This window comes from the organism of the source record quoted next, unplaced genomic scaffold (genome assembly GCF_019419815.1).
Source record: "Pyrus x bretschneideri cultivar Hongxiangsu unplaced genomic scaffold, Pyrus_bretschneideri_v1 Contig53, whole genome shotgun sequence".
NCBI lineage: Eukaryota > Viridiplantae > Streptophyta > Magnoliopsida > Rosales > Rosaceae > Pyrus > Pyrus x bretschneideri.
This window is the reverse complement of record NW_025999791.1, coordinates 2,533,131-2,603,448: the sequence shown is the minus strand read 5'-3', so window position 1 is coordinate 2,603,448 and position 70,318 is coordinate 2,533,131. Positions and strand designations below refer to the sequence as shown.

General features: G+C 36.8%; 9 protein-coding genes, 1 non-coding gene and 1 pseudogene across 13 annotated transcripts; 8 read left to right on the top strand and 3 right to left on the bottom strand.

Moving 5' to 3' along the window:
- The first annotated feature begins 17,688 nt into the window (after positions 1-17,688).
- LOC103952730 (ubiquitin carboxyl-terminal hydrolase 8) lies at positions 17,689-26,137 on the top strand. Its single transcript, XM_009364398.3, is given in 15 exon segments — positions 17,689-18,054; positions 18,144-18,332; positions 19,639-19,777; positions 20,918-20,977; positions 21,064-21,159; positions 21,708-22,064; positions 22,176-22,316; positions 22,425-22,595; positions 22,734-22,991; positions 23,353-23,501; positions 24,283-24,596; positions 24,599-24,814; positions 24,817-24,844; positions 25,092-25,365; positions 25,765-26,137. Coding segments are annotated over 15 exon segments (2,859 nt in total). The 5' UTR covers positions 17,689-17,704; the 3' UTR covers positions 25,882-26,137.
- An 832-nt stretch (positions 26,138-26,969) lies between these two features.
- Positions 26,970-29,091, top strand: LOC103952727 (dihydroneopterin aldolase 2-like). Its single transcript, XM_009364397.3, is given in 4 exon segments — positions 26,970-27,185; positions 28,152-28,356; positions 28,727-28,818; positions 28,821-29,091. Coding segments are annotated over 4 exon segments (426 nt in total). The 5' UTR covers positions 26,970-27,166; the 3' UTR covers positions 28,931-29,091.
- An 807-nt stretch (positions 29,092-29,898) lies between these two features.
- On the bottom strand, positions 29,899-32,610 carry LOC108867621 (50S ribosomal protein L22, chloroplastic-like). The gene is made up of 7 exons (XM_018648803.2): positions 32,454-32,610; positions 32,204-32,344; positions 32,041-32,123; positions 31,778-31,936; positions 31,103-31,213; positions 30,531-30,597; positions 29,899-30,436 (listed from the first exon to the last, which is right to left on the bottom strand). The coding sequence occupies exons 2-7, from the start codon at positions 32,316-32,318 to the stop codon at positions 30,156-30,158; spliced, it is 816 nt and encodes a 271-aa protein (XP_018504319.1). The 5' UTR covers positions 32,319-32,344; positions 32,454-32,610; the 3' UTR covers positions 29,899-30,155.
- A 4,818-nt stretch (positions 32,611-37,428) lies between these two features.
- On the top strand, positions 37,429-38,031 carry LOC103952834 (agamous-like MADS-box protein AGL62). Its single transcript, XM_009364521.2, has one exon. It carries the CDS (start codon positions 37,429-37,431, stop codon positions 38,029-38,031), a length of 603 nt encoding a protein of 200 aa, XP_009362796.2.
- Positions 38,032-39,314: 1,283 nt separating this feature from the next.
- Positions 39,315-40,620, bottom strand: LOC103952729 (annotated as a pseudogene).
- A 2,705-nt stretch (positions 40,621-43,325) lies between these two features.
- LOC103952726 lies at positions 43,326-47,996 on the top strand. 3 transcript variants are annotated; one of them, XM_048570567.1, is made up of 11 exons: positions 43,326-43,660; positions 44,235-44,391; positions 44,525-44,655; positions 45,196-45,304; positions 45,405-45,444; positions 45,659-45,748; positions 45,869-45,968; positions 46,088-46,224; positions 46,310-46,412; positions 46,655-47,343; positions 47,552-47,996. In XM_048570567.1, exons 2-11 carry the CDS (start codon positions 44,253-44,255, stop codon positions 47,826-47,828), a joined length of 1,815 nt encoding a protein of 604 aa, XP_048426524.1. In that variant the 5' UTR covers positions 43,326-43,660; positions 44,235-44,252; the 3' UTR covers positions 47,829-47,996. The 3 variants fall into 3 exon arrangements, with proteins under 3 accessions (XP_048426524.1, XP_048426523.1, XP_009362671.2); XM_048570566.1 differs by having other exon boundaries at positions 44,168-44,391; XM_009364396.3 differs by having other exon boundaries at positions 44,159-44,391.
- Positions 47,997-49,445: 1,449 nt separating this feature from the next.
- Positions 49,446-53,391, top strand: LOC103952725 (iron-sulfur cluster co-chaperone protein HscB homolog). 2 transcript variants are annotated; one of them, XM_009364395.3, is made up of 8 exons: positions 49,446-49,883; positions 50,225-50,321; positions 50,429-50,518; positions 51,366-51,431; positions 51,880-51,948; positions 52,354-52,496; positions 52,856-52,978; positions 53,071-53,391. In XM_009364395.3, the coding sequence occupies exons 1-6, from the start codon at positions 49,534-49,536 to the stop codon at positions 52,489-52,491; spliced, it is 810 nt and encodes a 269-aa protein (XP_009362670.2). In that variant the 5' UTR covers positions 49,446-49,533; the 3' UTR covers positions 52,492-52,496; positions 52,856-52,978; positions 53,071-53,391. The 2 variants fall into 2 exon arrangements, with proteins under 2 accessions (XP_009362670.2, XP_009362668.2); XM_009364393.3 differs by having other exon boundaries at positions 49,450-49,883; positions 52,898-52,978.
- Positions 53,392-53,560: 169 nt separating this feature from the next.
- On the bottom strand, positions 53,561-57,456 carry LOC103952724 (putative pentatricopeptide repeat-containing protein At5g06400, mitochondrial). The gene is given in 3 exon segments (XM_048570438.1): positions 53,561-53,799; positions 53,936-57,139; positions 57,141-57,456. Coding segments are annotated over 2 exon segments (3,144 nt in total). The 5' UTR covers positions 57,416-57,456; the 3' UTR covers positions 53,561-53,799; positions 53,936-54,270.
- Positions 57,457-57,553: 97 nt separating this feature from the next.
- On the top strand, positions 57,554-57,626 carry TRNAR-UCU. Its single transcript has one exon. It is a non-coding gene; the product is annotated as a tRNA-Arg (tRNA).
- Positions 57,627-58,850: 1,224 nt separating this feature from the next.
- Positions 58,851-60,720, top strand: LOC103952723 (fra a 1-associated protein). The gene is made up of 2 exons (XM_048570537.1): positions 58,851-59,119; positions 60,138-60,720. The coding sequence occupies exons 1-2, from the start codon at positions 58,923-58,925 to the stop codon at positions 60,514-60,516; spliced, it is 576 nt and encodes a 191-aa protein (XP_048426494.1). The 5' UTR covers positions 58,851-58,922; the 3' UTR covers positions 60,517-60,720.
- A 1,452-nt stretch (positions 60,721-62,172) lies between these two features.
- Positions 62,173-66,429, top strand: LOC103952722 (calcium-dependent protein kinase 26). The gene is given in 9 exon segments (XM_009364389.3): positions 62,173-63,918; positions 64,259-64,402; positions 64,524-64,634; positions 64,637-64,675; positions 64,974-65,089; positions 65,175-65,342; positions 65,677-65,796; positions 65,798-65,902; positions 65,996-66,429. Coding segments are annotated over 9 exon segments (1,971 nt in total). The 5' UTR covers positions 62,173-62,876; the 3' UTR covers positions 66,122-66,429.
- The last annotated feature ends 3,889 nt before the right edge of the window (positions 66,430-70,318 follow it).

Sequence of the window (70,318 nt, the reverse complement as noted above, 5' to 3'; positions counted from 1 at the left end):
TCGGAGAGTGATTCGGACCTTCTCACCGTAGGAGAAAGCGGCCATTTTCGCGAGCACTCGACATTTCATCGTCGGATCCATATATAGTTTATCATACATCATGTGGTAAAAAATTATTTTAAATATTTTTATTTAAAATTAAATACAAACAGTAATCTGATAAAAATTGACCGCATGATATACGATAACAGATACGATTTACAGATCCCTAGAATTCTCATCAAAAGAATCTGAAGAGAATCCTGTTAGTTACTTAACTATTTTTATTGGTTAATAATAATCATATTCTTGCTTCATATAGCTTTTGTCAAGTTTGTCAAGCTCAATTTTTTTTATGTGGTGCAATTTATACTTCTTTTTATCTTATATATATTTTTAATTTTTTGTCGTCAAATAAAATGAATTGAAATGATCAAATGACAAATATTAACAGGAGATATATGAGAGGTAAAAAAATATGTGCAGACAACGCCACCTTTTTTTTTTTTTTTTTTTTTTTTTTTTTTGTAAAACCAACTCACAATTATCATCCATATTTCTTAACCTTTTTCACTATGCCTTAAACCTTTTTTCAAATAGCAATTAGGTCATTTAACTGTGATCAGTTTTACTATCAAATATTGATTTAACTATATATATATATATATATATGCATTATTCTTTATACGTGAGTCGAGTAATGAGATCAAGGAATATAATTAGAAGATGAGTTCAAATTTTGTGAAAATATGGATAGAAAAGGAAAAGAATATTATTTATACGATGCAACTAACTAGGTTATGAGAAGATGTTAATCTAGAGCCTACTTGGAATTATGTAATATATTTTAGTATAGGGCAATTAGGTTATAGATAATGTTTTCCACGTAGATTGTAATAAGTCTTTAATTAATTCAGAACTTGCAAAGTTCTTGGTCTTTCCGAGTATGAACTTTGAACATGTCTTCTTAACCAAGGTTTAGAAAGTCATTTGCAAAAAACGCAATTGCACAGAGAGAAATGATTTCTGCCCATCACCTTGTCTCATTTTCCAGACCCATTATTTATATCTTTGTTTTTAATTTATTTACTCAATTTAATGGTTAAAAATAGGAATATCTGGATGAAAAAAAAAATAGTGAGCACTTATCATTATCCTTGCACCAAACTTTTTTTATCTTATTTTTATATTTTATTTTTATAATCTTATCAACACCGTCAACCCCCATCTTGCAGTTCATCGTTTGTGTATACTTTTGGTGGTGTACAAGTTAATTAACCAATTCCTTAAACAGAAAATGTCTCAAAAAACAGAGCTGGCCATGAGTCAGAAGCCCCACGGGACCAATCACTCCAAACCTCGAAAGCTCCAACTATTGGAGCCTTTTGTTGATTGATTCTTCTTGTATTAGGGCTTAAACAAATAATAATTCTTTAACGTGTTCAACAAATACTAATTTAGGATTTTTTTTACGTATGTTTGTCATCACATATTCAGATTATTCTATTTGTCTTTAACGTGTTCAACAGTATACTGCATTGTTCGTTCAACGATCGATTATACACTGATTACAAATAAGAGAATAATTAATTAGCTAATCTATTGAATATTCTCCCAACTTTTTGGTCAAAAAGAGCTGGTCAGACCTCAATTGGTTAATTAATCCTGATTAAAGCTAATTATAATATAATATATCACAGCATATTATATTAAACCATTTTATATAGTTCGGAATACACTTTTTTGTGCCGTTAAGTGTAGAATTTTACCGTTGTGCATGTTATCAGATTTTAGAATATCAAATCTAGAATCTGAAATTTTTGCTTCACTAAATCTATGTCCGGTGTATTTCCAGTAACAGGATGGTGTGGTGGATTCACCATGCCAGCAGGTGGGCGAGTGGCTCGTTTAGGTGGGCAGCCGAGTCCAGAAAAGGCGACGCTTAACTGAACTATCACGAATACCACTTCTTTTGTCTTCACATGTGTTTGGAAAACCTTCGCCTTTTAGGTTTCTTATGCTTACATAAAATCAAACTAAAACTAATACGTGTTTACCAAATGTGAGATTACACACATTATTTTTGGCCACAAATTAAAATATGGTGAGCTTATGGGGCTTATCTATTTATTTATGCCAAAGTCGCACTTCCACCAACTTCGAGATGCTTTTGTCACGCAAACAATTAGCGCTCGGAAATATCTTGCCTCCTTAAATGCAAACGTACGCATCATCTAGCACGCTAAGGTCACTACCGTGATATGCTAGCCATCACAAGACACAGCTGAAAGCCACCTACTAGGAATTACAATAATTGTTAGCACCAAATGACCGATCTACCCCTACTCCAGCTCAACGATATGATTGAGGTTGCTCCTTCTCCCCTATCTATAAATAAAGTCAAAGGCCTTCAAGCTCAGAATCTTTGTCACATTCAATCTCTAAAATGAAACAAAAAAACTCTAGTGATCATTTAATCAACCCAACTGTTTTTCAGCAAAAACCCAAATTGCTTTTCAGCAAAACTCTATAAGCTTTTCAGCTACAATCTCAAAGCCTTCATTCGAAGCAAACAATGCCTATGATTTATGAGATCTAAGTATTTTACAACTTTGCCACCCCATGGTATGCTTCAGTTGATGTGCAATTCCAACCACCCTAATTTCCTCTCTGAAGCGCATGTTTTGTACTAATTCCAATTTGACACCAGTGATCTCGGTGGACTCCTTTAGCATTATCTTGCCCTTCATGGTATGAATCTTGCTAGAATTTTTATTACATTCTATTTGTTGTCTTAGTTTCTGTTTCGTTGACATTTACTTTTTAGGCAAGCATACACGATGTTGCACTAAATTTTAATTCCTCGTTAGGCACAAAAAAAGAACTTAATTGAACCAACGCCCCCACTCAATGCACAATCAGTTGGTTAAGAAGTCACACACACACTCAAACACAAACACTGTATATATGTTGGCAACCTCCAAAAATAGCACCCTATTCTCTCAAGCCATCTCGTGGCACTGATTTCGAAAGCAACACTCGAAGCAATTAATTAATCCTAATTAAAGCTAATTATAATATTTTTACCAAAAAAAAAAAAAAAAGCTAATTATAATATAATATATCATAGCATATTATATTATATTAAACCATTTTGTATAGTTCGGAATACACTTTTTGTGCCGTTAAAGTGTAAAATTTTACCGTTGTGCATGTTATCGGATTCTAGAATATCAAAGCTAGAATCTGAAATTTTGGCTTCACTAAATCTATGTCCGGTGTATTTCCAGTAACAGGATGGTGTGGTGGATTCACCAGGTCAGCAGGCGGGCGAGTCCAGAAAAGGCGGCGCTTGACTGAACTATCACAAATACCACTTCTTTTGTCCTCTCATGTGTTTGGAAAACCTTCGCCTTTTAGGTTTCTTATGCTTACATAAAATCAAACTAAAACTAATACGTGTTTACCAAATATGAGATTACACACATTATTTTTTGCCACAAATTAAAATATGGTGCGTTATGGGGCTTACCTATTTATTTACACCAAAGTCGCACTTCCACCAACTTCGAGACACTTTTGTCACGCAATCAGTAAGTGCTCGGGAATCTCTCGCCCCCTTAAATGCAAATGTACGCATCATCTAACACGCTAAGGTCACTACCGTGATGTGCTAGATGCCAAAAGACACAGCTGAAAGCCACCTACTAGGAATTACAGTAATTGTTAGCACCAAAGGACCGATCTACCCCTACTCCAGCTCAACGATATGATCAAGGTTGCTCTTTCTCCCCTATCTATAAATAAAGTCAAAGGCCTTCAAGCTTAGAATCTTCGTCAAATTCAATCTCTAAAATTAAACAAAAAACTCGAGTGATCCTTTAATCAACTCAACTGTTTTTCAGCAAAAACCCAATTGCTTTTCAGCAAAACTCTATAAGCTAACGCCTATGATTTATGAGATCTAAATATTTTACAACTCTGCCACCCCATGCTATGCTTCAGTTGATGTGCAATTTCAACCACCCTAATTTCCTCTCTAAAGCGCATGTTTTGTACTAGGTCCAATTTGACACCATTGATCTCGGTGGACTCCTTTATCATTATCTTGCCCTTCATGGTATGAATCTTACTAGAATTTTTATTACATTTTATTTGTTGTCTTAGTTTCTGTTTCGCTTACATTTACTTTTTAGGCAAGCATACACAATGTTGCACTAAATTTTAATTCCTCATTAGGCACAAAAAAAAGAACTTAATTGAACCAATGCCCCACTCAGTGCACAATCAGTTGGTTAAGAAGTCACATGCACACTCAAACACAAACATTGTATATATGTTGGCAAACTCCAAAAACTAGCACACCTATTCTCTCAAGCCATCTCGTGGCACTGATGTCGAAAGCAACACTTGGAGCAAATACGTGTTAAACCTAGTCCAGACTTCGTCCGAGTTTTGACACCAGCACACACACACACAAAAGTTGTGATTGTGTAAGTGGTTGTAAAATGAGTTATTATTAGATTAGGTTAAGGGTTCACTTCATTTTGCAAGTGGTAGATTGCATTGGTGAAAATGTCTTTCTCTTCAACTAACTTGTCCCAAGTTCTACTCCCTTTGGTCAAGTTTAGAGTTACAATATTGCTTCTAAAAAAAAAAAAAAGTTTAATTAAATTCTCATTGCAACTGAGAGACCTATTTAAAAAAATTTACTTAAATTAAGAATGGTATACTTTGTCCTTTTCTCTTTTGGTCAATGGATAATATCATAAAAAAGTGTTTAATTTATTCGATTCCACAACCGAAAATTGAGAAGAATGTGTGACAGGTAAAAAAAAGAGTGTTGGATATCACCCACCCACCCTAACAGGGTCAACCAAAAAAGGGTAAAAGGGTCAAAGCCAACAAGAATCATGCAAGGAAAATATAACCGTTAAGATACACAATCAAATGAAGACTAGTTTATCATTTTCTATTCTTTCAACATATAGAAAACAAAGACTAGTTGTGGCACGCAACTGCGATTATTTAACCTAACTTACAGTTAACCTCTTCTGGCTTCTCCTTGGATATAATTACTAATTAATTAGGTAGCAGATGAGCTACCGCCAGTGCTTAAGCAGTTACGGATGAACAGAAACAAACATATCGCACAACTTTCTCAACTTCTCGACTTCCACTCGTATGTGCTTGTTTTCAAGTACCTAAAAAGAGAAAGGAAACTTTTATGTAAAGAAAATTATATTTGTCACGGAATCTGCGTCTTGGTTACTGATAGCAAGAAAGAAATTAAGCACAGAACCAAATGTCTTTTTCTAAAATCAAAGGCATAGACCTCTACTCCAAATTTATAATAAAAACAGGATGTGATTTGTGAAACCGCAAAACCCCACGGTTCACGGACCACAGAACAACGGGACAAAACTGAAGGACAGCTTCGAAACAAAAGCAGCGATGCATACAATGCTGGACACCAATTACATAATAACTAAATAAACCCTAAAAAGAAATTTAAAAATTTTGATGAGTGTTAATGAGATGATAAAAAAGTTGGCATATCATTCGAGAAAAGAGGAATATTGCTCTGCTTGTTAAAATTACAAAGGATTTCTACTAAGATATTTTACAACTGATGTATAAAATTTTATGTTTATAATCGGAACTGTTCAATATTATAAATTACTATGTAGAGATCATTTATGCAAAAAATTAATTAAAATAAAGTTGTTTAGTCAATCAATTGTAGCAAATAGATTGACGGTTCGTAATATTTTTACCGTATCCAACCATTTGTTTTTATACACTTCAATGGCTAAACAATCTCACATTTTATTGACTTTTAGCATAAATGAACTCTACAAAGTGATTTATAACATGAAATGTTCCTATCATAAGCACAAAATTTTGTAAATTCGTTATAAAGCATCTTGAGGAGAATCTCCTCATCCATTGATAAGCTAAGTTCATTTTTTTGCGAAAAGTAGTTTGGTGGAGTCTATATATCACGCATTACCTAACTGTTGAGAATGAATTCTACATTGATGAGAGAAGTGACATTGCATGAGCTTATAAGAGGTTGAATTACTCGCCATCTCTTGCCAATTGGTTTTATAGGTGACCTCAACTTTCTTCATGGTATCCAAGCAGGTTGTCTCACGTGTGAAGCCCAACAACCACACACGCTCCACGTCACCCCGTTTGTGTCCATGTGTTCGGCTTGAAAATTCACCACACGTGAGGGGACGTATTGAGAATGAATCCTACATTGATGAGAAGTGGGACCTTACATGATCAGCTTATAAGAGGTTGGACTACTTTCCATGTTGCCAATTGATTTTATAATGGAATCTCAACTTTTTTCACTAACTCAAAAAATTATTAGGGTTCAACATTCAAGTAATGGGGAAATATTCAGAGTATGTGACAATTTTGATGATGTAAAACTGAGGAAACGGCCAGTAAACAACCCCATATGGGATGATCGATGAAAAATTCACATATCATTAGAGAAGAATGGTTCACACGAGTATTAACCAGTGATTTAGTGTTAGTACCGTTTTTTATTCAATACTTGTGAGTCATGTGCTTAAAAAGTCCACTATTTACTTCATAAACAATTGATAAGTAATAAATTAATGATATGAAAGAATCTCTCCCTCTCTATATACGTCTTGTATACAATGACTCGCTCATCTATAGTACAGTTTTTTTTTTTTTTTTTTCATACAAATGATGTTGAGAAGAAGAAATTTAAACCTGGAACATCGAACAAAGAGTAAATAATAATAGTAATAATTAAAGAAATGGGGTAAGTGGCATTTTGACCTTCAAATGCAAGCGACGAACAATGATTATGGTCCATTAGTGGTCGGAGGGAAGCCTTGGAGAAATTTTACAACCTATCATGAAGACGGCTGATACACCAAGTATCATAATATAAGCGGTTAAAATTTTTTTTTTTCTTTTTAAGTATCTAACCATTGATATTATTACACATGATATACAGAACCGTGTTCTCAACACACTGAAAATCTCTCGAAACGTTGATAGTCGTGAGGGCCATGTGTTCCACTAGGCTTCACTCCTCCCGTGGATGTACATTATGTATATTTGTGAAGGAATCCCAGGAGGATTAATGGTGCCTTGGCATCGGACGATAATGACATAATTTTGATTTCTGTTTCTTGTCAACCTACTAATCAACCAAATGGAGCTCCACCACACAACGACAATATTAAAGCGGTCATTGCTTACTGGCCAACACTTGACCTTTTTACTATTACACACATGGATTGACAATGTTCAATTCTTGAATAGACAAGACAAAGGATTATGGCGATGCTGGAGGAAAAACTTACCTGTCTACGAGTGTATGTTTTCTGCTTTCTCTCCCGTCAACACTCATGATTGTGTTATAAGCGTAGTAGGAATACGTGAATGTGCATCTTTGCGTATGCAAGTTGTTTTCCTAGATTTTTCCGCCTACGTATATTTGTAGGAATTTATGACTCATTTGAAATTGTTTTTAAAATAATTAAAAATATATTTCATGAAATTGATTTTGGATTCCAAATGCACTTAAAGTGCTTTTTGAAATAAACACCAGATATTTGCTTCTTACAAGAAGCACTTAAGTACGTTTCCAGAATTTACTTAAATTTTTACTAAAAATTATTTTTAAAACATTTTTTGTTATTTTAAAAACATTTCCAAACAAGTTCTAGTTAATCTCTACTTTAGTCCAGCTTTCTCCGTCGAACCATGATTATGGTCATGGTGGTGGGTGGGAAGTCTTAAGAGTTTTGAGGGCCATGAATTCCACTTAGGTTTCACTCCTCACGTGGATGCACATAATGTATATATTTGTGAAGGGATCCCAGGAGGATTGATGATGCCTTGGCATTGGACGACATAGTTTTGATTTCTATTTCTAGTCAGCCTACTAGTCAACCAAATGGCACCATCTGCCTCACCAAACGGAGCTCCACCACCGGCCACCACCACGACAATATTAAAGCGGCCATTGCTTATTGGCCAACACATTTACCTTTTTACTTTCACACACATGGATGGACACCGACAGGCTACAAAAGCACAAATGTATTGTTAGATCCTTGAATAGACAAGACAAAGGATCATGGCGATGCCAAGTCTTTGAGAAAAGAAACTTATCCGTCTTCAATGGTGGATTCAGAATACGAATTTTGAAGGCTTTTAATGTTAAATACAAGTTATTAGATAGAAAGCGTGTAAAAAAAATTCAATTTATTGGCAAAAGCATTTCGTCACATACTCGGTAGGCTTGTTGTCATCAGCTAACTATGTTGCACACATGCCAATAGATATCGACATACACTAAAACAATCTAATAAGTGATATAGAAAAGAATTTATCAACTGATGTCGACATAACTTCTTGTGAAACTTGGGGTGAAAGGACATGAAGATGGCTAATGTGGGTTGGGTGTCTAGGCGCTTGCGTGGCCTAGCAAATGTTTATGATGTGGTCTTTGCTAGTGGTCCAGTTAGTTGCTGGGCCGGCCCTAATGGTCCAACCACTTATCAATCACAATCAAATCGAATGGGCTGGGCTCAAAGGTCCAAGCACCTCTTAAGAAACCATCTTCCTTTATCTTGTGGCTTTTTAATCCAATCAAATACCAAATCAAATTGCAAAGTTTACTTGTTTAGTATTACGCAGTGAGAGTTTTCTTGTCAAAGATCCTTAACATGATTTTAATTGATTCGTTTACTTATATGATCAACAATTTCTCAAGTATTCTTCTATGGACTCAAATACGTTTGATAAAAACATGATAGCGAAATAATAATGTAGAATCTTTGTGCTCGCTTGATGAATGTCCATATAAGCTCTTACTTATATAAGTAACATAAGTATCATGATCTCATTACTTATAAAATTAATTTTGCATTCGCTTTAGGGAATTCTGTAGAGTCAATAAGATGTACATAAAATTACCCATCCTTTAAACATCTTGTTATTCAATCGTGTTGAATGAATATTTGCTATATTTCTACCGCTGAAGAACAACTTATGGACACGAACAAATATATTTTCTTTATCGACTTGCTCTTTTACATTACAATCCTTCAAGGATATTTATTTCCTTTCTCAGGTGTGAATATAAGATACCCAATTGACATTTTTCATAGCAAATCAGATGAGATTGATAAACTTACTGTCAATTCATGTTTGACCATTTCAACACCACGCTTCGTATAATATTTCTTTTCCAAAACTAACTTGGAGTACAAATTTTCTCTCAAATAGTTTCAATGGTTCATCATAAATAATAAAGTCGTGGACTTCAAGTTCATATTATTTGAATCCATGAAATGTTATAAATTTCAGGTTCATATTAATATATATCAAAACTTTGAATTCAAGAAAGTGTATCAAACTAAGAATATTTGCGGTTTGAACTTCGGGTTCAAATTTCTACTGAAATGATATTGTACAAAGAAACAGAATTCATATAATAATACAATTGAAGAACTCAAAATCCAAATTTTCAGATAAGTTTTAGAAATTGTCTTATGTGTCCTAAATTCTTTAGATTAGGTACAATTTGAACCACAAGTTCTCCGACTGTTGAAATGTGTGTAGGACTTTAAGCCTTCGGCTATAAAATGTTGAAATAAAGCAAAAAGTTGAATTGTAACAATAAAAGTAAAACATTACCCATATCCAACGCCAAGCAAATGGGATCCGACTTCCCTTTCAATTCCTATACATTCTTTTCTCTTCCTATTTTGTGCGATCACGGTTACATCATGTCAACATTTTATAAAGATAATAAGACAAAAAATAATAATTATATAAAATGTTGACGTGGCTTAACCGTGATCGCACAAAATATGAGGGGATGAAAATGTATGGGAACTGGAAGGACAAAGAAGCCATATCCAAGCAAATGAGGTTGCACACTGCCTTGTCCGCTTCAGCCTTTCTTCCAGCACCCACTGCTTATGGTTTAAAGAACTACCAGATTTGATTGTAGATGTTTTGTTTGAAGATTGGCTCTCTGAGCGGTAATTGCTCATCTTTTGTAATTTTCCCCTATCAATGAAATGTATCTATCGCTTTGGTTCAAGAAAAAAAGAAGTGAGCTTCTTAATTTCATTCAGTTGGACTAGAAATTGAAAGGAATATGTGAGAGGTAAAAATAAGTGAGTAGATATCACTATCAAAGTACCAAAATAAAAAATAAATTATTGGAACGCTCGGTTCCAAGTAGCAAAAATTGAACAACTTCGCTTCTTATATTTGGTTTTTTTTTTTAAGACTAAAGAACTTCATGTTCTTTGATATATTATAAGAACGAATAAATCTCAAGTCTTCGTTTGTGTAGGATTGAAAAACTTTTTGCCCTTAATCATATGTTGTTTTTTTATTGTTTTATTCTTTATTTTTAGATTTTTTTTAAACAACATTATTTATACTAATGATTTAACAATAATGTGGTTCAAATGAGAATCAAACTTAAGATCTCTAACTCACAAATAAAAATGAATATTGCTAGACTGTAGTATTAAGTGGCAATCATATGTTTTTGATATGAAGATTTTATAGACATCATGTATGATAATTGAGTCATTCTGGTCCTCTAATAAATTAAATTAAATTAAATATAAAAATATCTCTACCTAGGCTAGGGCCCAATGCCCAATGGCCATCTCCTTTACGAGAACTCCCTTTCTTTGTGAGCTTCTTCATGCGGTTCCTTTTCCCGATGAGCCCTCAACCCTTCTCCTCATCTCCTCCAGATATGCTCACTCGATCCAACATGTTCTCATGACTCTCCCTTGTTAGCCCTTTCTCCTCCTATTCTTTCTAGTTCCTGCTTTCTATACAATGCTCTTGTCCCCTCTAAAAATCTCCTCCCCGGATCCCTAGTCAAATCATCCATCCCTTCCACCTTTTCAAGCACATCTTTCTATTAAAATATTTCCTTTTTTCTTGTGGAGATTTTTCTCCTCTCCCCTGCAATAAATTATCTCTCCTCAGTGAAAGCAAGTTGGACCTCCTGCTAATCGAAGGAAAATCCTTCTTTCGATCCTTCTTGTTGTTGCCTTAGTTGTTGATGCAGATGATTGCAGCCTAGTGAGCCATCTGAGTTAATTTGGTAATTTGTCCCAAATTTATGTAATTTTCCACAATTTTGCTCATTTGTACTTGCAAATTTCTAGGGTTTTATGTGTTATTGATTTTTTGGGTATCCTAGCCCTGATATGTCAGGAGATAGTGTTGGATTTTTATGATGGGTATGCGTTTTGTCAACATTTTTAGAGTTATAGTGCTTGGTATTGGATGATGTTGACTCTTTGCTTACTTAATCTGTATTAATTTTAAGCAATAATATAGTTGTGTGGAATTCTAAGGGATTTGGCTGTACCAAATTTCAGAATAATGTTACTTATTTAAAGCAGAACCACAAAATGAAGATCCTTGCGATTTGTGAGCGTAGAATTACTGGTACGAGAACCCTTTCTGTGGTCAAATCGCTAGGCTTTCCTGCATTTGAAATAGTGGATGCTAATGGGTTATCTAAAAGGTTGTGGCTTCTTTGGGATAACAACAAGAGTCATATTAATGTCATTGGCACCACTGATCAATCCATCTCGGCTTATGAGCTGGCTTTAACCCCTGGTTGTTTACGTTCATTTATGCTAGCCCTTGTATTGTGAAGAGGAGAAAATTATGGGATTACCTTAATGGGGTAGCTAACTGCCACCAAATGTCATGGATGCTAGCAAGGGATTTTAATGAAGTGTTAGAGGTGGGTGATAAACTAGGTGGTGTTTCTCTTTGTAGGATCAATGACTTTAAATCTTGGGTGGATACAAATAGTCTGCTGGACTTGGGATACGTTGGTCCTAAATTCACTTGGACTAATAAAAGAACTCTAGAAAGAATTGATAGAGGCTTATGTAATATGGCTTGGAGGAACTTGTTCCCAGAAGCATGTGTTTTCCACTTACCACGTACTAAATTTGATCACTGTCCCTTCAAAATCAGTCTTCAATCTACTCATGTCTCCAATCCTCTTCAAAGACCTTTTAGATTTGAGGCTAGGTGGCTAAGGCATGACACATTTGATGAGGTTATTGCAGATAATTAGGGTCATTATCATGGTTGAGCTTCTGAAAATATGGAACATTCATGTCTTTGGGCACTTAAAGTAAAGCAAAAGAAGAACAAGAAAAAAAAGCTCATTGGACGCATTACTGGTATCCAGGAAGCACTGTGTAGAGGCCCAAACAATTTTCTTCTTAACTTGGAGTGGGAACTAATTTCAAAGTTCAACGAAATTTTAAATCAGGGAGCTGCATTAAAAGTCTAGATTGAAATGGTTACAAGACGGTGATCGTAATACCAAAATTTTCCATCTTACCACGATTGTGAGAAGAATGAGAAATAGAATTGAGGGACTGAAGAATGACCAAGGAGAATGGATTGTAGACCCTGATGGCCTGAAGAGTCTTGTTGTGGAGTACTTTCAATCACTTTTCTCTCATGGGCAATGGTCTAGACATGTTACTTCTCTACCTAAACTTTTTTATGTGTTCATTTGGATGATATTGGATCACTTTTAAAGATTGACCTCGTTAAAGTTAAAGATAGCCTTTTCAATATTGGAGGTATTAAAGAACCAAGTATAGATAGGTTTCCTGCTTGCTTTTATCAAGCTCAATGGGGCAGATGTACAAGTGATATGGTTGATATGGTTAAAACAGCATTTCAAACTCATAGATTGCCTCATGATTTGAACATTACGTTAATTGCTCTTATGCCTAAAATTTAGAACCCTCAAAAGATGCTAGAATTTTAGACCAATCAATCTATGTTGCACATTATATAAGGTCATAACTAAGATTATTATAGCTAGGCTCAGACATATTCTCCTTGAATTGATAAGCCCAAATCAAGTTAGTTTTGTGCTTGGCAGACATATAACAGATAATATTCTCATTGCATAAGAGATTCTTTATAAGTTTAGAAAGTTCAAGGGTAATAAAGGTTTTTGGCATGGAAAATTGATTTGTCCAAGGCTTATGATTGCTTAAGCGGGAACTTTATCAATGGTGTGCTCTATGAGATTGGCATGCCTGAAAGCTTGATTCATCTTATTATAGACTGCATATCCTCTGTTAAATACCAAGTATGTGTTAATGGTGAATTAACCGAGAGCTTTACCCCTAGTAATGGTATCAGGCAAGGGGATCCCTTATCCCCTTATATTTTTGTACTTTGTATTGAGAAGCTATCTCACATTATTAATAATGAAGTCAATTTTGGTCGGTGGAAACCTGTTAAAGCTTTTCAATTTGGTCCCGGCATCTTTTACCTTTTTTCGCAAATGATCTTATGCTCTTTGCATATGCAACACCAAAACAAGCTAGGGTGATGAAGATATGTATTGACAAATTTTGCTTAGCATTTGGCCAAGCAATCAACTTTGAGAAATCTATGTTGTATTGTTATCTTAATACTTGTGCAAATGAGGCTAGAGAAATCAATGCTATTTGTGGATCTCCTTGTCTAATAATCTTCGAAATTATTTGGGGATGCCATTGATCCAATGTAGAGTCTCTAAGTTAACTTACAAGGGTATGATTGATAAAGTTCATAGTAGAATTTCTTCTTGGAAGAGTAATGTCCTTTCAATGGCTGGATGAGCCATCTTAATCCAAGCAGTCACCTCTGCAATACAGGTGTATGCTATGCAAATCACTAAGCCCCCGGTTAGTGTATGTGAGCATTTGGATAAGTTGAACAGAAACTTCTTTTGATGGGACTCTCAGCAAAAAAAGAAAGTTCATTTATATCAATGGAACCTTCTTTGTAGGCCAAGTGCATTGGAGCTGTGAGATTAAAGAAAGCGATAGAGATGAATCAAGCTTTGTTGGCTAAAATTGGATGGATAATTCATGCTAAGGATACATGTCTCTAGGCAAACATCTATGAGGCGAAATACTTACAAGGGAGCTTTATTTTGGATACTAAATTACATGAGAAGTTTGACTGCTCCTACACTTGGAAAGGAATTCTTTATAAAATTGATTTGTTGCGCAAAGGAATGAAATAAAGAATTGGGAAAGGTGATGGTGTCAAGTTTTGGAAAGACCATTGGGTATTGAATGATCCTTTAATTAATCATATTGATGCTAATAACTTTCCCGATGAGGACTTTCCAATCTCATCTTTCCTTTGTGATGGTTGGTGGGACGTTAATAAGCTAAGATCTGCTTTTCCAGAAAACTTGGTCAAAAAAATAATCAGTCGCCTTGCTGGGACTATTGGTGCTGGAGATGACAAACTTATATGGGGATGCACTTCAAATGGAACTTTCACGGTAAAAACGACCTATAATGTGTTATATGATTGTGAAAGAAGGCCTGTTTTTTTATTGGCTTGGGATTTGGACTCTCAAAATCCCCCCATACTTAATTTCTTCCTTTGACTCATTGGTCAAGGTAAGTTACTCATTAATGAGCAAAGAACCAAAAGAAACTTAACTGTGGATTCCTCTTGCAACCTTTGTTCTTGGCCTTTGGAGACCATCACACATATTTTTAGGGAATGTAGCAGAGCTGAATGCATTTGGGATATTCTACATATTCCTTCTCAATTGCACAATACTTTCAATTTGAACTTGAAAGCCTGGTTTATGGCTAACGTGACGTCCAAGATAATGTGGTCTAATAAGATAACATGGAATTGTTTGTTTGTCTTTGCTTGCTAGTATATCTAGAAATGGAGGAACCACCAGATTTTTTATGTGGATTTCTCCCTCCCTAGTGATCCTAAAAAGGTTATTACTGGAGCAGCATCTGAATGGATGGATTCCCTTCAAAAAATTGATAAACCACATTCTCAGGTGCATGTTGTGTTAAAGTGGGAGCCTCATGTTTGTGGTTGGCACAAGTTGAATGTGGATGGATCTAGGAAAATGGTTTCGAGCAATATCGGTGCTGAAGGAATTCTCTGTGATCATAATGGTGATTGCTTGGGAGATTTCTCTATTAATCTAGGGCAATGGCAGATTAATTGAAGTTTGGGGATTGTATTTCAGACTTCAGCTTGCTATTGAAAAAAACATATCTAAGTTAATCATCGAGATGGACTCTTCCTCTGCTGTCTTATTGTTGAACCATTCCATGCACGACACTTTTCACCTCCTTGCTACCCTTTTGAAGAGTTGTAGGGATTTGATGAGACAAATTGAGCATTATGAGCTAAAGCATAATTTCAGGGAAGTGAATAATGTTGCAGATCAACTAACCAAATAGAGCTACAATTTGGACTTTGGGTTGTGTTTATTTCAGTCTCCTCCCCAATGGCTTATGCAACATCTAATGGATGATATTGTAGGTGCCCCTATGAGCTCTATTATTATTAATTATATGTTTTAGTTCGTCTGGGGTGTCTTCACCCCGTCTATTCACCAAAAAAATAAAAAATAAAAAAAATATATAATGTATGAAGATCTTCTAGTTCTCTCTTAATTTTGACAATCTATTTAAGAATGATCAATAAACTTAGGGTTTGGGTCGTTTTTATTTTCTTTCATTTTTTTTGTCTCTCATAATCATAATTGACAAAGTTCAAGTCCTAGCCGGATGCGGATCCAGTACTTTAGGTCATGGTTTCTTTTGTTATCTATATACATGGAGGGAGAAGGCAAAAATGGTGAAACATTTTATAAAGTAATATGTATAAAATTTATATAGTCATAACTGCAGGTTTGAGTCAAATTAGGTTTTAGAACTTCGGGTTCTAAGATTACTACAATTTTTCAAATAGAACTTTGGGTCTAATATGGTATTGAACTTCAAGTTCAGATAATGAAATGGAGTAAAACCGTATATTCAACATTAAAAGGGAAAAACATAAATTATAGTAATTATAATATGCGAATTGAAATAGAAACATCAAACCATTAACGTATAATCCCAAAATATAAAGGAAAAATAGAGAATTTTTAAAAAGGGTTTAGACTAAGTTTATTTTAATAAAAAAATTATGTTATAACTTTATTTAATGAAAAAAAACTTAAATTTTAATGAAAATTATTAAATTTTAATAAAAAAGATAAAAAACTTAAATTTCAATATTTAAAAAAAAACTGATGCGTGGACCCACGCGCCCCTCACGTAAACGGTTTGTGAAACTTACTACACTGTTTATGAAACTTACTACACTGTTTATGAAACTTACTATACTGTTTATGAAACTTAACGATACTACACTTGTTAGATCCCACATCGCTCAAGGGAGAGGATCCTCTATGCCTTATATGGACATGCCCACCTCCATATAGCACGAGGCCTTTTGGGAGCTCACTGACTTCGGAGTTCCGATATGCCTTATATGGACTTGCCCACCTCCATATAGCACGAGACCTTTTGGGAGCTCATTGAATTCGGAGTTCATCGGAACTCCGAAGTTAAGCGAGTTTGCGCGAGAACAATCCTAGGATGGGTGGCCCACTGGGAAGTTCTCGTATGAGTTCCCAGAAACAAAACCGTAAGGGTGTGGTCGGAGCTCAAAGCAGACAATATTGTGCTAAGGTAGAGTCGAGTCCGAGATGTGGTGTAGCCCGGGTTAGGATGTGACAACATTGTTTATGAAACTTAACGGTACGACACTGTTTATGAAACTGAACGGTAGATGCTTGTCTCAGGTTTTCAAGTTTTTTCACCAAAGTGCAATAAAAAGATTAAAAAAAAAAAACACGATAGAGATCAACGTATACGTCAGTAAAGTCATTCATGGCTAATAGCTCAATACCATTGCTAGAAAAATGGGTGATGAGTCTAATGATGTTGCCCCACCTCTACCCCTAACCATCCCAACCCACACCTGACTGATTCCCTCCCAACCATACTGCCTAGATGTGGTTCTAAATTGAAAGGAACCCACTTCAATTAGAAATTTTAATTTTAGAGAAATAAAATATGCTTGGATTTAGTCAAAGGGTTATGCAACTGAAGGATTGGTTGGGTGCTCTTTGCATGTACCTTTAGTTAGGTTGTTTTTTTGTTTTTGTTTTTTTTTCTCTTATCTTATCATTAAATAAAGTTATACGATAGTTTTTGGTTAAAACTCAAAGTTTTGAATTTTTTTTCATTAGTTTTCTAAGAAAATATACCAAGTACAAAACCCACTAGAGCCTCGTCTTATATCTTTTTTTGTTTTTTGAACAAACGATGAGTGGAGGAGTAAACTAAGCCTCACAATGGACTAGTATCAAATTCTTCTTTGACGAGAATTAAACTTAAGATCTCTTACTTATAAATAAGGAGGAATACAACTAAACTGTAATACTAAATGATCTCATCTACTTTTAAATATTCCTACTTTTATCCAATTAGATTTGGACACATATCCAAATAATTGAAATTGTAAATATAAATTAGACACGTATCCACATCTGATTAGGTGAAAGCAGGAGTGGAGCCAAGTATTGCTCATGTGCTTTACGAAAAAAAAAAAAAAAAGGGTATTGCTCATGTGATCATGTAGAGAGCAGAGAGACAATAAAATAATGAGGTTATCCACCAATTAATAGAATTATGACAATAATTTATTTTTTTTTTTATTTGTAAAAAAAAAAAAACAATATTTTTATTAATATATAATTAGTTTCGTGTGGCGAAGAGTAAATAGGAGAAAATGAGTCTCTGACTCACTCCCTATTATGACCCGACGAATCTCCGAGAAGCTCCGACTCTCTCTCTTCCCCTACAAGTCGACCCTCCGCTTTCTCTGTCCTCCTCCCCATCCCTCTCTCTCCTCCACGCTCCACCTCTGCAAGTCCCTCGCACGCGTCCTCGCCGCCAAAACCCTAGCCCTCTTCTCCCTCCCTTTTTCCGACCACGACCGCGACGCTATGGCCGATTCCTTCGGCGACGACTCCTTCTGGGACCTCGACTTCCGCCCCCATTTCCGCTCCCAGCGCCCCCGCCTCCACGACGACTACGACGACAACGGCGACAACGACGAGGTTTTGGGAAATGCCGTTGATAAGGTGTACCTCGTTCCTTACAGGTGCGCTTTGGAACGACTACTCCCGCCGAAATTCTGTCTTTTGGGGATTTTTCCAATTGGGTTTTGGTGTCGTTTTGGTTCGGTTTCAGGTGGTGGAAGGAGGCTCGGATGGAGGAGGATCGCAATGGAGGGGTCCTTTACACTGCTACGACGGAGGACGACAACGCTGGCGCTGAAATTGTATTGAATTTGAAGAAGAACGACGTCGTTGAAGAAGGGTTTTCGGGGCGTGAATACGCCTTGGTCTCTGAATCAACGTGGTGTCGCGCTCTCATACGGTGAGGATAACTTTGCGGTTCTGATTTCTCATTGAAATGCTCTGAATTATTATGGTATTTTTAAGTCGTATTGGTTAGGGCAGGAGTAGGCTAGTTTCGGGGTTCCCAAAACCCTCGAAATGTAATTAGGGCAGGTCTTAATGGAGGCTTTAATTGGGTTTTAAGGGAAGGATAGTGTGTCATTTCTCTCTTGGTGTAAGGTGTTAACTATTACTATGCTGGATAATATTTTTAGGAACTGCTAAATACACCTTAGTTCAATTGTTACAGTGGCGTACGCAAATCTTTGATTGCCCGTTTCATAAATGATTGAGCTTGGATGATATTAATAGCACATCTCCGGGAAGATGATGGCAGTTTTCTGAGTTTATATGGTGGAAAGGAAAAAGAGGGTTTATTTGGGCATCACCAATGGAGAGATGCGACTTTGAAGTGTAAAAACCCCATTTACATCCCATTTACATTTCCTGGAGATGTCAATGTGGTTTTTGCTCCAATGGGAGATGTAGTAAATTTGGCCCTCGCCTCTTTTTGAAGTCATAGGACTTTTGCTTTCATTTCTCTCTTGAGATGTATAAAAAAAATGCCAATTTAAATAAGTACTTACATCTACCGGTCAAGATGGGTATTTTGCATTCCCTTAAAATTAACCATCGGTGAGCTTCACTACCTGCTAGGGATGTATATATGTTATACATCTCCATATACACCATTTACTAGAGATGCTCTAAGAATGGATAGGGTTTGGTTATAGGATCTTTCATGGAGTATATAGCTTTGAGGTTAGTATTCTAGGGACTAGGCAAATAAAAAATCCCCTCCAATCATACTAGTCAAATGGTCAGGCAAACAAGCCTTGTTCACTATCTTGTTCTGTTATTTATCACACTTGAAAGCAGCTGCCCATATGTTTTCTCAGAAGTGTAGTCCTTGTTCACTATCTTTGTACATTTTTTCAATGCGAGGAACAGTTTTATTTCTCATTAAAGAAAAAGATGGTAAAGTGTAAACGGTGTTGATTTCATTGTTTTGGTACTGGGCTGTCTGGGATTGCGGGAGGAAATAGAAAAATGCTTTAATATGTTTTCAGGGATTTCTTTCTTTCTTCTCCGCCTCCTCCTGAAGTATTTTAATAGATATTTATTTTTTTCTCTACATGGTTTAACAGTGATTTATGCGACCAGTGCTTTCTGTCTTTCTTGTCCACAACCTTCTGGCTGCCATTTGTCTGCCACTATCTTTCTATTCTTTTCTAAGCAGTGGATTGCCTGTAGTATTGGCTTTGATTTGTCCACTCTTCTTGTAGGCATAATGATTTCAACGCAGCAGCGAAGGATAACGTGAGCTTTTTTGGTGCAGAAAACTTAAATGATATTTATTCTCTACAAATTAGGCTATTTGTTTCCTGGGAAACAAATTCATTGTTCGTAAAGATCACCCAAAAGGTTAGTGACATTAGTTTTGTAGTTGAAGCTTATTTTCATTTATCCTTTTCCCTCTTGTTATAGTCCTGTAGATGATGAATTTTGAAAACTTTGTTATGGAAGTTAGATGCTTCTTGTTCTTTGGGAAGGAAATTGTTTGAGAATCATGCTCTACGTTATAATCAGCATAATCTAAGTGTGGAAATTGATTTTTGTTGTTATCATTTTTCTTTTCTTTGTGATATGTATTTGCAGGTTCAAAACATTGTAGGTTTGGAAAGTTGTTAAATCATGCATGCATTCTTCCTAATTAATTGACGTAAAAATTGACTAATTCTGTGTTGTGGACTGGAGTTCTGTGAAAGTATGGAATGATATGGTTATTGAACAAGATGCTAAGAAGACGAGTGAAAGAGCGAGATCAAGAAGAGGAGTGTGTGTTTTAGCTAGCCAAGGAGCGTAGTCCCAATAAGCGATGAACTGTTTCTCATCAGTTTATCAGATATTGTATTGGGACTGTTCTGCTATGTTTCAAGGAATTTTTTCTGAGTATTTATTTGTTCTTGTGGCATGCGTCATATGAAGGAAGGTTATTTGAGTTAAGAGGAGTCAGGCTAAGAAATGCATAAAGAATGAGAATATAAAAAGTATACCGTTTATGGATTATATTGCTTCTAGTAGTTGACATTAAGTGGAAGATTTACCTTTTACGGTAAAATTTCTTGGGATTCTACTGAAATGTGGGGTGTGTCACTTGCATTTTCTTTTCTTAAACCTCTTGTATTCTTGTGACATGCATATGATTCTTACTTTTGTACTTTGATACATTCTTGTGCTTGATCGTAGCACACACTAGTGGATAGCACTTTCAGCCTAAGGTCTGTATTGCAAAACGTGATACTATTTTTCTCTGGCTTATAAGTCGTAATTACAAGTTTATAGTGACAATATGTATATCATCCATAGGTCAAGCCTTGAAACTCACTGTATATTTATGTGTGAGCTTGCTTAATAGAGTTCCTATGCTGACATGTAGACTACAATTGCATCATAATTTTTTTATTTATTGTTCATTTACTATTCAGTTTATCAATACTCATTTAAATTCTTTAGGTTTGGATTGATTACCTTTTGTATTTGACTATTGACTACTACTTTTAGGATAATGCAATAGTTTCCTACAAAAGGGCCTGTAATGTTTTCAGTTCAGAGTATGTTCCGGTGAGTTACCAAGTGACAACTAGTCATTTAGAATTGGTCTGATAATTAAGTGGTGATATTTACTCATTCAAGAATTGATTGGCCAGTTGCATATTTGGGACTTCTCTGGGCAGACAACCCAATTTTTCATGAACGACAGAGTTAATTTGCCAAGCGATATTCCTGGACAACTGAACAAAGAGGTAAGTGATTAAATGTATGCAACATTTATTGATATATAGATTTCGTTCTCCTTTTTTGTATTTTTTGGGTGACGATCTGATTGGTCTTTTTTGGTTGGAAATAAGGGCCAGTTTCTCATTAGCATAACTTATTTTTGGGTACTCGTATTTGCACCAAGACAAACGTCAACACGTCCAAGGTTTAAACAATTCCATTTCTTTCCATTTCTCCCCAAGCTATATCTATGTTTGAAGTTTAAAAGTTCTTTTAAAAAGCACTGATGTGGCTGCCATTGCCCATTTTTGGTGAGGAGGGGGAAGGGGTGATAATGATGCCATTTGTCTGCATTGATTCTTTGTTAGTGTGGAGTGGATTACATCAAGTCCTTTTTTTTTTTTTTTTTAAAATAGATTACATCATGCATTCTTCTCAAGTATTCAAATTTTATAGTACAAATATCTACTGAACTTAATTATCAATGCTCAGTGTTGCTCTCTATATAATCTTTCATGCAGATTAAGTTCTACAGTTTAGTTATCCAGCCTTTCTTTTCATATTGTCTTTTCAGATTCTCCTTGAATTGCGACTCCATGGATTTTCAGACTATATGAAATGTTCAGATTGGAGGAGCGATGAAGTGGCTGATAAAGAGTCAAGTTTGGATGGTTCTACTTTTGGTGGCTCTATTAAGATGAATGGAAGCACTGACTATGTGAATCCTTATTTAACTTCAACCAACTCCTTGCAAAGTGGTATAATCTATAGAGGAGTTGGCTCCTTAGGCCTTACTGGACTAGAGAATCTTGGGAATACTTGTTTTATGAACAGTGCCATCCAATGCTTGGTGCATACTCCAAAGCTGGTTGATTACTTTCTAGGAGATTACCGGAAGGACATAAATTATGCAAATCCACTAGGACTGAAAGTATGTAATTGGATTATTCCTTTAGTTTTCATTTTAGATGCCTGCCTCTCTCTGGCATCTTTCACTTACTTTGATTATTGCCTCTCCCTTTTGCTGATACTTATTTTCCAGGGAGAGCTTGCTTTAGCATTTGGAGAGTTGCTGAGGAGGTTATGGGCTCCAGGTGCAAGGTCAGTGGCTCCAACGATGTTCAAGTTAGAACTTGCTAATTTTGCTCCGCAATTCAGTGGCTATAATCAGCATGATTCCCAGGTTAGTTCTTTTTATGTTTATTCTCCTTTTTTACTTGGTGGGAATGTTTAATCATGTTGTGAGGGAAATAGGTTTATAAATTGTAATTGGTTGAAGTGCCTCTTGTAGGAACTTCTTGCTTTTTTGTTGGATGGTCTCCACGAAGATCTAAATCGTGTAAAATGCAAACCTTACATTGAAGCTAAGGATGTGGAGGGTCGTCCAGATGATGAGGTAGCAGAAGAATATTGGCAAAATCACCTTGCTCGGAATGACTCAATCATTGTCGATGTGTGCCAAGTAAGTATTCTGGTTTAAATACATTTGTAATTTGGTGATTTTAGTTTTGCCTATATCTTCTTAAAATAAGTTTGGTGGGATCAACTTCATTCAATTATTTTCACTTTATTGCAATATCTGTTCGCTTTCCAACTGTAGGGTCAGTACCGGTCAAAATTGGTGTGCCCTGTTTGCAACAAGGTGTCTGTTATGTTTGACCCATTTATGTATCTTTCGCTACCGTTACCTTCAACATCAATGCGGACTATGACTTTGACGGTCCTAAGTACAGATGGGACTGCAATGCCATCTACATGTACGGTGACAGTGCCCCAGGGTGGGAGGTTGATGGATCTTACTAATGCCTTAAGCACTGCATGTTGCTTAAGAGATGATGAAACTCTGATGGTAGCTGAGGTATATTTCTAGAGATAAATTTTGGGGTATTAAAACTTTGTTGCATATCATTGTTGTGGGAATGGGGTTTTCCATATGGATGGATGACATTTATACTAGCTATGATCATGGGCCAGTTGTGTTGTTCTGCAGACTCTTCATCCTCTAGCACCATTTATTGGCATTTTGACTATTAGGGGTCCTCTTTATGCCTTTTGCATTCTCTCTAGTCAAGTTATGCCCATGATTGTTTTTGTAACTATTTGTAACCTTGTCAAGAATCATCAGTGAAACGTTAACAACTTGACCTTTGTTTGTAACTTTGTAGATATACAAGAGTTGTATTTACCTTTCAACTTGACCTTTGTTTGTAACTTTGTAGATATACAAGAGTCGTATTTTTCGTCTACTGGAAGATCCATTTGATTCATTAGCCTTGATCAGAGATGGAGACCTATTGGTTGCTTATCGGTTACCAAAGGATTGTGAGTCGTCCCTTTTGGTTACATTTATTCATCAGCAGATGGACGTGTAAGTTTTGTCTCTTAAATATATCACTGCTGCTCTATCAAATTGCTTTACTCAAATTACCTTATCAAAAAACTGAAAGTGATACTGCTGATGATTTTTCTGCTGTATTTGTATGTCAAACACGCTTAGTGAACTCAATAAGCAACCTGAAGAGTTTTATGTGATTGTAAAATAACTTGTGGCTTTTTTATAAAATGTTTGATAGAATAATCTCGTTTACAGGTGTAATGAAGGTACATTGTTTATCTGATACAAATTTGTATATGAAAGGACACTTTATGCTAACTTGCAAGTATGGCAGTTGGATCTTAAAGTTCACTAGAAACTGCATCGAAAACATACTGTGTGATATTTCCCCATAAAATATTTTTTGCTGGTGTATGGTATCTTTCATGTGATGCAGACGTTGAGTAATGCAATTAGTTGACGTATTGGGAAAAAAGAGCAAGTGATTGATGTGGTGATTTCATATCTGATTTATATTCGTTTAAGTTTGAATTCATGGCATAGAAGAATTTGTCTTATGGGTGTGTTGCTGGTCTTCAGGCTGTACAGCTATAGACATTTTTTGTCTCTTTTTATAGCTAATGACATTTTTTAATGAACTCTGTTGTACTAAAGTTGGATATGTCAGTTCCGAATTTGAATCTATGAACACATGATCTTTTAAAAAGATAAACAATTTACAGTTTTATGTTTCCGCCTCTGAAGAATTGTTATTATTGGCATTGCTTCTTTTTTTCGTTAAAAAGCCTAAATACATGTTTTTGTCTGGGATCAGGGGCTTTAATAATGGAGAGATGGGATTAGTCCCACAGGCGTTTGGCGTACCCCTCATAGCAAGGTTGCCTGATGTTTGCAATGGATCTGATATTCGTAACAAGTTCCTGAAAGTACTAAACCCATACTTGATGCCTACTGGAGATGCATTAGATATTTTTGATTATGATGATATTGGAAATTATGCTACTGAAGATTCTAACAAGGAGGATGCTGCTACTTCTACGATTATGGATAATGATGCTTACGCGGACAGGGAATCAGGGGATGAAGCACATTTGGATAATGACTTCCAGTTTTACTTAACAGATACAAGGGAGCAATAAGAGGCACCTTGATAGACATGAATGAGCCAGTAGTGGTCTCAAAGTTGCCTAAGAGGTTGAGTGTACTTGTTTTATGGTCTGATAAAATGACTAAAAAGTACGATACATGCCTTCTAAGCAATTTGCCGGAAATTTTCAAGCCCGAAGTTTTGGTGAGGAGGCCTCAAGAATCCGTTTCTTTGTACAAATGCCTTGAAGCCTTTATGAAGGAGAACCTCTAGGGCCAGAAGATATGTGGTTAGTATCTGCCTTTTATTTGAAATTACGAGAACAAAAATGTTATGCATCTTGTGGGCTGTTGTTTCTTGGCATAATCTGGCTAGCGAGTCTATGTGAGAGAAAGCAATTTATTTTGTTAATCACTTATGTTATCTACGTAGTTCGACTCTTCGGTATTTTTTGACAATTTATTAAATAATGCAGTCAAGTCATTTTCCCGTTGCCTATATTAATTATAGCTTTTGCAATGATCTGTTATTTACAGGTACTGCCCTACCTGCAAGAAGCCTCAACAAGCTAGCAAAAAGTTAGATCTTTGGAGATTGCCTGAGATTTTGGTTATTCATCTGAAAAGATTCTCGTACAGCCGTTATTTTAAGAACAAGCTAGAAACATTTGTTGACTTTCCAATTCATGATCTGGATTTTTCTTGCTACAGTGCCCACCAAAATAGCCAGTTATCCAGCCGATACATGTTGTATGCGATTAGTAATCACTATGGTGGCATGGGCGGTGGTCACTATACTGCATTTGCTCAAGTAAGTGTTTCTTCTATCGTTGGAAATTCCTTGTGTTTTTGTCAAAGTATCTCAATTGAAATATTTTAGTTGGTGAAAGTTGGATTGCCGCGTAGAAGCTCCTTTTTTATTTTGTTCATTATATGCATCTATCCCAGCGTTTTCTCAGTTTAAGGCTTTCTTAAAATATATGTATAATTAGGCATGCCTGTGCTAAAAAAATGTGTAAATGAAAAAGAACGGAAGTCATAAGAGTTAATTGTAACTTTTCAGCTTCTGTTAGTCACCGACTCACCTTGGTTAGGAGTTGTTAAGTTTTCAGACCTGATTGACATGGCTTCTGCAAGCAAATTTGCGTTTGTTTTGTACACAGACCTTTTGAATGACACGGTTTTAATAAACAATTTTGTTCATGTGCAGCTCGGTAATGGTTCGTGGTATGAGTTTGATGATGACAGGGTTTGTCCTGTTGGGGAAGAGACAATCAAGACATCAGCTGCATATGTTCTTTTCTACCGAAGAGTGGCAGATGTATAGACACCTAGGCAGTTGTATAGCTAAGTAACAATTGGGAAGCACGTTGCGGGAGGAGGGGCGACGGGCGTAGATATCGGAGGAGGGATATTTACAGAAAAATGGAGCATATGATTCATGTTGTACAGCTTTTAATGGCGCCGGTGGAAGAGGCGTATAATAGCATCACCTCTTTGATTTTGGGTTCACCTTGTATGTATACTCGACCCAGAAAAGTACTGAAATAGCATCAATTGTTCAAATAGTTGGATTGCCTTTCCCCCTTTCTATGTGGCTGCAACATTTTAGAATTGGTAATTGTCTCCAATTTACTTGCAGGCTTGCATCTAGTTCATTTGAATTAAAATTAACATCTTCAACAAGGATGAGAGTTTTTTGGTCGTGGTCATGAAATTAAATAGTTAGGGGCGATTATGTGATCAGATTTGCATTTGTGTTATGAATTGCCGTGCGATTGTTACTAATTTACTTTTGTTATAACATGCTATTTATTTATTTATTAATATTTTTATTTTTAACAAACAATATTATTTACGCAAAGGAAGAGGGGATGAGCTTAGTCTTACAATGGACTACTAATGATGTGATTCAAATTCGTTTTTGATGAGAATCAAATCTAAGCCCTCTCATTTATAAGTAAAGATGAATATTATTAGACAATGGTAATAAGTGACATTAATATAGCAATTACATTGTCTACTTATGAAGTATCACTTTTATTGTCCAAAAAAGAACAAAATTGAAGCATCATTTTCATATATGTACAAAAAAATATATATCAATTTTTATAAGAAAAATTAATGAAAATGATTTAAAAACTTTGACTTTTAGTGTAAAAATATAATTTTTCGTTAAACTGAACAGTACCGAGTGTTTTTCGTTAAAGTTCTCATTTTTATAAGATGGGGACTAATTTTGAAATTTGCAACACCATTTCAACTAGCAACTATTTGGTCCTATCATGTGAATATATATAATTAGGAGATCATATTTAGTGGTTGAAATGTTTATTTGATAGTTTAATAGACTTGGAGGTAACGTATTATTATTATTATTATATATAGTCCATTAAAATGGTGAGTTATAGACCATAATTACGGTGTAGCTAATATAAGTGCAGGTACAGCACGCGCTATCCGGTATCCATCCGTGAGTTTTGTGTAGAGTTCCAGATTTTCTGAGACTCTGGGTTCTACTCGCATACACATATCTCACCAAACGCAGATTCTCCCGCGACGCACCACCCTTGAAGAAACATTCAGCAAAAGCTGCCGAATACAGAGCTTTAATGGTTGCGCCCACTTCTGGTAAACTCATCTTCTCTATCTCTTTCTCTACTCTGCTTACTTTTTCTTACTTCTCCGAAAAAGTTAAATAAAATCCAGAAGCTTTTTTTTGTAATTTTGATATGGAAAAAGGTCTAAATTTTGAGATATGGGTAATGGGTTTTTGAACATTTGTGGTTATGAGCATGTTAGCATTACTGGGTTCCTCCTGGATTTACAAAAAGAAAAGAAAAAAGAAGATGTTTCTTGGTTGGCCATAGGAACTTTTGGATACCCCAACCCCATCACCAATGCATAGGCCTCGTTTGGTGCCGAGGATTAGATTGGATAGGATAACTCACTAGATTGTTTGTATGTTGAATGAAGAATTAGATGCCCGCTTCCAAATTTTGCACAGGTTGAAAGGTGGAAGATGAACTAGTCACTGAAGGTAACTTATCCCTCGGCGTCCTACTATTGTAGGGATTAAAAGGATAAGTTCCCTTCATGACTAATATCATCTTCGATATTCAACTCGTACAAAGTTTTCAAAGTTGGCATACATTTCTTTGTTCAACATTCATTCAAGCTACTTAGTTATCCAATCCAATTCAATCCTAGACAATTGAGGCCGTCATAAAGTGTAAATGAACACAAAAAGCTTCTTCTAACTACCATTGAAACTTATATTAGGAGTTGAGGGATAGTGTACTAGGAAAGTTGTCGTTTTTCCTAATGACAGTCAATTTGCATCCCCCCTCTGCACCCAAGTTCGAATCCGTTCCCCGTAGTATAAATTAGATTAATTAGCATACTGCTCGAATAAAAACAATGAAATAATGACAGTCAATTTGTATAGATTCTTGTTATCATTTCAGTAATAATTTTATTAGGCCTTGTGTATGTTCCAAGTGAACTGTGAACATTAACATTTTTTGTGCGTCTTTCCTTTAGTGGTTGGTGTTATTGGGCAGCCATTAATGGCTAAGTATGGTTGATTTTCATTAGGAACAATACTGGAAGATGCTGCAGTACGAGGGGGAGATAAGCTCATATTGAGGGGTTTGAAGTTCCATGGTTTCCATGGGGTGAAGCCAGAGGAAAGGAAGTTGGGTCAGAAGTTTGTGATAGATGTTGATGCTTGGATGGATCTCCGGGAGGCTGGTAAATCTGATCACTTGTCAGATACCGTTAGTTACACCGAAATCTATCGGTTAGTAATAACATAATACCACCTTTTCATTTTTCATTACCTCGAATACTGACATATAACGTCCTAGTTAAGTGCTGCAATTCTAGCATGTGCATTTTACCAGTGAAATGTTCACTTCAGTTTGCAATGGCCTTGAAAAGTTATCTTCGTTATCAGTCTACCCTGAGATCTGTTTTTGTTCAGTTTCTTTTGTCTTATAAATATGATATAATTACTAACAATTACTGAAAGATATTTCAAAATGCAAACCCAAAAGCTAGGCAGTTATGTGCACAAAAGAAAAAAATTTAAACTACATTCTCGTCCAATATCTAAGATTTTCTCAAACTAATACGAGATCACTTTTGATTTATTGAAATGTACACCGCAGCATTGTAAAGGAAGTTGTAGAAGGGCCTCCTCATAATCTTCTGGAGTCCGTGGCTCAACAAGTTGCGTCTACCACTCTGAAAAATTATCCCAGATATCTGCTGTCTCTGTGAAAGTTGTGAAGCCGCATGTCGCTGTTCATGGTCCTCTTGACTACCTGGGTGTCGAGATTTTTAGATACAGAAGTATTGATGCGCCAAAGTAATATTTTACCAAGTTACTCGTACATAGGCAATCTACGTCCCCTGTGACTTCCTGACACAGGTTTTTAGTGTGGTTTTCTTTCAGTTCGAAATTTTGGCGCAGATCCTTGTTCTATATCGTGAACCAGTGCTATCACTAATTAATGGCATTGCAGTTTTATCTTGTGATTGTGCACGTTTTGACTACTGTGATTGTTTGATCTTGGTTGCTTTGGTTTTGTACTTAATACCTGTGAACTTTTCTTTTATTGGATTTCTTCATCAAGATTGCAGCAACGGGTCAGTCCCGTTACTTATGCAGCAAACAAGAGATAGGTCAGCTGCAGAGAGGGCTGGTCATGAGTGGAATAGTTAGATCAGTTAGCAAGATTTGTTGGTAGTTCAGTTGCTATATCGAGAGTTACGCTCTCCATAACCATGTCTAGGGTTTGTCGATAACAAAACTCTCACAAGCGAATGAGTCTTCTTGTAGGGAGGTTGTGTTTCTGAACCCAGTTCTGTAGTTTTGGGTTTGGATCTGCAGAGCATTCCATGGTGTTGGACTCAGTTTTCATCCATCGAGCGCCTAGCTTGGACCACAGTTTAATACTACTGTTGGGTTTTATTAAACAAGCAACCGCTGTGCAGCTTCTTTCATGAATATGATCGACAGGGAGAAATTGTTCCCATAACTGTCATAAACAACCCCTCGCTTGACGATCATGTGAACGGTTTTGTGAGGTTTGTAGCATCCGGGAAGAGCAGGGAAGAATTCTTCATCGATAAGCCGGCAGCTTACAGGTACCGATTAGTTTGATAGAATGTAATTAGCCAACTGGTAAGCAGCATCTAAAACGATATATTTTCGTGTGCACGCTAAAATCCTCCAAGATTTGCGGTTCCAGATTGGAGTATTTCGACATGCTTCCCGTGTATGCGGTATCAATGTGAATAAATACAAGCGTTACTACGAGGAAAACAAAATAAAAAGCACTGTAAAACGAGAATCCTGCATTTCCTTCTAAACTTCAAAATTTTATTCTCTCAACAAAAGCCGACTAAGAAATGACTGCGAAAAAAATAATAACTGCGAGCGAGCAGCCTCTACCAGAAACGAAACAAGGTTTGCTCCTACTGTGGCACTCCGTCTTTCACAATTCAACATGACAATTTGATCCAAATGCAAGGACAGGGGAGGAGTCTCAAAACTTTCTTTTAGAATGTGAATGCAAGGGAAGGAAGCTTTGCTCATGAAGCCTCACCATTTTGTTCACGATCACGACTTCTGCCTTTGCGGCCCCAAATTGGAGTTGTCTCAATAAGTTGGTGAGGAACAAGCTTTCTTTCGCGCTTAGTCATCTTAATGAAATTCTTAACCTTCAGTTTGGCTATCTCTGCCTCCTCGTCAGGGGTAATCTCCCTCACTACGACCGTAAGGCGGCATTCTGGTCTCACTTTCACTCCACATTTGCCTTTAGCATGGTAGGATAGCCTCTTTTTGAAGAATCCCTTTCCAACAAAAGCCTCGGCTACAAATAAGGAGAAAATGCAGAACAAAGAAGGTTAAAACTGAAAAACAAAAAAGAAAGATAACAAAAACTAAACTTTGTTTACAGTATTTACCAACAAGGAGACGGTCTGGATCCAACCCATGATTATGAGTTGCATTTGCTCGGGCTGAATGAATGACCTGCAAGTAGTAGTTTCTTATTTAATGTTCACATTCTGGAGTATATACATATTTTTTTTCATGTGAGTATGCCGCTCTCACAACTCACAATGAAGCATACAGGCAGCTTACCAGCTTAAAACTAATAAAACAAATACTTCTACTTCCAGACTCTACTCAGAGGCATTTTGTAGATGCGTGAATCAAAATAATAATAGTAAATCACCTTAAATGCTAATTCACTTGACTTCAACACAGATGTTTCTACATAGCAAAGCATAGCTAACATATATTTATATATATGGGGTGTGCTATCCACACACCCCTTGTTGATTTCTGCCCCTTGATCTTCTTCAATTCACCCGATCCAATGGCCAAAAATTAGAAGGATGTGTAAGAAGTAAAAGGGGGTGTGTGGATATCACACCCCTATACACACACACATTGTATATATATATGTGTGTGTGTGTGTCATAAAACTGTTCTAATTAAAATAGCTCAACAAAACGCTAAGTGGCTGTATCACCTGGTACACAGTTTTTGAAGCTCGCTTTACTGTCACTTGCAACTGCAACAATGCATCTTCAACGCGCATACCACGTACCAGTGCAGCAACCAAGTTGACCTTCTTAGGGCTCTGAGAGTAACAAATGAGTGAGCTAAAATCAATAAAGGTACATTAACAATAAGGGGTAGAACATGAAATAACATAAAGTATAGAGCAGTCATTTATGCGACCCGAGATCATTCACTTTAATGTCTAAACTGCAAGAACATAAACTATCCAAGATTAAATCCAACTTTTAGGACTATTAGCAATTTAGCATCCAAGATGATTGGAAACGAATATACGTCCGTTTCAACATAAAGACAAGTGTAAAGGAACTGCTAGACTACTGTTTTCAGTACTGTCTTTTCCTAAATGCATCACACACACCCACATAATCAGCAAAATGACTAGTGTAAAGGAACTTGTTCAACCCCTGGCCCTCTCTACGCCATTAGTTGTCCATCCTAAGGTAAATTTGGTAGAACACAGAGATCAATACCCTAATACTAAATTTGCCTATTGGATAGCAAAGGAACATTAATTCAGAAAATGTGCTTCATGGCCCGATATACCTAAAAAACTGAATCCGAACAAAGCATATAATCCATTACAAACCCTTATAACGATATAACAAGAGTGCAATTTCATTACCTGCTTTATTCCCTTTAAGATGGCTTGAACTTTAGCAGGTTTAGTGAGCGATTTCTGCTTGTGCTCCTCATTCGTCGCAGTATTTGATGCCAAAACAGGAGTCAATGGAGATGGAAGAGGTGTTTCCTCAGCTCTCAAGTTTCTCGAACTAGAAATTCCCTGTAAGATGAAAACACAAATATAAATATATATACATTATATATATATACACACACACATGTGTGTGTATTATATATAAATATATATGTAAATTTGAGAATTACCAAGTGCTGAAAATATTGATGAAGGGGCCTTGAAATGGTTGGAGAAGATGGTTTGCAAAGAGTTTGGAAATAAGGCAAGAGACCTGCAACATTAAGATTCTGATATTCAACAATTTCCCAAAACACCAAGTGAGAAAATTGGAGGTTTCGAAGAGCTACTGACCCTCTAAACGAGAAGAGGAAGAAGAACAGAAATTGGCTCGAGGGTTGTAACTACATTCAACCCTTTTTCCAATTTGACGGATAGCTGATTGCAGATGCCTCTGCCAAGCCGCCATGGCTGCAAAAGAGATTTGCTTACTACCTACAAAAATGGAGGAAAATACTGACATTTGTTAGTGGATTTGGGCATTTGGGGGAGAATCGGAGGTTGGGATATCTGAAAGTTGAGTTCTTTGTGCGCCACCACCTACCTCAGCCTCGTTTCAACCGCGACGGCCACCGCAAAGTGTCAAAGTGTGAAGAGTTTCAAAGCTCAGTTGCCGCGGCAAACCTAAATAACTGACCCATTTGGCCGTGTTTTTACTGGACTTCTGGAGGCTGAGCCGAAGCTTTTCGGGAAAGAAAAAAATAATAATAAAATACTTTAACTAAGAGAATTGTTATTAGCATTTCAAAAATCTTATTCTACATTCCTCATAAGGGTAATTTTCTTTCTAATTATAGAAAGTTTGGAGTGCAAAATGAGATTTTTGGAGTGCGAATAACAATTCCCTAACCAAATTGTAGCAATAATGCTAATCTACTTTCTGGCACCCTTGAGCATTTCAACTATTTTTGTACAATTTTTTTTATATTTCTCATATCACTACAACAAATTATCATATTTATATTCTTCAAAATATATTTTTTCGTGTAAAATCTAATATACACTAAATATACATTTTAACATCTTGAATTTAAAAAAAAAAATGTACACTAAATATAAATTTTAATATCTTTATATTTTTCACTTATTTTTTTACTTTTTGGCTTAAATATTCCACTAAATCCGTTTCCTAATACATTATAAAGATTTCCTTAATGCTAACGAAAATTTTCACACCCTAACCCGGAATGTCCACTTAGACTCCGAATCGAACTGTGTTGGCCGACACCTGGAAGGTGATAAAGCCATAAAGTGTAATGTGGTGGAATATGTAAATAAATTTAAACCTAAAAGTGTCTAAATACAAGAGTGCACGGTGAGCATTCACACATGATGACAGAGCATAAATACAGTACAGTAAAATAGGGTGAGAAATTATATCATCGAAGGTAACCGTCTACCCTAAGATTTGCCAAGAATCCTCGTCGATATGAAAGCTCAGCTACTAAAACCTAGAGGGGCGAAAAATAAGGGTGAGTGGGCCTGAAAATAAAGTTTTAATAAAAAACCTTTGAAAAGTTATAACCCATCACCGTAAAACATGTATAGTTTTCAAAATATACATACTACGTATAGTATGAAATACTTACCGTAGCCTAAAAAACGTAAATAAGGCATGACATCCCAAAATCTCAATAGGGATATAAGTAAAATCAGGTGCTCAACAACCTATGCTAGCACACCAGTTAGAGTTACCTAATGCAACCTGTACGATTTCACCTATTGCTCATCAATCTATGCTCGCACACGAGTTGGAGTCGCCTAATGCGACCTGTATGACATGACAGGGTGTAATCATAATATACGCTATAGTGCTACGATCACATGAAAATTGGCGATAATCGCAGTCACCTACGAGTCGGAGTTGCCTAATGCGACATGTACGACAGGACTGGCACCTACTTGGATCCAAGGCGAGCGTGCGGTGCAGGAGGTGAACATACACGTGAAGGACTGGCCCTAGCTCGGGGCGAGCACTAACACTAGGATGCAACAATGATGAGCAGACTACATGAATATAAGCATGCCATAATGATTCAATAATTCTAATCAACATAATAACGTTCATAGCCGTAGATATAATTATGGCATCAAAGATTATAAGCATACCTGTGCATCCTGTAGGATGTAGCATATTTTATAAATTTCGTCATTTCACTAATTCTTATAAACTTTAGTCTAATCCAGGCATACGTAAGAAATTCTTTTTCAAATGCATAAATGGGAACTATCAATCATATATATACTATAAAAAGGAAAAGACACTCACCTGAAGTCCGCGCTACAACACCCTAGCATGAATATCGAGGTGTCACGAACAATCGTCGCCTAGAACAATTATCAAATCACATCTCAGAATTCTTATCGATATAACACATAACTTACATAAAACACATCTCCAAAGACGTTCTAGAATGATTTTAAACCCATTGACCAAAAGTCAACCGTTGGTCAAAGGTTGACTGTAGGGTCCACAACACTACGTAACTCGATTTGGAGGATCCACAACTTAGATTTCCTATCCAAAACTTCCAAAGAGGCACATTATTCTTCTAGAACATCATATTAAAATTTCATTACGATCCAACGGTTGGATCTCCGTCAATTGCAAATTCAAGTGGCGGCCAACGTTTTATTTTACGAGCTTACAAATCCAATTCAGGAAGATTCGTAAGTCGGATTTCCGATCTGTATGTTTCTAATGTCCTCAAATATTACGTAATATAATGTATTAAAGTTTGGTGATGATCCAATGGTTGGATCATCGAATCATATAACAACCAAGTGGCTGCCCTTAACGAAAATATAACCAAACGACGAAATTTCAAAAAACGGAGGGCGGATTCGGGTCCGTCATGTCGAGGAACCTAAGAAGGATCTCGAGTTCCTCCCAGCGCCGCTGCAAGGTAGCTGCATAGGTAGCCACGCGCTGCACCCTTCGACCATCAACACGTGTTCACGCGCGCCACGTGCCTGCAAGTATGGCTGTACTTATCTTCATTGCGAAGGTTTGCATTTTTCAAGTTGAACCTTCAACTTCCAGAGCTCTAACGAGCTCAAATCTCAGTCATTTTCAGTGATTTTAAAACCAACATGAAGCTAGAAATGTGGGGAAGATGATTATACCAATTCGAGGCCCAGTCGTGGCCGGAGTTAATAGGGGGAACGGCCTAAAAGTGACCAAACGATCGAGAGTTAACTCATAATGAGTAAAAGCTAACGTCGAGTGCATACTCACAATGAGAAACGCCACGAGCCGAGCCGCCTCGCAACTAGCACTGCCTCCAGCCAAGCAACCGCCTCACCGTGAGCATTGCCTCTAGTCAAGCAACCTCGAAACGTGTGCTACCTCTAGCTGAGTTTTGCTTCACGTTGAACATCGCCTCATGTTGAGCACTGGTTTTAGACGAGATCTAGTCACTTCGGCCCGCACATAGATTGGATTTGAAATCTCCAGCCAAAAGACTTTCTTGACTGAAGACTTGGGGGACTCCTGTTGTACCATATATTGGGCCCTAGTATTTGGGCCTCACGACCTAGCCCATGAAGCATGTAGGAGGTGAAGGGAACCCTTATTCTATAAAAGGGATCCTTCATCTCACTTTAATGGATATAACAAAGAGAGCAGACCCTAGCCTCCATATTGTAACCCTCAATTTACATAATGAAACTGGATCGACACCAATGTGGACGTAGTCCAACTTGAGGTGAACCACGATATATCTTTGTGTTCTTGTGCTTTTGTGTGATTTACGGTTGGATTTACGTTAGTCCAAGATTAACCCAATTTTGTGCATCAACATAGTACACTTGAGTTTTTAAAAAGTTTAATTTTTTAACACACATATCCTACTATTTGTATAATGACACGTGATATACCATCTTATGTTCCGATCACATTGAAAAAAATTTCCGCCATCTAGGTCATGTGGGAGGCTGATAGCCTTATCATTTTTTATTAAAAAAACAAAAAGGCTTGACTTCTAAGAAAGTCCACCCCACCCAAATTAACTCCATAATCCTCCATTTCCTAAATCCCACCATCATCAGCACACCACCCAACCGAAGTCCACCATCATCAGCACATCGTCAATCTCTTCCCCAAACTTCACGTACCTATCGACACTTCAAGTTTGACTTAATTAGGCATTTCATGATTAATTTGATATTTATATTTATTCTATGTGTTTGAGAAATAACTTTCTCAATTGCAAGGAATTAATGATCTTATTAAAAATGATAGAAAATGGTTAAACTAAATTGTTGTTTGTATAAAGATTATGAATAAAAAGTTGTAATTTATCATTTAATATTTCAACGGTATTTTTATCTAATTTTTTTTTTTAGCTTGAACATAGCAAAAGGTTTGGGAAAATATTAAATAGACAGATGTTATAATGTTATTAGGCCACTTGTTATAGTGAGTAAATTGAGTACTGACTAGTCAGTACTCAAATATTGTCCTCTGTTTTTTTTTTTTTGCTTTTCTGACCCACCATTTTTTGTGGTTTGTTAACCCATTTCTCTCTTCTTTTTATTTTTATTTTTATTTTTATTTTATATATTATTCTTGTATGTATTTTTTTCCCCTCTTTATAAGACCCCCAGCGTATTTATCTTAAACTCTCACATTATCTATAAATATTGTATTAATTTTTTAAAAATAATGTAAATATTGTTTAATGCTTATTTTATGATAAAAGAAATTTATTTAAATTCATCTAGGCTCCTGCCTAAATCTCACATAGGCGCCTAGCTACTAGGCCCCAGTCCGCTGCATGACTAGCGCCTAACGTTTTTTTAGAATCTAAACCTAACCAATTTGAGCTTCTTACATGGCTTTGATATTACCGCTTACAACTGCTTTGGTGAAGAGACTGTTTTTTGTTATGAATATTGACTCAAAACTTTGCACTCCCCATTGTGAAAGCAACCGCTTCGATTGAACCTTGCACACTTTTGAATTTCGCCCCTCCCCTCGGCAAAACTTGACTTCGCAACCGCCGCCACGAGTTGTTACTATTGCACGTTAAATATGAGTGGGCAGCAAAGTTCCTATGTTCCACTTCTAAAGTGTATGAATGAAAAATAAGTACATATATTATATTTTAAGTAAAATAATAACATTATATGACCGTGAACTGAGTACGTCGAAATTAATCGTGTTTCCTAACTTGTAGCAAACACAAACCAAACAAAATCGTTTTTTTTTTTTTTTTTTTTTTTTCTCCGAACAATCAAATCGTGTTTACGAGTTTGTCTTTCCACATCTTGAAATCTGGAGAACGCGTGATAAGAGAAGAAAAGATTTGGATTTAGAAACGGATGACGAAACCTTGGGAAAGGGTTAACTGCCTAATCAATTAGATGTTTTCACCGACTTATTTTCTGTTCATAATGTGTGTCTATATATATCCCACTCTAGGGCTCTATAATCTCTTCCTTTATATCCTCTTCTACAAGCACAAATCTACTGTAGATCGCAAACTCCATAAACTCGCTCCATTTTTGCTAGAGATATGCCAGGCATTATTAGTACCGCTCTTCCAAATAAAAAATCTGTTCAAAGAAAACTTGTTATCAAGAAAATAGAGAAACCAAATTCCCTGCTGGTCTCGTTTTCGAAGCGGAGGGGCGGTCTTTTCAGGAAGGCTTGTCAACTCAGCGGTCTGTGTGGCGCTGAGGTGGCCGTCATTGTTTTCTCTCCGTGTGGCAGGCTGTACGTCTTTGGCCACCCATCGGCGGATTCTGTTCTCTCTCGCCTTGAACGCGTAAACAATGCCTTGCATGGCCGCCAATACATCTCCATGCATGCTAGTTCTGAGGATGAAGATCATGATACAGACAGCAGTATAAACGAGTCCAATTCAATAGAATCTTGTATGGTGTCCAAAACGAGCATAGATCTTGAAAATCTTGTCTTAGATCTTGAAAAAGACACAGAGGAGATGGAGGAGGACGAGGCGAGCAAATTTTGGTGGGACCAGCCAATCGAGACTGTGAAGAAGTTGGATGAACTGAAGCAGTTCAAGAGTTCATTAGACAAATTGAAGGCTAAAGTAATTACGCAATTGGATGAGATGGAAATGCGTAAATTGGTTGTGAGGCATTATTTGATGTGAGACCATGCGTTGTGATGTATTACTTATTTTGTTACAATTGTATCGAGTTCTACATTTATTGTCTCAAGGAAGAAAAGGAGAGCTTTCATTGACTAGGGTTACCTTTTGTGCAAGTGTCGTTATTAAACGTTTGATTCTTTTTACTGCATATATAGAGTATTTAATCTTTTGTAAACTAACTAGATTAAGGGATTAAGTAAGAAATTGCATGTACATGTAAAACCCTATTCACAATCTTACCTTGGGATCCCACAGATAGTAATAATATTATGGCAGTCGAATTCTCGGGCAATTCCAACACCAAAAAAGAACTTCGCTTTGTCTTTATACATGCGAATACAGGCCGAGAGTATTTGTAAGACACACAAAATTGATATACTACTTGATGCGCATTATAATTCATATACAATATTAGATTCCTCTATTATTGTAGCCAATTCTTAGAAAGCGTGTGAATTTTGTATGTGCAAATATAATTATGAATCAAATAAAAAACCAATATATGATCTCTTCCGGGTGTGCTTTTCTTTTACTAATCAGTTAATGAAGTTTACACGATGTTCTTTTTTGGTATATGTTTTGCTTATTCGTCGTAAAAATATAAATTAACGTTTGTTTTTTTTTTAATTATTCTTAGTTGATTGATTTTCCGCTTACATGCATGAACGTAATATCGGTATCGCATAAATTAACAAGTACAATAGGACCAATAAATAAGGACTTTTTTTTATAAGTACCAAATAAAATCTTAACATTGTTAATAAAATGACCTGCTTGACATCAATATGGCGCCCTATGACCAAAGTTACCGAGTTCCCGTAAATGAATAATTGTTAACTTGATAATTTAATATACGGAAGGACAACTAGTGCAATAATTTGTAAAATTACAGATTATTTCTACCAATTTTAACGGACGATGACCAAAATGTTCTATGCTCTTACAACCATTGGGTGATAAGTTTCTATCATATTTTCTACATTATGGATTCCGAGTTTAAACTCTCATGAATATGATGATAGATTCAAGTTAAACGTTATGATTTTAATTTAGGGTAAATTACATTTTCATACCTTAGGTTTGGGGTCTATTTCAATTCCTTACAACATCTTCAAAACATTTCACTTTCATACCTTAAGTACTATTTTATTTCAAAATAATACCTCAGTTACATTTTTCATCCATTGATCCGTTAAGTGCTGACGTGTCTGCCACATATATGCCATGTGGCTGCCAAATGTCTGCCACATGGCAAAAAATATGCTATTTCCGACCTTGTAAACAACGGGCTGCACCAAGGCCTGTGTGGCTACTTTGTTAGAAGATTTTTTTGGTGGTATAATTACGCTGCATGATGTTTTTGTGTTCATTGGACTTCAGAGAAAACTCCTCCCCCACGCCCTCTGCTAATATTCACATTTGTGGATAGGCCTCTTCCGAGTCTGTGTACCCATCACAATGGAAAAGAATTCGTCCCAAGGACACACTGAAAGGACGCAAGGGAATGGAATTGCGGAAGAAAAAAATTTGACAGTACTAGCATAGAGATTAGGATTTTGTTTGATTCACGACTTTTACTTGAAGAAAAAGCAAGTATAATTGTCTAGCAAGGAGCCCTTTCTACAAATATTGCTAGCATTGTTCAATGTGCCCAACTTACGACTTACGAGATACAAAACTATACCTTGTGAAGGTAATGGGAGGAGGAAGAAAGATGGATCACAGTGGACGAAGCTTTCTCATCAACCACTTCTTTCGCAGAGCGGGGTGCAATGCTAAAAATATCCTGGCTCTCTTCTCATCCTCCAAAATGTCAATAGCATTTAGGACATCAGTAAATTTCTCTACGGATACAGATGCCTCTTTCTTCAGTTTCTTCAACGGTGACTCTGCAACTGCCATATGTCCTAGAGCATTGGCCGCAACTCCATCCGTTGGTTTCTTAGACAGTTGTAAGGTTTGTGTGCTTACAGGACGGTGCCTTTCCTTTTGATCTGAAAAATTCTTGACATCACTTGAACCCATTGACTTCTTCTGAACATCTCCATCAATTTTCTTGGCACTGGTTCCCTTGTAAAGAGCTCGACTGCGGCTTGATGGAACTTTTTCAAAAATCTAGTGTCATTTCCACATATGATACACACATCAGAATAATATGACATAACTTTATTTCTGTACATGTGGAAACTGGGATGTGCCTGCATTTATAACAAAGTAAGGTACGAGCAATAGAATGTCTCCATTAAATTACTAATCAAGAACAATTCAAATATACCTCGACATACTTGTCCCAGACCGGATCATCAGCCACCACCTTCTGTTGTGTTTCGTCCCTAGTAAAACCCTTTTCATCAAGCAGGATGCTAACGCTACTGTAATGTTTCCTGAACACTTTGTACCGATTTTTCAATACCGCCCTACCATGCTGACAGTGTACCAAATTTTCAATACCGCCCTACCATGCTGAAACCCGAATTTCTCATTACAGCATGTGATCATGGTAATCCATGATTTATTCTTGAAAGTGCGACCAACCTTATTCCCTTTGTGCACTTCATCCAACATTAGTTCAAGGAAGAATTGGTCCATAGTCTGTGACCAGTCAATTTTTTTAGGATCACATCTTTCTTTCTCACAAATTACATCACAATCATCATGTTTACACCATCTCCGTCTCTATTTCCCCCTCCGTAGACAGAACTGCTACGACTCCACAGCTGCCATCACCATCACCGTGCCGCCCGGCACCACAACTAAATTTTCAAACCAGCTCCACCATCTCCTTATTACATTGCTCCTTTCCCCACCAAGACTGTCTCAACATAACCTTGTCCACCATTTTCTTCTGACACTGCTCCTTTCCTTCCGACTAAATTCTCTTTTTTTTTTTTTTTTTATTCTTTTCCTTCTTTCGTGATTCACTTTCAGCCTTACAACTCCTCAGGAAATAATAACAAAAAAGCTTAGGCTGCTAAAATATTTTGACCATGGCATCCCGAGAGGTTTGCACACCACAGTTTATATATTTCTGTCCCTCAATTCTCATTTGGTACGTGCAGGAAAAGAAAAATAGTGCACGGATATCACGTCTCATTTCTTTCATTTTCGATGCTTTCTTTATTCTTATCAAAAGGAGGACACAACTAGTTTACCAAAAAAAAAAAAAAAAGAGGACACAACCAAGCATATAAGAAATGTGAGTGCCCATATCCTCAAATATTTTACATATTCTTTTCATCTAATTTATCCAGTGATTCCTTTCACATGCTCAACAACCAAATTTTTTATTCTATCCGACATATGGAATAATTTTCGAAAAATCCATCTGTTTTGTGTTTTTTTTTCCCCTCACCGACTCACAACGACTTCATTCTTTTGGTTTTATGTACACACCTGGAAACATTCACGCGTATTAGGTAAGAACGTCACCTGATTCACAACATTCTATTCCAACATGTTGAGGCCCTTAGATTTCGATATTTTATTAAATAAGAACATCATCAACGATACAATGATGTATTTCTTCCGCAATACAATAACATGTTCAATAGAGTTTAAGATAATATTTATCTTCGCCTCATATTCCGCTCTTGCGAACAATGTATGTTTATTGTAGATGTAAAATTATTTTCCTCATTAATGTGAGATTTATTTTTAACACGACCCGCGTGTGGCGATTTTCAAGTCAAATGTCTAGACAATGCAGACAGGAGTAATGTGGAGCATGTGTCACCTTTGGACTTCCTCCATAGGACAACTTGCTCCTATATCATGAAAAAAAGTTGAGGTTCCCCATACTCAAAATTGCTTAATTTCTGAATCTTATTTGGAATGTCCTCTACACAAAACATCATTTGAACCAAATGTTGTTTGGTCATATAAAGATATTCAACAAATTGATAGCAAATTACATATTTATAATGAACTGCCAACTTATTTAAAACATTAATAACTAAATAATTTTTTTAAATGATAATGAAATAACAATTAAAAAAGTACACAATTTAAAATTATCAAATTTATACGATAAAAATACGATATTACCCAATGATTTTGTTTTTAATACATTGATATTTTACATTAAGGGGAATAAGATTTCGGTTAAGCCACACAATGAGTAACATAATCTAGTATCGAATTCGTCATCTATAAAATTCGAACCTAAAATTTCTCACTTTCAAATGAAAATGAAAATCATCAATCGATCAACCTAACTTAACTAGTAAGCAATTCGAAATGTTCCAATTGAATACAGCCATAGTTTGCTTCAATTGCGCGTAGGGGCGCGAATCTAGTAGTGGCTTCCTATTCCTTCCAACCGCACCTGACCGCCACGTCAATGAATGGCTTACGTCCATAACTAGTTACGAATAAATCAACGTGTCAAGCACCCTCTTGGCTTTTGGTATAATCACCATCATGTCAAGTGTATTTTATGCATCGTACCCCACGGATTTTGAATATTGACATAAATATTGATAATTGTTACTGCATTTTAAAATTATTATTTTTCACTGCAAAAATTTAATATTTGAAGGAAGAATATACTTGTAAAGGATGAACTTTTTTTTTTTAAAGTGTTAATAACAATTTTTTTAAATATATACCAAATAGTTTGCTCTATTTAGGTGAACTGACAAAAAAATAAAAAAAAAACCACTATAAGACTCGTTTACTTATTAGCAATGAGAAACTATGGAATCAGTTCACGTTGGAATGGGAAAGGCGAGGAAAGAGAATTGGATTAACAACTCCCCCTAGTTAATCAAACTGTTAAAATTGAGTTAATTCATTACGGGTTTTAAGTAATCTCATTACTGGTTATATATAAGTAAAGGCGGAAGAAGTCATGAACGGAATCCATTCCCTTTCTTTTCATTTTCATTACTAATAAGTAGACGAGCTCTGAGTATATTTAGATGTGAATGTGATGCGACAATCTCTAAAATAGTTCAACCATATATGTAACCATTTATTTCTTTTCTCCTTTTATCTACTACTCTTGTTTGTCTCCCCTAATTCACTTTTTACTTTCTTAGTTTGTCTAAAAGTGCTTTTAAAATGGTTGAAAATGCTTTTGATAAAATTATTTTTGAAACTAATTCTTAGTAAAAATAGAAGTGAATTCTGAAAAAACGCTTAAAGTGCTGTATACAAAAGACACATAATTAATGCTTCTTCTTGATAACATTTAAAATACTTTTAGAACCTAAAAACATTTTTTTTAAAACACTTTCGATTATTTTGGATTCTAAACGACCTCTTAAGATAATAAATTCGATAAAATTGTTACGGATCAAAACCCCTCTACCCAGTATCGTCTTATAAAAGAAAAACAAATATGATTTTTAATTTATGATATGTATTTTAGCATGTGGTTTTAGACTTTTAGTTATCTGCTATGCGTCTGCAATCCGTTACGCCCAAAGACCTATTTTTTCCATGTTTGAAATCCGTCTGGGTATAAAAAAATCAGCTGGCCTTGCCTCTTTTTTCAGTGCTCGGAATCATTACTTTTCCATTGAGATCTGCACAAAATCCTCAAGATTTCAGTATTCGAATTCTGGGTTCTCTTCAGACTTCACAGTTGTGAACTGGGCAGTCACTGCAACTGGTTACAGAGCTTCCTGTGAGTTAAAGTCTCAAACTTTTGACTGAAATTTCTTATGGGTTTTTATCGTTTTTGGTATCTCTGCTGCTGTTATATGTGTAGGCACTCGAATTAGTGTTTTCTATTTTTTTTATTTATTTTTTATCCCATCTGCCCAAAACTAAATTTTTGTTGTTGTTGTGAATATTGGAATTTTTTGATACGAGTGATAATCCACACTAAATTCATTTAAACTCCGGGAAAGAGAGAGAGAACACTGTTCTATGCAATAAGAAAAAGCGGTATGGATATTGAACCTGAATACCCAATATGGAATATATTCAAAAGAAGTATTGGAGTTGAATGTTTTTGGTTGCTCAATACGCTTACAAATTTCAATATATGACAGTTTGTTCAATGAAAGTTTAACTGATTGTGTCTTTTTTTTATTTTTTTTATGGCACGTGTGATGTTTGAAGCTTTTTCTTGATTATAACAGACTCTAATCTTTGTTTTTATAAATAATTATGTGTTAAGGGAATGAAGTTTGCAAAATATTGGGAATATCTGGCTTGACTGGTAGCATAACTTTCTTAACGAGGGATCTTCACAGTTTTTTGGGGATACGAAGATGGAGAAACCGCGAAAGATCACTCAGTACAGGGAGAGGCTGGACAGGACACTGGCATCTCCTAGTCTAAGTGATGAGGAAGCATTGAAAACCCTTGTCAAGAATCAGCTGATTCGTTCTTTGGAAAATGAAAATGAAGGTTGCTAGTTCTTAACAAATTCCTTTTTGTGTTTGACATATTTAATCCGGCAACAATCATGCACCACCGATGTCTTAAAGCGGTGTAAGAAATATGTGAACGCTTAAGAATTTTATATTTATGGCTCCTGTAGGATGCAATGAGAATATGGTTGAAGAAAAGACGGCTGAAGTATCCAATTTACTGGATATGTTAAGGAGTGCTTCCCTTGTTAATGACAAGGGATTGAAAACCTGTGAGACCACAACCCAACCCGAATGGAAAGTATGTTATCGAATCTGCATTATGTTCTTCAAATCCTGCTTTGCTCTGTAACTGTCTTCGTAGTTATAATACTTTTCTCCTTCCCTTATATATATGTGTGTGTGTGTGTATGTGCGCGCCTCTCCCTCATGGCCTCAACTATAAATTTGCTTCTGTAGAATCAATTCTCTTCGCTTTAATAAGGCTGCTGAGTTTCGTTGTTATCATGCACAAGGGGAAAGTGGTTCTGACTCTCTCTTTTCAATACGCACAACTTCTAAAACTTAACATCGTCATGAACATTGTAAAGTTCTAATTTTTGACCTTCGCTTGTTTGAAAAATGGTTTTTATTGTTGTTGAAATCTAATGCTATTCATTTACATCAGTATATTTGAAATTTTAAGGGGGTTTATTCAATTGGGATGTTGATCAGTAGTCATTAAATGTTATTTCATTTATATTAATGATTATTAAGTTTTTCTATTCTTTAATCAACAAGGCGTGGTGACCCCTGTGTGATGACAGTGACACTGACGTTCAAAATATTTTTTTGCTTACAGTTAAAACAGGATAATGAAGAGTTCCGTGTGATGTATCGTGAGGGAATTGAAGGCAGTCCCTTTCATACATTACTTGCTGAAGGCTATGTAGATGGGCCTGTGGATGTCTGTAAGTGAAACCAAAATACTTGAAAGTTCATATGCCTCATTAACAAATATTGAACTTTAAAAGAGTGTATTTGAGACAAACAAGGTTCCTTTTGTTGTAGGTTTATGCATCTCGTGGGAGTCAGACCTTTACAAGAAATGGTAAGTCATTTCAATCACTGCATGTGCACTTGATTTATGCTTATATTTTGTAATGAGATATGGTCTGCTTGATGGAATTTATACTGAAAAAGTTGTTTTCTGTGAGAAATGGGCTACAAGTTTGCAACAACAATGTCGTTAAGGAGCTAAAAGACTGTACTGAAGGGATTTAACTCATTTAGACAATAATTAGGTTTATTTTAACTTCCTCCAGGTGGCCTCAGTCTACAGTTCCAACTTTCAAAATCCTCTCTAGCAAATGTTTGCAGAAGGTCAGGATCGGTGAACAGATATCTTTAGTGAGGTTTGTCTAAGATAAAACATAAAACTACATCATGTGTTAAAAAATTTCTTATTTGATTTCTCACTTCCGAGAATATTTCCATATGGAATGCTAAGTTCTGTTTATATTTTTGGAAGAAAGGATGAAAATTCCATGGCCACTTTCAGCTAGGGAGGCAGCTGTACACTATTTTATGTTTGAGTACTTCCAAGATGATCTGATTGTTGTGCTCTTTAAATCGGTTGGTAACCAAAATAATCATTTGGCTTCAATATCTGTTTTGGTTTCCATAATCCCAATACTCCTGTAATTCCAAAATAGAAACCTGAATAAACTGATTTATTGCAAATGTCGTCTCAGATCTCCGACTTGGAAAGCATTGATGGTGCTCATTGTCCCACCAATGAGGCTACTGCTGGAGCAAAGGATGCTGTAAGGATAGATATGGTGGGTGGCTTTGCTTTGCAGAAGGTTAACAATGAAAGAAGTTACTTTCGGTAAGCTATGGCAACTTGAATGTAATACCTGTTGACTTTGTTCGTGGTTTGTAATTAAAGCTTTGAAGAACGTCTATTATTGTAGGACAATATCAAATACGGATATAAAGATGGATTTCATCCCGCCATCCCTTATAAATTTTATCTCGAGGCAGCTCATTGGCAATGGTCTCAAACTCTACCAAAAGGTTATATGTTTCGTATTTAGTATAAAACGATTCAGCTAAAGATACGTAGACATGTGCAAAAAATTATATACTCAAAAGAGATATTTCGAAAAGGAAGGGGAGGGTAGGGAAATTTCTTGAGGTTGCATGTTGGGTGTTCTGCCGAAACTGCATGCAAGCATCCCTTCATTCTAATGTATGGGATTCTATTTTTTTTACGTTTCTTCACATTTTCCAATGCTAACACTCCTACAAACTTACAGGTAGTGTCTTCTAAGCTTAACTGCAATGAAGATTACAGTAAGGCCTTGAGTGGCCCGCTGTACTCTCATATACGTGAAGCTCTTTTTTCACATAATAAATCAAATGAGGCTCTGGAAGAAAAGAAGCTACATAATGATACATTCAGTCTCTCGGAAGAACATCTGGTAAAAGATAAGACGGATGAGAATTTGGTAGATGTGGATCATAAAGTCAATAATGATCACCCTACAATTAATGCTTCTCCAGATGATGCACAAGTTCACCTTGCAAGTGAAGTTGCTCCAGAAGTTGCACAAGTTATAGGTGGAAACTCATTTGATGAGATTGAGGAGGTAAAGAGCGAAGAAAGCAGGCGATTTGAGGTTCGAACACCCAACAGAGTTGTTGAAGGGGATCATGTAAATGGAAAGAGAAATGTTTTGATCAGTTCTGAAGTGGAACAAGCTCTAGGAACATTAGAAAAGGTAATTTATAAGGTTCAGCAAAATAGATTGAATGCTCAAATGCGGTCCTCTTCTGGCTTCACCAATGGAATCCCGCCAAAGGAAAATAATGTAGGTAACCCAAAATCTTTAGAAGGTGGAGTTTGTGGAAGTGGTGAACATGTTCCTGAAGCATCTAAACAAGAGGTTGTCAAGACGACTCAGCCCGAGTCCGCGAGGAATAGCTCTGTCATTCACAACTTCAGGTAATTGTGTCAATAATACTGATCATACTTTCTTCTTGGCGGTGCAAATAATACACGTCAAAATTAGCTCAGAAACTTATCCTTGAACGTATGTTATCGCTTCATTTAGCATTACAATACGACACCATGATCAATCTTTTACTTCCTCTCTTGATTTTATCTCGGAGCCAAAAGTTTAACGTTTTTATTTATTCATCTTACGTTGCAGCAATGCAGGTTCGAATTCCTTGTCGAAGGATGTTAACCCTAACAGAGTACTACCTACTTCCCTGGAGCAGGAACTTTCGGTTTCTCATGACAGCAACCAGGTTGCATTGCTTTCCTCCAAAGACGGAACTACAGAGACACCTGCTGTGGATCATATTATTCATCGTTCCGACCGCATGAACTCCGAGATCAACGGTGATCAAGAAAGTCGCCCTAGTAGAACAAAGAAGTCGAGGCAGCAAAAAGCGCTTCGGTTCTGTTGCTTCAACACCAGTTGAAGACAGATTTTTAAGAGGTGGGAAGAGGCTGAACTGTAACTGTAACATGTTACTCATGAGAAAAACTTATATGATGCTTAAAGATATAGTATACTGCTTTAGGAGACTTTAAGGATGTACGATATTCTGGAATAATAATCTACAATAATAAAGTAAATCTATTTGTCACGTCTTGCGTTTTCGAAAAATAACTTCGACAACAACGATAATACACACCCTTGACAAGTAAGTTCCCCTCCACGAAGGGTGCATACGATCCGTGACATGTAAGTTTTCCTCCACATTATTTCGACCTTTAGGAAACCCATGCCAAGTGACTTGTTTTCCTTCATTGCAGGAGTTGCCTTGGCCCCCAAGCCTTTAAACTCTTGTTTGATACGTACATGTAGTGATATACATTCATCTTCTTTAGCCTCTTAAACATTCATCTTCATTTCGGGCAATCAAATTGAATAAATAAAACAGAAACAATTGACATGGCTAAACATAGATGTGTAGTTGAAAAAAATGATGTGCGTTTATCATTTTTCTATAAAATTGTTTGTGCCAAAATTGTTTAGCAAATAGCAGAATGTTCTTTTACTAGATTGTCTAGCAACATAAGATATTTGCCTAATATATATGCGTTGAGAATGTTACAAAATATTTATGTTATTGTCGAATTGTAATATGATCAAGTTGATTCTTTCAAATTATATGGTTACTAGCCTCTTGTCACACACTCACGCATTTGATAATTTGCCCTTTTACATGTTATTTTTTACTTCAAATTTTATTCCTTTTATTTTTGTTCTTTTTACTTAGATTGTTTGTTAAACTAAAGGGAAATTTTTTGAAATGTCATATGAATTTGTACCAATTTTTCAATTTGTCATATGAACTAAAATTTTAAACAATTTGTCATACTAACTTTCCGAAATCATCAATTTGTCATGTCACCATAACTCTGTTAAGTTTTTCATCCAAAATAAGTCATGTGCCTCGCACATGACTTGTGTTCATGGTTATTTCTGTCATTTTAACACTCTACTTCATTCTATTAAGTTGTATTCGATCAAAACAATTCTAGGGTGTTCAACTTAGCATCTCATGAAATCAAATTTTATTTGGGCTTTGTAACATGAGAAACGAGTTTAGGTTTGGTGTCAGAAATAGAGTTATAAATGTATATACGTTACTCGAACACAACTATCCCCATGAATACCATCCAACACAAAATTTAAGGGCTTTACTAAAGAAAGTAAAGAACTTGTAAGGGCTTTACAAGTCATATACCTCGCACATGACTTATTTTAGATGGAAAACTTACAGAGTTAAGGTGAGATGACAAATTGATGATTTTGAAAGGTTGGTATGACAAATTGCTTAAAATTTTAGTTTATATGACAAATTAAAAAAATATGTACAAGTTCATATGACATTTCAAAAAATACTAATTAAACGAGGTATTTTTCGAAATTACAATTAATTCATTTTTTTTGCCTTCGTCGAATTTGTTGAAAATATCCTAAATTCGACTTTATGTATAAAAAAAACGTGTCAACCTTAAAAACCCCAGGGGCCAGAATCATCTCCGAAACCGAGATTACCATTTCTACCCTTCTCCTTGAGCCAAATTCCTCCTGTGTCCCAATAAACTGCCGCTTCTCACTTCAACGGTTAGAGCCTTGGAAGTTGCATTTGAACAAGTCTGTATGCTCCAACAATGTCGAAGAAGAAACTGCTCACTCCTCTCTCCGCCATTCTCCGGCGAACCCTAACTCCGACTACCGCTCTTTTCTCCTTCAATTCGTCAAGAAATTTCCAATCTCCCGCTTTTTTCACGTCCAATGTAGAAGCGGACCGCCGCCTTTTCCCGTTCGGCGGATTTGGTTTACCCGGGAATCACAGAATTCCCGGGAAATGCTTCGTCAGCTCCCAATCGGCAGAGAAAGCCGACGCTAGGTGCTGGAACTGTAGTGCCTCGCCCGAAGCGGTGCCGTTTCTGTTGTGTTCGTCTTGTCGGTGCATTCAGCCGGTGGATCAGTCGGTGGATTACTTTCAGATATTTGGACTGTAAGCAATTAAGGCTTTAAAAATTAGGTGTTCTCTCTCTTTGTTATTTCTGTCTGTTTGGTTTCTGAGAAAATGAGAGAGAGGTAGAAAGAAGGTGAAAGTTTTGAACTTTTAATTGTTTCTTTTTGGTATAATATATATTGGGGGCGGGGCAAAAGTCAAATTCGGGATCTCGGTGTATGCGCGAATGCTCTTAACCAAACGAGCAAAATTTTGAATCTTTAATTAGTCACTGTCTGCGTGGTTATAGGAAACAAAGCTAGTTTCTGTTATACTTATTTGAGCATTTCTCACAAACTAGAAGGATTTGTTTTCAATTTTGTTCAAATTAATATTAACAGGGAGAGAAAGTACGATACCAAAGTGGACGATTTGGAGGGGAAGTATAAGGCCTGGCAGAAAAAACTGCACCCTGATCTTGTTCATACTAAATCAGAGGTATTTGTGATAACATATCTTCATTTTCAACATATGGGAAATGTAAAAGATAACACTTTCCGGTTATAGTAAATGTTTTTTTTTTTTAATGTTTACCATGGTTTTAGAAAGAAAGAGAGTGTGCTGCTGAACAGTCTGCTCGGGTGATTGATGCATATCGCACACTAAGCCAGCCCTTGGCGAGGGCAATTTACATTGTAAGTGTGCTTTTTGCGTATGAGGTTATCGTTTGATGCATTTTTATTGTGTTTAAACGAATGTTCTGAGAACTGGACTAGTTTGGCAGAAAAGGGTCTTATTGAATGTGATTACTTGGTAAATAACTAACAATATTCGTATGATACAAATCAATCTTGACCCTAACAGTTATTTAGTTACAAGGGCTTCTATGTGTGTGTATGTGGGTGTTGTGACCATGATAGAGAGGTTCTTGACACGCATAGTTAATGTTGAGAATGAGTCCCACATTGATGGGAGGAGGGACCTTCTACTCCTCATATTGCCAGTTGGTTTTATGGTGGAACCTCAACTTTCTTCATGGTATCAGAGCCAGGTTGTCCCACGTGTGAAGCCAAATGGCCACATGTGCTCTACGTCACCTCGTTGTGTTGTCCACGTGTTAGGCTGGAAAATTTGCCACACGTGAAGGGGCGTGTTGAGAATGAGTCCCACATTGATGGGGGGAGGGACCTTGCATGGGCTTATAAGAGGTTGGGCTACTCCTCATATTGCCAATTGATTTTATGGTGGAACCTCAACTTTCTTCAGTTAAAACATGGCTGACTTCACATTCTTCATTTGCAACAGTGTCATGATGAATAATCCTATCATTCAATAGTTCATGATGTGAATTTGTGTGTGTATTATCATTTCCTTTGTGAGTAGCTTTCCGTACCTGCATTTAGTTTCATGGTCCCATGATTCAAAAGATAAGGGCGAGAAGATCATCTAGGCAAAGTTTCTTGATCATCCAATTTATTAGTGTTTGCTATTCATATTCTACAAGTTTTGAAATTAAACTGTTATTTATTTATTTTTTTTCAGCTGAAGCTTGAAGGTGTGGACGTTGATGAAGAAGAGACACTTTCAGAATCAGAGTTGCTAACTGAGGTAATTTGAAGAAGTTGAAATCCTGTCATATTTATACAACCTATTATCTCTTTGCAATTTTACCCATAATCTGAGTGTAGTGAAATATTGACTGAAAAAATGGTAAAGATCTTATTTTTGTAAGCTTGATGGATAATTTGACATATTTGGAGTGCACATATTTGAGACGAATATCATCCAGTAGAAAATTTTGTAATCTAGTTGAAGCTTGTGTTGTAAAATTTACAGTTGGGATGGTTTGTAGTTGAATGGTTTTTTAATTTCTTATTCTAGAATTCTTTTCCTTCAAGAAATGAAGTTTGTTATTAATATTGGAGGAAACATTTCCCATAGACGTTTGGAGTCACTGAGTTGTTTTTCTTTTGTTTTGATGAATATGCTGAAGTTGATGGGTCATTGAGTGAATATTAATTTGATTTTCTTATACCTTCTGGCTCGGAAAGTTCAGATTTTGGAAATCAGGGAAGCTGTTGAAGAGGCTGCTGACTCTCAGGCTTTGAATGAGATTCAATCTCAGGTATGAACCAAGACTTTTTACATACATGTGGGAATAATTAGCAAGGAACACGACAATTCTTGTCACATATCGCTTGCAGTCTAATTTGTAGAGCAATTTCCTAGAGTTTCATAGTTCTCAAAACTATCACACAGAGAAATTGCCAAAAGATAAAAAGTTAAGTGGACTAAGCTACTAAGGGGTCTTCAATGTGATTCTTTAGATTCGACCAAGGTTAATTAGTGTTCCATGATCTTTTGTTCTATTGTAACGGTTCTGTGTTTCCTCAAGTTCCATGAAGAAGAGCTTGCATATTTACCTTTTTAATTCACCTCTTTTGTTAATAAAAATATGCGTAATGTCGACCTTATTGCCCTTTTATTCGTTTTATTTTTTATCAACTCATCTCTGTTCTTGCTCATCTAGATGAAAGAGAAACTAAAGCATTGGTCCGACGTTTTTACAAACGCATTTCGTAGCCGCAACTTTGGAGAAGCTCTAAAAGCTATCCGGAGAATGACTTACTATGAGCGTGTAAATGAAAGTGTTGTAAAGAAGCAGTAATAAAGGTAAGACTACGCAACTATTTAGCTAAATCATCAATCTTCAATAGAAAAAAAACGAGTGTAGGAGTCAACATATAGGGCAGAAGGTGCATCATATCTGTGTTCACGAACGTGCCCTGGGGAAAGGGCTCTGTTCTATCCAGTGCACATTTGTTTGGTTTACTCTTTGGCATGGTAATGTACGAGAACACACACAGACAGAGACCTCATGGATATGGACCCGGAAACCTCACTTCCGACGGGATTATGGGAGAATGGAGGGTACCATTTGCTTTATATGGTTATGCTGTCATCCTGTAATAAATTGAATATTTATTTGAAAAGATTGGATCTATATATTTTCATTGTTAACATATTAACAGATGGATGATATGCTAACGAGGCCATCATCCGGCAACTTTCAGGCTCTTAGGATCTCAAACAGTATGGTTCTTGAACAAACAAAGTTTAACTGCACGATTGACAAGAAGATTTCGCAACAAAGTGTGAGTATGTTAAACTTTAGATACGCTTGTTTTTTTTTTTTTCTCATTTGAACGAAAGCTGTGAACTGATCCTAGATTGTTCATCTTTACAGCCAGGTTTTAATTGAAGACCTGGGTTGAGATTTTTCCCGCGTCCTTCGGATATAAATTAAACATTGGAAATAAGAAGATTGAGCTGAGATTTGTTGGAGCTGCGAATATTTTTCCATCGTATGATTCTGTAATCTTATGAAGATGGTTCAGAGGCAGCTCTTAATAATCACTCATGTTTTTGTTACATTTGTAAATTTCGAAACCGCGTCTGTCGAATTACTTGAATTCAGTGGCTGTAAGCGTTGTTGCCTGATTCGGGTGCCCGCAAATTCTGCACAGGTGAAAGAGCAATTGAAACCGGGGTGGACGATAGAGTTGAATGCTTCGGGATTAATTTTTCATTTCGAAAGTCCGTTTGATCCTCAACGTCGATGAGCCAAAACAATGTACAGAATACGAATCTTGTCCGTGCGAGGAATATACCTGCAGTTCCTGAATCTTAACGATATGAATTCGAGGAAAATTCATGCAGAAACCAGAAAGATAAAATGTCGTTCCTGCGGGTATTCCTTTGAAGTAGGAAAGAAAATTTCTTGTTGCCCAAGCAAGCAGTCGAGTCTATAATTTTCCAACAGAAATTCAATTACATTGGAACCCTTAGAACCACATCGGTCAAGCCTCAGGACGCAATTTCAATTTGTACAGGTATGGAGACACAACCAGTTCTCCAGCAGCAACCGCATTTCGTGAGGGCGATTTTTCCTTTTTCCCCATTTAAGTTTTCATATCTGTAGCACACAAGCCATGGTTACTACTGGATATATATATATATATATATATATATATATATATATCAGATAAACAAACACAGATGAAGCATGATTTTGTAAAACTGAACAAATGGAGAAAACATAAACGTAGCACCTTGAAAATCTGTCAGCATCTTTGTCATCCTCGTTGTCGTTAGTCATCATCAGCTTCATCACTGTCTTATTTTTCTTGTTTTCAGTCTTATCTAGCCTATTTTCCTTTGCAAAGACATTTTCAAATCCTTTATCTTGAAAAACCAATCCTCCGTCGCAGTGTTAGCTTCACCTTTCACTTTTGGTTTCCTTTGGTCGGAGAAGAGCAAGGGCGAATGAGAAATCTTGAAAGCTAATGTAGTCAGATCTGAAGCAACGGAGGGAAGAGTGCACACCGTGCTACTCCTATGTCACCACTACCAGCACCTCCAAATTTGAAACGAGGAATAGGAGGAATTATGCTAACACCTTGCGGCTTCTTATTAATGATAGCTTTTGCTCCATTACAGTGCGAGCCAAATCTTGCTTACCTTCTCTGTTAAGCCCGTAAAATATGGTTCGAAAATTCACCACACTCGGAACAATCCCACTTTCCAACATTTCAGTTATAAGCCGCATTGCTTCTTCAGATTTGCCCATCTTACAAAGACAAGTGATGAACATCGAATACATTCTAAAATCTGGCAATGTTCCTGTAAGTTTCATGTTGTGAAAGACATCCCAAGCTTCGGAAACCATTTCCATGTTCATGTACCCTCGAATAAGTGCAGAATAGGTAATGACTGTTGGTTTACAACCCTTCTGTTGCATTTCCTTAAAAATTTCTAAAGCCTTTCCTATCTGCTTCTCTCTCAAGTAGTGAACTATTAAGGATGTATAAACATGGACGGTTGGATTTACACCCGCCTGCTTCATAGAATCCACCTTGGCCAGTGCTGCTTCTAGTTGTCCACTCCGCAGAAGTCCATGTACAAGGCTCCCATAAGTATACTGATCCAGTTTTGATCGGTCTTCCCCAACATTATCCATCGATGCTGAAGCTTCTTGCAACCTCCCGGCTCGACATAGAGCCCTAATGTACAAGGAATAACTAAGAGGAATCGAAAAACCAACTTTAGGAAGAGAATCTATGCACCTTCTAGCATCTGAGAGCTTACCCACTTCACATAAACAACCAAGATATGTTTCAACCAACTCTTTGTCAGGTACATGACTGGCACGGATCATCTCCTTGAAAATTTTAATTGCTTCGTCTACTTTTCTACCTTTTCTCCCACAAAGAGATATGACTAAATACTTGTAGGTACTAAGAGTTGGTTGGCAATTACTAGACTTCATCTCACCAAAAATCCGCAGAGCAATCTCTGTCATTCCTGTTCGACCATATTGCATTATCATTATTGTCCATGTATCTGGTGTGATTGAGAAACCTTTTCTTCTCATTTCGTAAAAGAGGTTTCTCATGTGCTTGAAATCTTTTCCGCGCCCTGCGGTTTTGATAGCCATGTTGTAAGTATCAGTAGTGTGGCTATAACCAGTTTGCTTTCCTACCCATGCGAAAAATTGTAATGCTACGAAACCATGCACGCTGCTATTCCTCAAAATTTCCACAACGAGTCCTGGAGTGAAATCAACAGCAGAATTCTTCAAAGCTTCCTGAACTAAGGGCCAATCTGTTGAAGAGGACAGAATTTTACAAATATCTTGCAAATGATGCTCATCATAAGCCTTTGAAAGCGGCTCCACTAACGTACAATCCATCTTCGCTGGTTGTAAATAATTAAAGTCCGTCCGTGTACTGAGTTCGTCACCCCCGGATGCTTCAATATTAGAAACCTCTTCTCTTTCTCGTGGATGAAGTTTATAGATCCTCTGCAACTGCTTTACTTTTTCAAGGTTATCCATCTCTCCCTTTTTCTCCATATGATACATAGCCAAATTAAATATGTCATCTCGAATGACTATATCAGATGCTCGCATATCATCAAAGACCTTGAGAATCTCATCTGTCCTTGAAATTCTACAAAGCTCCTTAATGAATATAGAATACGACTTCAATGTGGGCTTGATGCCTTTGTCCTTCATACTATTAAATATTTTCCATGCTTCAGATATACGGTTTTGACGAACCTGACCTGCAACCATGGCTGTGATCGCCACAATATCTGGCTCAACTTCGCTTTCCAGCATCTCATCATACAGATCACTGCCCTTTTGAAATTCATTCAACTTGAAGAGGTGTTGCATCAGTTCTGTGTAGGTAGAAGTTGTAGGCACGTATCCAGATTCTTTCATGCTATGAAACAGATCGAGCGCTTTATCAGCATCATTATTTCTGAAGTACCCATTGATGACGATCCCGTAAACCTTCCCATCAACAATATTTCTCCTCTTCATAATTTCCAAAATTTCCAAAGCATCTGTGATTCTATCAGCCATGCACAATCCTTTCACCAAAGCCTCAAAATACTCAGGACCAAGCATAACCTCTTTATTCTTGAGCTCACGAATAAATTCCAAAGCTTCTCTGATTCTTCCAGATATGCAGAAACTCTTCAACACACAACCATAAACAACGTGTTCTGGAATCTGCGAAACTCTAATCATGTCATCTGAAACCAAGGCAATAGAAGCAGTATCGCCGGAGCTAGCTATACCATTCAATAACAGCTTGTATAAATTTATGCTAAGTCCCATGTCCTTCTGTACCATCTCCTTGTAAAATTCCATCGCAACTTCAGGTTTTCCAGTATTACACAGTGCACGTATCATCGACCTGTAAACCACTACATCCGGTTCAAAACCTTCTTTCCTCATCTTTTCGTAGAAGAACAATGCTTTGCCAATAAACTTAGCATTTCCATACTGTGAGATGAGAATAGTCCAAGTCTTAACATCTTTCTCGCACAGATGCTTTTCCATTTCCTCCATCAACTTCTCCACCATCCCGAACTCTTTTGCATCCCCAGCTATAAACAGCATGGTATTATAAGTCTTAGTTGTATGACAGAACCCTTGTTTGAGCTTCACCCAATTGAAGAACCTCAAAGCCAAATGTGGCACTTTAAAGCACCTCTTCAACACTTTGTCAACAATATCTGAATCCAACGGAAAACCCGATTTTTCTAACATCTCCTCCATTGAAACCAAACCACTCTCCGTCCTGACAATCTTTGTAACCTCCTGAACCACGGGGCTGACATCACTTTCAGCCAAATTTTCCGCCTGCGCATCCTCCGAACCTGTTATATCTTTCTTTTCTTGCTGTACACTCTCCTCCGCATTTTTACAAACAGTTTGCGTGCAAGGTTGGCAATCTTCTTCCCCCAACCCTCACCTGGGTTTCCTCCGAAATCAAAAACCCAGATGGGGTTTTATCCGCAGTAACGTTTTCAGCTCCCAAAATCTCAGTAATTTCAGTGAAGAGCGAGCCAAATCCGCCGGTTTCTGGTGCTTGTTTGGAGTGGGTTTTCTTATTAGGCTTTGATGGTTGAGCAACCGTTACAAAACGATTAATCTTGTACAAGTTTGAGAAGCGGAAATGGATAATCTTGCAGCTTGAGCTCGAACACAAGCGTTGTAGTTTGATTAAGCTTCTCATGCTTCGCCTTCAAATTGTATTCTGCGCGGGATTTCACAGACTAAAAGCATAGATCGACACGAAAATAAGGAGGAAGAAAGCAGTGGATACACTGATAATTAAAGGTTAATAATTTAAGATTGTACTTCTTGAATAAAGGCGCTCGTGGCCTAATGGATAAGGCATTTGACTTCTAATCAAAGGATTGTGGGTTCGAGTCCCACCGAGCGTGCGGGAATTTTGATATTTTTTTCTATCCTGTTATAGTTTCATTGCATTATTAATGTGACATATGTAAGTACCGTCTACGGTAATTACGTGTTGTTTTATTATTAACTTACGTTATTTTTTAAATTATTGTACATACTGAGATTAAAAGAAATTATAATTATAACGGTTTTACAACATTATCAATGCAGTATAAGTACGTATCGTTAATGATAACTACGTGTTGTTTCATTATTAATGTACATTGTTTCTGAAATTACTGTATGTACTTAAAAGAAAGTATAAGAATAACCATGTGTCATTTTATTATTAATGTACATTGTTTCTGACATCAACGTATGTACTTATCTTTTTTTCAGTACATCAATATTTGTACACTAAGAGGAGGAGGAGTTCGGCTAAGCCACACAATGGGCAACTTAATTTGGTATCTCATTCACCATCAACAAGATTCGAACCTAAAACCTCTCACTTTCGAGTGAAAAAAATTACTACCAGACCGTAATACTAAGTGGCATGTACATACTTTTCTTAAAGAAAATACTAGAAGATGAGCACACACTTTGTGTGTGAACAATTTCATTTTCTTTTTTGTTTTTTTATTAAGGAGTGTGATTAGTTTTTAAAATTTTTAAAAAGACTATGAGACAATAATGATGAGATCTTTTAATAAAGGCATATTTTTCTTAATATTACATAATTACCATTTTGCCCTCTTTATGTAAGTATAGTACATCAAAAGTGAGGGTAAAATAGGAAAAATAGGGATATGATTGTCATTTTCTCAAAAGATACAAAATTACTATTTTGCCCTCTTATGTAAGTATTGCGTATCAAAAGTGAGGGTAAAATTGAAAAAAAATTGGTAAAAAGTTGACAATAAGGGTTCTTTTAAAGAAGTTTTAACGAAAAGCCACAGTACTTGTTCACTTTAACGAAAAACCACATTTTTACACTAAAAAGTCAATCCTGATACTATTCACTTTACTCTTTATTTTGTCCTTATCATTAAAACTTAAAGTTTTCAAACCATTTTCATTAGTTTTCTTTATTTTAATAGAATAGATAGATAGGAATAACGGCTTCACTGTATCACCAATGAGATCTTGTCATTCTACATGGCATCCATTTTTGGCGGGCCGAAAACCTCCTCTTCAACTAAGCCCACAACGGCCCAATTATAGCCCAACAAGCAGCCTTGGAGCCGAAGTGAATCGATCTTCCCAAACCTTCCACCGACTTAAGCAAAAATCGCAGAGATTTTCTGAAGTTGGCGCGAACAGAGAGTTACAGAAGAAAGATGGGTTGGGTGTGGAGGGACGACGAAGAAGGCGACAGCAATTCTTCGGCGCTTGACATAAACCCTAGATCGGATGGCGAGCGATGCTCGACGAGAAAGGTGGTGAAGACGCAGTGCAAGACTGAGGAGGTGGAGCCTGGAAAGTTCATGCGGAAGTGCGAGAAGACTGAGCAGCTTCTCAGGGACTGCGCCGGCCGGTAAATCCCAATCTCTTTCTCCATCGATTTCTTCATTCCCCTAAAACCCAATGACAAATTGGGAATACTTTTATCTAGGGTTTCTGTGAATTGATAGAAATTGTCTGATGGTGTCACTTTGATTTAGTCTGGATTTAATTTTTCAGCTGAATTTTGTCATATCTATGCCAAATTTAGTTTTTTATTTTTTTGAGGATTTTTTGGGGTGTTATTGTTGGGATTTATGCCTTAGGATAGAAAAATGTTGAACGTTATGATATTTGTTGGATTATGGGAATGTTGGGTTTTCTGTAGTTTTATGACAACACAGTACGAAATTGAATCCAATTTGTATGTTGTTTATAATTAAGAAAAATATTTATGGAAATATGAGACGAGAGATGAGAATGGGCCCTAATCTTTATGCCTTCGTGTATAGCTTGTTCGAGTGCCCGAGGTTTACAGTTTAGTGAAGTATAAATAGCGCGTGGTTATTTGCAGGGTTGATTGAATCTTACTCGTGTTAATAAGAGTACACATAAGACTTCTGATTTGATTGTATTTGATTCTGCATACAGAAAGCGTTGTGGCGTTGATTAGATTATGTCAGATGAATATGCTTAGAGGTCGTTTTATGGTCATGCAAAATAGGTCTTTGCGGTTCTTGTTAGAGAATGGTATCAGTTTCAGCAGTTCTTTATTCTGTTTGTTCTGTGATAAATTGTCCGATTTAATTTGAAGCGAGTAGAATTGGTTTAGCAGTGGATAAAACGTTTTATGCTTGTGCGAAAAAAGTTACATTGACATTAAAGCTGAACACTATAGTATATTGGTACGAGGATGAGCTACCCTACGTAGTGAAACATCTATGAGCACCATGTCTTCAGCTGTCTTTTGCAGCCTCTGGGATGTAATTGGAGCTATCTAGCACATACAAAAAACTTTTCTTTTTCTTCCCTTGTTTGAGTATGGGCGGTTTTTATGTTGCTCTAACATTGACCAATGTAGAACCAATTGCTGAGTACTACGTTTTTGTTAGGCCTGTTGAAGTGGTGCAATCCAACAAAGAGTACACAGAAGATGACGTCACTGACGAGATGCTCAAACGGTCTGTCACCTTTGGGTCATCACAGCATGGAGCGTTTGACTTCCCAGGGTTACGAAGTGACATTGAAGACATTGAACGCAACTTTATGGGTGGCCTCAACCGATTCTTTGAAGCAGCGGAGGAGTTGAAGAGTGGCTTCTTCAGTGCTTTTGGGACTCCACACATCTTTGATGAGGGACCTTCCTGCCCACTACCATCTAGGAGGCGAGAGGTGCCCATTGAAGGTCATCGTCAGCAGGAAGCTTTTCCTAAAGCAAGTGACGGCGACTCAGGACAAGTTGATCTGTCTGGGTTGGCGAGAGATGTTTGAAGAAGAGGTGTCCATTGTCCGTGATGTGTTTGAAGAATGACTACATCCGTTTCCCTGTTAGTATCGTATTTTCCCTTTCTCCTTAATATAGAATACAACTTGAAATTTCTCGTTTATAGTAGAGAAGATCCTATGAAGGATTGTGTCCTGCAAGCCCATCTAAAGAATAATGTGTTCATCTTTATAAAGCAATGGTTTTGCTAATTGGTTTTAGTTTTAAGCATGAATCATCTTCCTGGAATGTTAGAGAAATCTTATTTGCCGATTGCATTAGCTGATCATATCGTATCGGTCGAAACCATGTGTAGACCTCTTTCATCAATGATGGGAGAGATAGACATGTGGTTGTATACAAATCGGTTGTGATAGGGCACATTTTGTCGACTCAAGTATATAATTTTATGACATCTAAAGGCTAAGGACAATGCCATATTATGCTTTTCTTGTTTCGTTTTTACACGCTTCACGTTAAATATACAAATTCATATTGAATGAGAATCCTCTGTTTATTTCTAGAACGCGTCAATGCATGCAAAACATTGTCACATGAGCAGTTAGATTTAAATATTTTAGATGAAACCATTATATCCGACTGTCTATTGGACCACAAAACACAATCTAATGTTACTGGTTGTATACAACTACGTGTCTATCTCTCGCTCATTGCATCAATAGGTCGACGTTTGACGCTTTTTATGTTTCGTTGATTCGTTTCACATTATAAATAAACTTTCATGTGGAATGAGACTGGGGGAGTCCTCTGATTGATAGATGCAACTGCCCAAGTCTTGTACGAAGTTTCCATAGAACCTGCCAACCAGTACCAGAAGGCAGATAGTGGTGCAACACAACTATGTAAGCCATGATTGACCAACGAAAACCAGCCGACCTCGTGGAGTCGGTCAAACATGTTCCTACGACTACGAGATTAAGTAGGCCTATTGCTTATACTATACTCTTCCTCCCCTAAACCCATGTAATTAAGTTATATGTTATCCGCAATCGTGATTTCTTTGGAGTAAGTATGGACCGGTTAAACATGACACGCGGTGGTGGGTTGGTCCAACGAAAACCTATGACGTGTTATAAGCTTTTATTGCGATTAAAATTTACATAACATATCTAGACTCAATCTGCCACATGAAAAGAAATCATGACGTATTATAAGCTTTTATTGCGATTAAAATTTACGTAACATATCTAGACTCAATCTGCCACGTGAAAGGAAATCATCACCTAATTTGTGGCTGGTGTGACGAGCAAAAGTGGTAATTAAATTAATTTTTCTCCACCGGAATAGAGAGAAGAAATCTCACCGGCTACGGCCTGCAGCCGGCGGCGGAGTGCCCAGCCCACGCAATGACCCCCCCAGATGACCAAAACGGCTCCCGGCTGTACTTACAGTTGTCAGACCCCATTGTGGCGTGCCGGTCATATCCTACCAACCTTAAACCCTCCAAATCACAAATATCCCAGCCGTCCATTCCGCTTCAGTGGCCATCGGGAAGGTGAAAATTTCTGTGTGTGTTTAGTCAAAATTGTTAAAAAAAAATTAAAAGAAAAAAAGAAAAAAAAAGAAAGAGAGAGAGAGAGAGAGAGAGAGAGAGAGAGAGAGAGAGAGGAAACGCATCTTGACACATTCCAACAGAAAAACCTACACCCTTTCTCTTTCATACCACAATTTCCTTCCTTCTCCGTTCGTGTGCGGATTGCGATTATATAATATGGAAAAGGGTAGAGAGAAAATCCTAATACTCTTTCTTCACAATCTAAATAACCACACGAAACGACTGTTTTTTTGTCATTCTCTCTCTCTCTCTCTAATTCTTCCACTGTTTCTCTCTCTTCATAATCTGAAACTTTCTTCCTTGTTGACGCGGTCCTTGTCAATATTTTCTGCCCCAAATATTGGGTTTTGTTGAATTTTCGGTTTCAGCCTCGGGCAGTCGTCTTCTCTGTTGGGTATACATTGGAGGGCTGATTGGTTCTGAGGAAATTTCATATTCTTTTCTAACTTGAAGGGGGAGTCCTCCCTTTGGTTAGTTCATTTTGGAGTTTCTGTCTGTTTTGAGGCTCTTCCTGGGGTTAAAAGGTTGCACCTTTTTCTCCAGAGAACCTCGACGGTACGAGCGAATTACAACTTTTGTTTGAGAAGATGGTGATATTTCTTTGATTCAAGTATTTATTCTTCTTAAAGTGATTGGGATTGAGTTGGTTAAATTGGTGGATAATGCTCCATTTTTGGTCCTTCCATTTTAGTATCCATTTCCTTTTTGGGAGATAAGAGAGGGGATTTTGCCCCTTATATGATATGTGTCTGCATTTGGAATTCTGACAAGAATTGAGACATCGATATCCAGATGGGGAACAACTGCGTCGGATCAACCAAGGACGCACTCATCCATTCAGTCTCGAATTCACTCTGGTGGTCTCGATCAACTGGCAGTTTTTCCAGTAGAGGAATCAATAGTACTGATGAAATGCCGCAATTGAGTAAGAATCCGTCAGAAGCTACTCTCTATGTTCAAAACAAGGCCCCAGAAGCAGTTAAGATAGCTGAGGAAGAGTATAAATCCGTGCAGGCTACAAGTCGGAAGGAGAAGGTTCATCCAGACAAGCCTAAGGAACCGGCACAGCCTCAGAAACACAAGGAGGAGACGTTACTTGCGAGGCAAGTAACACTTCCCGAGGTAGAGGTTAAACTAGCACCACCAACAATTCACATGGAAGAGGCTAGACCGGTACAAGTAGTAGCGAAAAGGGAAGAGACTAACATGGGAGAGGCTAGACTGGTACAAGTAGTAGCGAAAAAGGAAAAGACTAAGCCAGCAGTGCCAGCGAAACCCAAGAAGCCCCATAATGTCAAGAGGGTAGCAAGTGCAGGGCTTCAGGCCGAGTCTGTCTTGCAAACAAAAACAGGGCACTTGAAGGAGTACTACAATTTGGGCCAAAAGCTCGGACACGGGCAGTTTGGAATGACTTTTCTCTGTGTGGAGAAAGCGACTGGAAAGGAGTATGCTTGTAAATCCATCGCTAAAAGGAAACTCCTGACTACAGAAGATGTGGAGGATGTGAGGAGAGAAATTCAGATTATGCATCACTTGGCAGGGAATCAAAATGTAATCACAATTAAAGCAACATATGAGGATGCTGTTGCAGTTCATGTTGTCATGGAATTATGTGCAGGGGGTGAGCTTTTCGATAGGATTATCCAGCGAGGGCATTACACCGAAAGAAAGGCAGCTCAACTGACGAAGACTATAGTTGGAGTTGTAGAAGCTTGCCATTCTTTGGGTGTCATGCATCGTGATCTTAAGCCGGAGAACTTTCTTTTTGTCAACGAGCAGGAGGATTCACCGCTTAAGGCTATCGATTTTGGACTATCAATATTCTTTAAGCCAGGTACGTCTTACAATTTGTTTTTTCTTTCCTTACTGATCCATCTTATGTTCATTGTTTTTCTTTCAATCCATCTCATTTCCATTTATGATTTTGTCTATAGTTAATTTAGATCACTTTAAAATCGATACCCTTTGACCTTTCGGTAACTTATCATACAAAACACCAATCGGATTGGTATTTCTATCTGAATGATGTCAAGCACGTCCTGTTATATATAATATTTCTTCTACTTTGTCAAAACATTTCCAGCTCTCAGTTATTAGTTGACTTTTAGGTAATTTTCTGGTGCTACATACAAATTTTCTGTGTCTTTTATGTTACTGATACAATTAATTTACAGGGGAGAGATTCCGTGATGTGGTTGGAAGCCCCTATTATGTTGCACCAGAAGTCCTGCGCAAGCACTATGGTCCAGAAGCAGATGTTTGGAGTGCCGGTGTTATCATTTACATTCTATTATGTGGGGTTCCTCCGTTTTGGGGTGGTAAGAGTTTTAATCTGTCTACTGGACAAACTTTTGTCTTCCTGTCTCAAATATGTGTGTAATTTCACAATGCACTCTTGCTCTTTCCCCTCTTCTTATTCTTTCTATTCATTTCAAACAGAAACTGAGCAAGAGATATTTGAAGAGGTGCTGCATGGCGATCTTGACTTCTCATCGGATCCCTGGCCTAGAATTTCTGAAAGTGCCAAAGATCTCGTTAAGAGAATGCTTGTTAGAAACCCAAAAAGCGGCTAACTGCTCATCAAGTTCTCTGTAAGTTTATATGATTGTACATAGTATGAAGAAAGTGGCACTGCAATCCCCTTGTCAATAGTATGCTTGACACACACATTCGCTCTTCATTTTGCACATTCACTTACGGTTCTCTATATAATCAGATCCTCCGTGCGATACGTTTAACTTAGAACATGGAATGAATTGTACCATTGACATGATTGATTAAAATTAAACTTTAGGGGTGAAACTTTTATAAGCGAAAGAAATGGTTTCATTCTGTTGGAGGATTACGTCAGCAGTTCAAACCAATAACGTATGTTCTGATTTCTTGCAGGCCACCCATGGGTTCAGGTTGATGGAGTGGCTCCAGACAAGGCTCTTGATTCCGCTGTTTTAAGTCGCTTGAAGCAGTTTTCTGCAATGAACAAATTTAAGAAAATGGCTCTTAGAGTAAGTCTTGCATTTACCATTTATACTTAAAACTTTATAAATCATTGTGAATACTATCCTATAAAATCGACTTTATTGTGTGCAGATCATTGCAGAGAACCTCTTGGAAGAAGAAATTGCTGGTTTAAAAGAAATTTTCAAGATGATAGATACTGACAATAGTGGTCAAATTACTTTTGATGAACTCAGAGATGGACTCAAAAAATTTGGAGCTAATCTAAATGAATCCGAAATATATGATCTTATGCAAGCTGTAAGTATTATATCAGGACTATCGTTCACTGCCTTTAGGTCTTTGGAAAATGATCCCTCAGGCATGAGGAAAACTTAAAAATTGTAGATAGTCTATGACCCATCTTGTTAGTAGATTACGAGAATGCTTGCATTATTTTTCCTAGAATCTGTTTGCTATTCTATGATTCCTTATGTGGCCTACGGTGTTAATCCTTAAGTAATGTGAGAGTAAACTAGCATATCAATTTCCTTTCTTCGATTGGAGCAAATTATTTTTGTAACTTATGAGGATTTATCTCTTGCTGTTCTCGTTTTGTTGTTCTTATATGAACGCTACTTGTTCTGAAATGCAGGCAGATATTGACAATAGTGGCACAATTGATTACGGAGAGTTTATAGCAGCAACATTGCATCTAAACAAAATAGAGAGAGAAGCTCACTTATTTGCAGCTTTCTCATATTTTGACAAGGACTGGCAGTGGCTACATCACTCAAGAAGAACTTCAACAAGCCTGCGAGGAGTTTGGCATTGTCGATATTCAGTTGGAAGAATTGATCCGAGAAGTAGATCAGGACAATGTAAGTACACGACGTACCCAAATCATAGGATTGATGCTAAAAACAAAATGGAAACTTTTTCAAGTACTTACTGCACTTGTTTGGTTTTTTCAGGACGGGCAAATAGACTACAACGAGTTCGTTGCCATGATGAAGAAAGGCAATGCAGATTTTGATAAGAAGGGGGTTCACACCAATGCCCTCAGCGTTGGATTTAGGGAGGCAGTCTCTGTTTGTTAACAATGGCTCCCCTTCTCCTTCCACCTTTTGTGAATTTCTGCAGCTTTTGAAGATTTGCAGATCAGAATTAAGGTCTTCGGTAAATACGTATAGGTGCCATCAAACTCCACGTTTGAATTTATTTATAAGTATTCAACTAATTTGTATAAAACAGATGGTACGTACAATTTTAGGCTATCTTCTCATGTAGTATATGATAGAAAAAACTGACTGTACATAAACACATGCATAACCTCTCTGGTTATTAGTGTTGTTTTATCTTGTGTTATTGGTTTTTACTTAATCAAAGAGGAAGGTAAGACTCCCAACTTAGTTCAACAAAAGGTTGTACATAGCTTTTTATGTTATGGTGTTTGGAAGCGTTCAAAGACGAAACACATGACGTCAGTGGTGAGGTGAATGTTCGATGAAGTTACAAAACCCCTTGCTTACAGTTTCATTTTTTTTTCTTTGTGGAATATATTTTCCATTATATGGATGCTTCATCGTAAAGATACTATTTGTTATTAAAACTGTTGATTGGTTTGACACGTATAGATAACTAAACGATCTCTAAATTAGATGATGTTTTGCAAACATAATATTTAAATGATGATAAAGATAATGGACGATTCCGATTATGATGTTGATTATCGTTTTTGGAGCATCTCACTACTTCTGCTTTCCTGTTTCTTAAACTTGGTTTTGCTGATTTTATTATTAACTTTTTTGTGTTGCCACGTAAGTAGATATATCGGTAACATTGAACTAACAGTCAAGCAAACGCAACAACAAACATGTATTATTTTAGAATTAAAACATAGCTACATGCAAAACATGCCAGTGTTATGTGGCAAGTAAATTATTGCCCATTATAAAACCCTAAATTGATGTTTGAAAACAACACAACAACAGACATATATTACATGCATTTGGGCTGCAAGTCGCGACGGGCACGATTGCATTATTTATTGAGAGGGAGGGAGTACTGCATCTGATGAAGATATAGAAACCATTGTTATTTTGGTCCGGATGATGGAGAATATCGTGCGTGCATGCATGCATGATTAATTATCAACATCAAGCGGTTCTGTGAGGGAATGGAAGTCGAAGTAACCGACTCCGGTGTAATCATCAACTTTATAATGTTTTAATAACGGCTCACGCTTTTTTAATGATCCTTTTTATGATTATGCCGGCGATGATAGGTGTCAGTCTGAATGTAGGAGAAGGGAACATCGCATATGTACCCTGCCTGGCTTGGAGGCTCAGTTTTACCTTCTTCTTTGGTGGTATTTCAACCCGGACTTGATAGTTCACCTTATCTTCTGTCGTGATTGAGTCCCCCCAACTGTGCGCATATATAGATACCCTCGACGGAAACTTCGACCCTACCTTCTAAGAGGAAAGGAACCCCGGTTTCAAAGGTGGTCTCCTTGATCGAAAAGCCATTGTCCCATCTGCTGGTCTTGGAGACTTTGTGGCAGAAGCTGACAATTACAGTGACGGGAAGATGGGTTACGTTAGAAAGAGTAATGTTATTCATACCATGTTTTTGTACCATATTTTCATACCACCTTAGGTGACATTTGATGTGAACGGCTACATCATTTGAATTAATCAGATTTTTAAATTTAGTTCATTATTTAATAAACTATTAATTAAGAAAAACTAGTTAATTAAATGATGATTGTGGTACACAAGGAGTCTTTCTTATTCCTTTCCTTGGGTTTTGCAAATTTTTCAAATGATGTGGCTGTTCATATCAGATGCCACCTAAAATGATATTGAAATGTGGTATAAAAACATGGTATGAATAACATTACTCTGTTAGAAAACACAAATTCAATAGAAAAATATAAAACACAAACTAAAAGCTATTTGATCTACAAGATTCACTCTCCACTAAAAGCATTACTGGTTGGAAATTCTACGTTCGAATCTCAGATAAAAATCACAATGGTCTTAATTATTTGAAAAAATCATCTATTTCACATTATGCATGAGAAGATTTCTACGTACTGTAAAGTTAATTTCTACTAATTTCCAACCAGTACTATTTGACATGATAAAAGCTCGATCACCAGTTCAAAAGTGGACATGTAAGCCTTGTCGGTGCCGCAAATTTTGAGCTTCACCTCTTAAGTTCAATATTTTTAGAGCAAATGATACAGCCTTGCGGAAATTATGGGATTGGCTTAAGTGGGGCATTCAAGTTATTAATTAATTTTGCACAACAAGTCTTTGTATAGATCACCACCTAGGATCCAGATTCTCTTCCCTCTATTTTTTTCCTTCCAATCTTTTTTTATTTGAACGCTCACAGTTAAATTACATTAACATCTTGTGTTGTCTTTTCTGTAGAGAGAAAGAAATAAAAAGAGGAAAGATAGAGAATTCTACGATCCCCGATATCATGTTTAAGATTGGTCACAAATTCGATAATGTAGAATAAGAGTACTACTCAACTTTTCTTTATTAATTTAACTTGGAACCGATTTCAACATTAAAAGACAAATATTAATAGATCAATAGCTAGTTGATAAGTGTTGCTCAATTTAAGACCGAAAAAATGAAGACGAGGAAGAAATAATCTAGGGCTTAAAATGTAATTACCCTTATAAATGTGAACAAATAGATACCTCACATAACATACGCCTAAAGTAGAAAATGATGCTTTGGGATGCAAAGGGGGACATGGACCTTGTGGTGGCCAGTGGCCAATAAACAAAGTTGTCGAAAAACTGCAGTTTAGACTACAAACAACTCATGAGCTTCAAATTATGGAGCCAAGGCAAATTCTGTGTTAATTTTTGGCCGCAGGGACCATCCTTCTGAGACTTTATGGTCCTGTTTCTTTTTGTTTTTTTTTGTTTTGGTCTCACTGTGAAATGTGGGTTCTTGTTGTTTGTTTTTCCTTGAGATTGCACATGTTATGTATTCTTTTGTTTTTATAAGCTTACGATTGTTTTGCAATTTCGAAAGATTTTTTGTGGTCGTGATTACCACACAAAAAGTTTAGAGGGAGTATATTTGTTCCTTCACGTTTTCTTTTTTTTCTTACCATATTTTTTGTTTTTGGGCTTTCTACTAAACCATTTTTTTATTTTTTATTTTTTATTTTTATTTTTACGGAAGCGATAGGGCATTCTATAACCAAAAACAACCAATTACAAGAGGTGCTCTATGGATACATTTATCTAGTGACGAATTTCTTGAATTTGATGCACTTTCATCAAACCATTTGTCACACGTACAATAAACGCAACAAACTAGCACCGGAACCCTCACACAAAGCCCTCAAAATAATGAGGCCTCACAAATCACCACATGTAGCGACACAAACAACATCTACTACCTGTCAAAGTTTCATTTGGTCAAAAATTTATTTTTACCCTTTTGTTGGTGTTCTTAAATTTGATGCACTTTCATCAAACCATTTTAGTAAATTTAGTTAAAATTAAACAATGGTTGGTTCCTTCCTTATGAATTATGACACATATATGAAAAACAACTCATTCAAAATGTGAAAAAGAAAAATTTATGCTCATGTGTCAAAATGCAATATATTTATAAAGTAGAAAGACACGTTCCATGATAGAAGTCAAATAATTTTCTTTCTAAAAAATTGATGCTTATTTGATTAAATTCTGAACATGATGATAAGTAAATGATTCCATAGTTAGGGGAGATTTGAAAGATGTTAGATGGAGGAAGGGTTTTTGATAGTCGTATTCGATCAGTATCAACTGTAACAGTAATATATTTTAATTAAGTTAAAATAAATGTTACTAGACCAAATAATAATTAGTGCACTGTCTTCGATTGCTAAAATTAAAATTAAAATATTGTCAATGAATCAAATATGTGGAGATTGCATGAAAATGCATTGAGGGCCAAGAGGGGCAAAGTGCCAAATCACAAATGAAGAGGACACTTGAGAATCCAGCCTAGCCGTTGAATGCAACGCACCACCCACAAAATCCCGAGCATAAACCCAAACAATTCCATGTTCTTCCTTGATCGATCCCCAAATGGACGGCCGAGATTATCTGGCGAGTTAAAAGCAGCCGTCGGATGGCCATCTCGCACGCACGTTGTTACAGCTCACGCGCGGTTGGTGGACGTGGTAGGGTGTCCAGGTTGGCCTAACGTGAGACCAATCATGCTGCTCTGCGCTGCCACGTCATCGGGAAAGACAGCACCACCACCTGTGAA

Coding starts and splice junctions, on each gene's coding strand:
- LOC108867621 (XM_018648803.2), bottom strand. CDS start 32,318: ATGGCGGCTTGGCAGAGGCATCTGCAATCAGCTATCCGTCAAATTGGA. Junction 31,937..32,040: donor ATCAATATTTTCAGCACTTG/GTAATTCTCAAA, acceptor TTCATCTTACAG/GGAATTTCTAGTTCGAGAAA. Junction 31,214..31,777: donor TCTTAAAGGGAATAAAGCAG/GTAATGAAATTG, acceptor TGTTACTCTCAG/AGCCCTAAGAAGGTCAACTT.
- LOC103952834 (XM_009364521.2), top strand. CDS start 37,429: ATGCCAGGCATTATTAGTACCGCTCTTCCAAATAAAAAATCTGTTCAA.
- LOC103952726 (XM_048570567.1), top strand. CDS start 44,253: ATGGAGAAACCGCGAAAGATCACTCAGTACAGGGAGAGGCTGGACAGG. Junction 44,392..44,524: donor TTTGGAAAATGAAAATGAAG/GTTGCTAGTTCT, acceptor TGGCTCCTGTAG/GATGCAATGAGAATATGGTT. Junction 47,344..47,551: donor TCTGTCATTCACAACTTCAG/GTAATTGTGTCA, acceptor CTTACGTTGCAG/CAATGCAGGTTCGAATTCCT.
- LOC103952725 (XM_009364395.3), top strand. CDS start 49,534: ATGTCGAAGAAGAAACTGCTCACTCCTCTCTCCGCCATTCTCCGGCGA. Junction 49,884..50,224: donor TACTTTCAGATATTTGGACT/GTAAGCAATTAA, acceptor TAATATTAACAG/GGAGAGAAAGTACGATACCA. Junction 51,432..51,879: donor AATCAGAGTTGCTAACTGAG/GTAATTTGAAGA, acceptor CGGAAAGTTCAG/ATTTTGGAAATCAGGGAAGC.
- LOC103952723 (XM_048570537.1), top strand. CDS start 58,923: ATGGGTTGGGTGTGGAGGGACGACGAAGAAGGCGACAGCAATTCTTCG. Junction 59,120..60,137: donor CTCAGGGACTGCGCCGGCCG/GTAAATCCCAAT, acceptor CGTTTTTGTTAG/GCCTGTTGAAGTGGTGCAAT.